The following is a 65,700-nucleotide window of genomic DNA, read 5'->3' on the forward strand; positions in this document are numbered from 1 at the left end:
CGTATGCTTTTCATGTTAGGATCTCTTTATCTGCCTTTGTAATATCCAGAGGTAGCTTTGAAGTCCCTCTCCTCACACACAGAGTCCTGAATGGTCTGAAGGTCACATATCTTAAAGATGCCATTCTATCACGTAAGTCTAATAGAGCACTTTGCTTTCAGACTGTGGGCTTACCTGTGGTTCCTCGAGTTTCTAAAAGTAGAATGGGAGGCAAAGACTTAAGCTTTCAGGCTGCCATGGAATCAGCTCCCAGTTTGGACCTGAGGCTCTGTATGTTGCCTGAGAATACTTGGGTATGTGGACTGGAGAAGCAACAGATCAATCCACTGACCTTTCAATTGTTAGATGACCCAATCTACCCACTGAGCCAACTGAGAAGAAGCCCAGAGCCTTCTTCTGATTATAAATTTTCTTCCACATCACATTGTCAGGTTTCTGTGTACATTTTGTAAGGATGCCAACAGTATGTAACATGATACTATGTCTGTAGCGACAGACGGTCGTACTATAACATCACACTGTGGGAGACTCTGTGCGCACCACTGATTGAATATTTTAAGCACATTTTTGAGGTGGGATGCTACTAATTCTGTCCTCATCTCCTAACACTTCAGTGAACTGCGGATCGCCTCACAGCATTAGGAGAACATGTTGAACTAGCTGGAAGTGTATTTCTCCTTGGAAACAACATCTGGGATTTAGTTAACTCCACCTTGGTTTATATTACACTGTGGCGACTCCTGTCAGGACTGAGCAGAGTGGGTGGGTGGATCGCGCGTGCGCAGTGCGCTCCATCCTCCGATCAGTGCGGCAGGAAAAGCGCAGGGGAGACGCCGCCGAGATACAGAGGGTGAGAAAACAGTTAGGAAAGGGGAAAAAAGAAGAAGAAGGAGAGCGGCATGAACACCAACAGCCAACTCGGTGTGACCGGGGAAGTGCCCCGTGGTGCCGGGCTCTAGCGCTCCTCCCGTGCCACACAGCTGCTCCGTTATGTCGGGAGACCGGAGGATAGTAATGTCAGGGAATGGAGGAAATCTTCAGAAATCCTGCCACTAAACTGCGCCGTGCTGCCAGGGTTTAAGGCTATCACGGAAACGTAACGCTGAGGATGGAGCTCATATGAACCGAGGGGCGCCGTTTCATTTCCAGCTCGTCGTGCTCTCAGAAACCAGGCCAAAGTTGTTGGGTTTTTCCCCCCCCTTTGATTCTTTTCGGTTTTTTTGGGAGAAGGAAATTTTGGTGCATTGAATTCCTCTGGACGGGATGTTATCCGCAGTCAGGAGGAACTCCTGCAGACTGAGCCTCCAGCAGCAGCAGTAAAGCAGCGGGTCCCTCACAGTGAAACAATGGGAGATGCGGCAGATGACAGAGGGATGAGACGGACCTTCATCGTCCCTGCCATCAAGAGCTTCGATCACTACGACTTCACCAGGGCCAAGATATCATGCAGTCTGACGTGGCTGGTGGCCAAGGCTTTCGGCTCGGGTAGGTGGTGCCTCGCTCCTCCTTTCCCTTTTTTTAAATTTATTTTTTGGATGAGAATAGTGGAAAACGCTGTTAAGATAATTATCTAACGTGTAATAATAAGGCCTGCTGTCGTGTCGGACCAGAGGGTGTGCAAGTGAGACTGTTTTGTAAACAGCATCCTGTAATCAGACTCTCACTGTGACAGACAAACACAATTAAACCTCGTTATTAGGGCAAGAAATCTTCCCATTATTTCCCATTCAAAGTCCTATTTAACCGCACACTAACCTGGAGTCTATATGAAGGCTTAAACTAGCTGGAGCCCATAATAATGTCTCTCCTGGTTACATTAGGCTGGGTTTCTAAAGTCAGTCCATATGTCATATCAGCCTCACTGTATCCCTCCACTATTGGTTCAGGATTATTGGTTTAACCTTTTGCTGACCTGCTGCTAATTATTCCCAATAGCAGAAGTCAGGTTGGACAGATCGGATCAGCTTCTGCTCATAACTTCAGTTTAGGACTGTAACTTGTTGGTATATTAAGAGAATAATAGTTTGGTCTTAAAAGAAAAAAAAAATCAAAATACTCCCCGGAAGAATGGATTATAAATAAAATGCACACGTGCATTTATTCACATGCATAAAATATGATCATTGAAGTAATCAGTGGGCTGAACCAAGCACAGACTCTTCTGCTTTGGCTAATTGTGTTTTTAATCATGGCAAACTTGCTTTTCTCTACATCAGGCCATCTGATAAATGTTGACTAATGATTATTAAACCCAAAGTTTGTGCCGAAACTTTAATTTTATCATTACATAAAGTGAAGAAAAATGGCAAAGAACCCATAAACACATGAGTTTCATCACATTTACTTAGTGGAAAAAACATTTAAATGATTACAATGAAGTTTTTTCATATCTCCTCCTGAAATGATTCTGTGTCTAACAGCTGCTTAGAGCTCACAGGTTCCAGGCAGCCCAGTGTTAGCTGTAGCTTCTTCTGTCATGGTGGTGTTTTCATGTGGATCTCTGTCTGTATATGTGACAGCATGTGTGTGTACCTCAGCGTTAGCCTGTCTCTTGTACTCTGTGAAACATCTCGGCCTCATAAAGACGGAGCAATTCCAGCATCGTCTGAGCCCAGAGGTTCATCCAGCTGTTAATGAAGTCTTTCAACATCTGCGTGGACACTACACAGACAGACAATGAGGCAGACCTCATTGATCTTACAGCGTTTACCAATGTGAGCACTACGTTACTTTTCTTCAGCCTCAGGAGCAATGACATGGTGGAGAGACATGCAGGATAGTAGTGTGTGAGAAGGCCAAGCTTGGTTGTGCAGGACCCTGCGGCTGTTGCAGCATGCTGCTGCTGCCACTTTGGTGGGGGTTTTTTCTCCCTCCGTGCCTCCGGTGACACAGTTTCAGCTCCCAGCACTGGCGAGAACTGTGGCCCAATTCATAACCGGTCCTCAGAGTCCTGTTTGGCCTAGATAGGAAGCATGAGCTATGGCTTGAGTCCGGTGGTGCTCAGTGGGAACAGCTCTGTGCCCATCAGTTTAAAGTTTGTGCCCCAACTTCAGAGAAATGCATCTGCATGCCATATATGTGTCTAAATATATACAACCCTGAAAATCTATCCTTTTTAAAGCTGCGGACTGATATCACATGAGCTGAAAAGATCAGCAACAGAGTTTGTGATTAGTGTGTGTGTGTGAAATAAACAATAAACTTTTGAGAGCTCCACGTTGGCATCAGATGAACTTAAAACAACAAAGGTCGCCTGAGTTTTTCAGCAGCACGGCCACAGTGCTAACTATTAATAGAATAGAGTATTCAAGGATGTTCTGGATAACGAGAAGCACCGAGTTTGGTTCTCTAGGTGCTCGTGGTTGTTACTGGCCTTTAGTTGACCTTATTTTAGGTGCTCCAGTGTAAATGCGCTCCCCAGCTACTACATCAGAAACTTAATGATATCTGACGTGTAACGAGCGGAGTTGTTGAGACCATAGATATTAGACTTACATCTACCACATCGACAGGAACATAACGTGAGTGTTCTTGGTGCTCCATGTCTGGTAGCTTATGCATTCACCAACAGTTTTCAAACAAGATGTCAGTGTTGTTTTCACACAAATGACCAAAGAAGTCTTTAAAGGTTTAAAGGGACTACTAATAATCAAGATGAGCACTAAACTAGACCCAGTAAAACTAATATGTATTCTATTTAAACATAGAGCTCTAAGGCAGCAGATATAAACGCTGCTGAGCGGTAATCCCAGAGGTCTCCAGGGGAGCAGTCTTCTCCATGTGGACTTCCTGTGGCAGCTACTTCCTGTCTGTTTCCTCTTTGATGGCCAACACAAAGGAGAGAGTTTTTACTTGATCAGGCAAATTTTCATGAACTCTACAAAAGCGGGGCTCTTCGTCCTAGCCTGCTCTAGCTCCTTGTTTAATTGTTTTATTGACCTTTAAGTGTAAAAGGTCATGTGATTTCTTTAGGACTTTAAAGTGACACAGAAAGCATTATTATCCAAGATCGTTGTCACAGCTCTTTGTGTGGAGTGCAGCTAAACAGTTCCAACAAAAGTGTAACTATCAGACACCAAAGTCGCAGCGATGTGAGCTCCTCTGTGCTAATCAACTTTATACTTCTTATAAAAACTCGACTGATTTTTGAACGCTGAGGCTGGATGCAGGAGGGCTTGTTATGGAGCCGTTTAACATCTGCCTGTTGCTTTAAATATCTCTTTTCATCACCCGCTGTCGAAGCACAGGGAGGCTTGTGCTAACCACAGCCACTGGAAAACTGCTGAGGTTTGATCACAAGCCTAATAAGAGTTTTTTTCCCTGCACTGAGCTTTACATATTTGATTTTTTTTAAAGTTGTTTGGTAAAGCTTTTTCTTCCACACGGTTTTTCTTGTTTCGAAGAGGAAAGCTGTACCTTTAAGATGGATTCCTTCAGTGTCCTTTGTTTTCCTCAGGGTGATTCAGACGCAGGCAGAGAGGAAATGACCCTACACACCAGGAATACACGCGTATTGAAGCACACAGTCTTTTAAAAGTGTGTCACACACATTCTTATACAGGTGTCTTGTCTGAAAGTCATGCCTGTGGGATGGAAGTTCATATGCGCAGTATGTATGTCATTCAGTGATAGATTAATGACTAGTTCAGCTGTGAGTCACAACCTGTGGTTAACAACAGCATAGTAGGATGAAAAGGATCCGGAGTGAGTGACTTCTAGAAGCTGTTTTGTGTGTGTGTCTGTTTCTGTTTGGCTATTTTCTTCAAATCAGATTTACAGGATGAGGTAACAGGATTAGAAGGTGCTTCATGCTTTGTAACACACACTTCCACCAACACTAACACAGGCTCTGAATTGGACATGCAGTAGACCTCCTGACATGTGTTGATTACATTCTGAAAGTTTGTGAGTGTCTGTGTGTTAGAGTGTAGCGAATTGTAGCAAAGACGGGAAAAGCAGAGCGTAAAATTCAGGTTTCATTTTTATTATCTGTTTGATTCTCTGTGTGATTGTTTCTTAGCATTGATGCCTTCGGGAGTGTTCAAATCCTTCGTGGCGTAGATTCAACAAGGTTAAAGGTGAAAGTTGGACAGAAACGTTCCTCAGATTTTGCTCCATGTTGACACAATAGCGTCACACAGTTGTTCGCTGCACATCCATGATGTGAATCTCCAGTTCCAGCACATTCTGAAGGCGCTCTGTTGGGCAGAGAACTGGTGACTGTGGAGGTCGTTTGAGTACAGTGAGGTCATTGTCGTGTTCAAGAAGCCAGTTTGAGATGATTTGAGTTTTGTTATCGTGCTGGAAACAGTCGTCAGACGATGGGTTCACTGTGGTCAAAAGAGGCGCATGCCTCGTTCAGGGTCTCTTAAATCAACTTTCTTCCCCATTCGGGTGCTCGGACCATGTCTGCATGGCTAAATGCATTGAGTTGCTGCCATTATTGCATATTTGTGTTAACGAGCAGTTGAACAGGTGTGCCTAATGAAGTAGCAGGTGAGTGTTTTTGTGGCCACAGTGTTGAGTTTGGCATGTTGTCCATCATCATCTTGTTTTTTGGGTTAGCAAGGCACATCCGTAGCCTGCATGGGTGCATCGCACAGAAGCAGAGCTACTAGGTATTCACTATTTTAAAAAAAACAAACCTGGAGCACAGACTTCCTGAATGGCCTGTTAGTAAAATGAACCACATGGGACGCTATAATTTGTGAAGCACTGACACAGAACAGAGAGAGCTGAGAGGTCCTGTTCAGTGAGCGTCATTAGCAGACAGCTAGTAGCTCCAGTCACCTGTTTCCAAGCCCACCTGTCTCTGTAGGTGGCTATGGTCTTAATTATATTAGCATAATATAATTTAAATGAGTAAGATCTGTGGAAATAAAAGGAAATAACCGTCCCGTGCAGCTTCATGAAGACCAAAACTGAATTTGATTTGTTTATTTCTGCTGTAAAAGTAGAATGTCTCAAGTGGCCATATGAGGAACTGCAGGTGCGAACTTTGACCTGTCTCATTTTCTGTTTCTGTATTACCCCTCAGATGCAGTGCCAGAGGAGCTGGCTGAGCCTTTCTACAGGGACCAATACAACCAGGAGCACCTGAAGCCTCCGGTCGCCTGCCTGCTTCAGTCTGCAGAGCTCTACTGCCGGGCGGGAAGCCTGATCCTCCGCAGCGATGCTGTCAAACCGTTACTGGGACACAATGCTGTCATTCAGGCGCTGGCCCAGAAAGGCCTGTACGTCACAGACAAGGACAGACTGGTCACAGAGAGGGATCTGACCAGCACACCCATAAACATGGTGAGTGGAGATGTTTTTGGCAGAATGCCTGAATGAGTTCAGTGAAAAAGTAGGTGACACAGAAGGATTTCTCTGCCTCAATGAGCATTTATTCGTTAGATGTTTTTCATGAGCGTGGACAGCGACGTCTTTTGGATTTCAAAGCATGTGTGGATTCACATTTAAAATCCAAAGATCCCGGTATGGTATTATCCGTGTAGGCGTTATGTGTGAAATGTGTGATGACCAGTGTTGGTCAAGTTGCTTGAAAAAAGTAATCAATAACTAATTACTGATTACTTCCCCAAAAGTAATTAATTACTTAGTTACTTTTTAAAAACACGATTTACAACCTGAATAGGTGATAAAGCGATATATCTTTCAGCCCAATTCTACTTTTTCTGCATAATCCATCATACAAAATGTAATCAAATGGAAAAGTCTCTTTTTAAAACTTGTTTTATTAGTTTTAATCTTTTAACTTCATGCATCAAGCAGAAATTAAATTATATGCACCATTCTCTGACTGGAAGAAATTTGTTTAATATTTAAACCTATTTTCTGCACATTCCAGCACATAAAATAAAATATTTTTTGTGTGTTTACACTCAGTCTTTCAAATAGATGCAAGTAAAACACAGCAGAAAATAAATAAAATAATAAAAGACTCAGTGGTCCTGTTGCTCTATTTTCACCTGTAAAGCAGGAGTAGGGTAGGCGGAGGTTTACCCTGGTGCAGAGTTTCTCTGTGAGTTTCCCATTACGTCGTTGCGCACTCGGTGCTTGCTCGGAAGTTTAGGGGTTTTTTTCGCTGTAAAAAGAAGTTTTCTTCCCACGCACAATGGACGCTAATGTTTTTGTCACTTTTTATGGAATCAAACTCAAAGTAAGGTCAGTACTTCCACGCTTTAAACGCTGCATGCTCATACTCTCTCCCGCACTCTATATATTATCCATTGCTGATCTGCACACAGCTGTTGTCACGAACGTCACACTCGCTTGCGTCATTGTCATGAGACATTCTCGCAAAAAATCACGGTTTTAGTAACGCAGTAACGCAGCGTTCCTACGGGAAAGTAACTGTAATCTAATTACCGTTTTTGCGATAGTAATCCCTTACTTTACTCGCTACTTGAAAAAAGTAATCAGATTACAGTAACGCGTTATAAGTAACAAATAAGGCGTTACTGCCCATCTCTGGTGACGACATCAATTAAATCTCTGCAAATGTACGCATGTGCTCACATGTATCATACTTTGTTTATAGTGACTGTTTACTCACATATTTTCATAAATCCTTTAGAAAATGTTCAAACAGCACAGAAACAGTGCCGGCGTTTCCCAGACCCCAATTTATTTTCAAATTGTTTGGTTTATCTGACAAAATTTCCAAAACTGTTCACAACAGAGAAACCTGCAAACCCTCACTGCTCACTTTGAGGAAGTGGAAGCAGAAATGTGTGACTTTAAACATCATTTTAATCAATTAACCAGACAGCAGCTTTATTTGATTACACAGTTAGAAATAATTATACTGGCACTAATATGACCGTGGCTGTTACTGTGTGCTTTGCTGTGTGCCAACCTCATGTGGAATACGTATGAGTCGTACTGTTAAACCATCCTCACAGATCTGTCTTCTTGCAAGTAAAACAACGGCTAATGATGGGTTTCCTATAGCAAACTGTTCCTCACTGTTTAGCCACTGAATACAGCGCAAACTTGACTCAGGTCACCTCACTAAGAGATATTACACGTATAGTCGTGTGCTGTCAAAACTACATTCTGGACTGGATGGAAAACATTACAGTGTAGCGGCGTTACGTCATCGAATAAAAGCTCATTGTGAGGTTTGCGTAAAACATGTCAGAAAATGGTAAATTTAAATAAAAAAAAAACGCCCTGAGGTGAGTGTAGTTGTCATTTGATGCTATATAACTGAAATTGAATTGAAATTGAAAAAACTACTTGGCTTACTAGCTAACCGATGTCGTCTAATTGGTTGTTGGTCCAATCAAAGCAATGGTGGAACAAAACAAAGATGATCAGTTTGCTGTCGTATAAAACAGTCAGACCAGATTTCTCTCTCTCTCAAATAAAAAAAGGCTTCATCTTTGCTTGAAATATAATTGAAACAGTTACAGTAACTATTGATAATTTCCGATTGATCTACAAATTGATTGTCTCATATAAAGCCGTAATAATGTTGTCACCTTTTACAAGCTGTGAGAGGAGCTCACAATAGTGTATTTTGCTTTAGTTCTGATAGGATGGTGAGTTGATGCCTGCAGATCTACACACACTGCTAACACATGCACGGCTGGAGCCCGGGCACTTCTGCTGACGCCAAAAGGTGTCTGCATTGCAGTGCACCGTTTCCTTCTCCTCCCTCCCTCTCTCTCTCCACCCCTCTCCATCCTTCTTCCACCTTCACTCTCTCGGCCTCTCTCAGCGTTTCTCGTCTTTCTCTCTCTTTGCGTCACGTTAACTCTACTTAATGCGTGAAATTAAGCCAGAAATGATTTTCTCCTGAATTTTGGTGCAGTTAGCACTTTTCATTAAGCCTGCCTGTGCTGCTGCATTTTTCTCAGGCTGTAGCTGAATTTTATTAGCCCTCATTTTCAGCTCCAAGAGGTAATTCAAAGTTACGCAGCCAATTGAATTTTCGTGTCTGTGTTTGGTTGTACCCTTTGCCTCCTTCAGCGCGTGAGTGAGGTTTTCTTGAAGGTTGCCGCAGCGCTAAATGACCCCATGTCCTTGCACACCTGTAGAAGTGCACATAAGGACCGGCGTGTGTCCACACGCCTCCGTCTTTGTGTGCTTCAGGTGATTTAGTGACAGTCGTTAAGTAAACAAATGGAGCCCATCGACTCTCTAACTCATCGACCTTCATTTGTCTGACGCGCCGGCAGGCTATTAGTTAATCTCTCTGGTCTTATTGTTACTCTGTGTCCTTGTGATTTCATTAGATTGCCTCTGCAAAGCAGAGGATCTGTATGTATTTATGGACTCAGCAGGATCATTTCGGTCACACTAGAGTTGAGGCTTTTCATTTTGGGTTATGGTATATCTGCAGAGAAAATGATGAGCTCATGGTTTTCTCAGTGCTGTGCTACAGAAGAATAACTCATGTCAGGAGAGGGAGGAGGAAGGGAGGGGAGCGTGGCAGTTTGTCAGAGACCGAATGGATATATAGAGAGAGCGAGAGGAAAAAGTGGGGGAGATGTAGTTTGGCGGCTGCCATTTGGTTGCTGTCCAGGAGGAAAAGCAGGAAAGTAGAGCAAGAAAAGAGGGGAAAGGGTGAGTGTGGGAAGAGCTTTGGAAAAGATGTGAAGGAGGTATTGCCTTTCTGGCGGTCATGAGGACACGTGTGTGCCAGAGTATGTGTGGAAAAGGCCCCGTGTTAATATGGCCATCTGGAAAGACGGGAGAGGAGGAGGGGGGGGGGGGGCATGACGGAGGAGGAGAGGAGCGGCATACGTGGGGAAGAGGGAGGGTTAGAGGAGAGGAGGGAGGAAGACGTGATGTGCACTACTGCAGCACTGTGGAGGGTGGGGCTCACACTGAGTCAAAGAACGTCTGGCGCACAAATTAGAGCTCCTTTAATTGCCCGTCTTCAAATTCACACCTCCGTGGAGCAGATGGAGTCAGATGTCCGGTGGCGTGTACAAGGCCTGCTTTATTTTCTCATTCCTCTTTGACTCGTCGCCCTCAGTGTTAAAACACTGAAACGAGAAAGTGACAAATGAGAGAGTGAGAGACGGAGCCTGAGCAGTAACTGATTTTTCTCTGCAGAGGGGCGTGTATCCCTCCATCAGCTCTCTGTTGAATAACGCAGAAAAATTTGGAGATTTTTGCAGATGTTTGCAAAAGAAAGACGGCTATCAGTCTCCACATCTGGGTAGAGGCAGGCGTGTAGGTGTAAAGTTGTGCAGTACAACCACTTGCGGGGCTCAGATGTCCCTGCACTTGTGATGTTTGTGGAGAATGACTTTTATTGTCTGTTTGCTTGGCTGTATTTTGTGCTTTACTATAAATGCCTTTGATCAGGGACACACGCACGCACACAGCTGTGGGAATGAATACCGATGAATTCCTGTTAGAAAATGTGCACGAGCGTACTGCAGCGCTTTACATGACGGGCGTCTGCCATCTCCACAGCCTTATAAGGCGTGTCTGTCACCGTGAGTGCTTTCTGTGCACAGACACGCACCACAAAGGTCTTTGTGGAGGCATAATAGATGGCACATGGCTCTTAAAATCTTGTTGTATTATCAACAGTAGCGTCTTTTTCCCCTGTGGATATCTGACCAGTCTGTAAATATGTAAGCAGCGACTGAAAACTGCCCGTCCTGCTCATCCTCATCTTTCAGGCTCACACTTTTATGTTCATCCCCATTACTCCAACATACATGCACATGGACATCGTGGACTATAATTTCTGCACAGGCTATTATTCTTGCAGCATTAGTGGGCACTCAGACAAAAAACCAGCCCTGCTTTAAAACAATGTTAAGTGGCTGTGTAGGTGCGAGCACATTGTGTCAGGTACTCTCTAGTGCACTTTGAGTACCGGAGCCATTCATTTGAATTGAATGTCAAACACTGCAGTGGGTTTTACTGGATACAACTCAGGATTTTACAAGTCTGGAAAGTTATCAGGGCAGCGCGCTACTATCTTTCATCGCTCAGGCTGCAGGGTAAACAGCAGAAATTGCCCTTCATCTAATCTGCCAGGAATGTGCCTGTGTGGACCTATGGTGGTACTGCTGTGTGTACTGTAAAGACTCTGAAAACCACTGGAGGGGTTAGCTGTTACAAAGCTAAAATATATAGAAGACAAAAAGTTGGGTCAAACGCACTGCACTGAGACTTAACTTTTTTTGTGTTTTTTGGACTTTTACGATTTTAGTTTTTTCTATTTTCTGGTGTTTTCTTAAGTTACAGTCCTCTCAGGGCCACCATACTTTTGCCATGGCGAGGCTTCCATCCGTCCATTTAACAGGTTACTGTCAGTAACTTTGTTTTACTTTGACCCACAAAGTCAGTGGAAAACAGAATTGTTTCCCATCCACGGTGGGAGGGACTTAATTAGCTTCTGTTTCTCTGCATAGACCACAGAGCTGCTTCAGTATGGGCAGTCTTACATTACCATAAAGAATAAAGAGAGCTACAGTAACTGTTGTCTGTCCTACCAGGTTACAGAGAGTTATGTGCCTTAACTAATGTTCTCCATAAAATATGACAAATAAAATGCTGGATGTCAGTGCTTTTTTTTTTTCCTGATATAAAAAAAATGTCAGCTTAAAAACATCCTTATTTAAAAAATGAACATAAGTGATTTGTCACAATCATTTAAATTCATGTGGCTTCTCTGCTCAGAGCCCTGCACACACTCATGCACACACCTACCCAAGCCTCTAACCAATATTAAAGATTTAGTAGTTTTATGTAAATGACTTAAGAAAAGCTTCAATCACAGAAAAAGCTCAGCGAGTTTCATTTAAATCACGGTATTTCACTCTTTAGCTTCGCTCTAAGCTGCTTGGCGTCTCTCTCCGTTCGTCTGTCCAGCCGTCAGCCAGACGTCCTGCAGCACATCTGGAGGAGAATGCACACAATGTCAGACATCTGGCAATATCCTGAAGCTGCAAGAATTGAAAACAGTGTCTGTCTGCAGACGTTTTCATAAACCGCTCAATAAGTTTGGTAAGAATCATAAATTGGAGCTGTCCAAACAATCCTGGGCACCTGTGTAATGCGCTGCAGGTGAAACCAGCCACCATCCTCAGACGCACCAGCTTACACAACATATTTGTTTATATAAACAACTTAATAACTGATGTTTGTCAAGTCATGGTAAGCGTGAGAACCTGCTGCTTCTTCTGTTTTTCTGTTTGTTTGCATAGCTTCTGGTTTTGATGTGTTGGTTGGGGTTGGGATTCATATTAAATAATAAATTAACTAACTCAAGAACAGAGCTTACACTGGATAAGTATGAGCACTTGGTCTACATAACAGTATTTAATGTGTGCAACGTAAGCACAGCTAACTTGAGTAGCATTTACTCACATCAGGTACAGCTGATCAAAGCATCTCAGCACGTATTTCCATGAGGTCAGAGCTCATTTTACTCCTGCACCTCTCTGCATGTTTAGACTGGCAGGACGACATGCCGTGATGACTCGGAGCACCAGTGGAAGTGTAAACTCATAGCGCTGAAGCAGGAGTTTGTTTCTTTGGAAAAGACTTGGTCACACTGGCTGTTGCATGTGGCTCTGTGGTTATGAATAGAGGCCTGTGCTAGACACAGCGCCTCACTGCTTGTTTTTGTCAGTTTGAGTCACTTCGATCATGGAGCTCCAGATTTTAGATGGTTGTTTAGTTAGGCTGGACGCACAGAGCAATGCTGAGGGAAGCAGCAGGCAAATATGCTTACACACATACACACACACACACACATATATATATATACAATGTTTTTGACTGTAGGGTGACAGGAAAGGGAAGGGGAGGTCTGTTGGTCTGACCGGCCTGGAATGGGACTAGGAAGGCTGGGAGAATGTCAAGCTTTGTGTAGGTGTTGATGTTGCTTTTTTACAACCACTCAGATAAAGCCAATGACTCAAAATTGGACGAAATGTGCCTAATAGAAAAAAATAAGTATTTTTTTCCAGCGTTTAACAGTGAAGCAGTTTTACATGGCTTAAGGCAAGACGGATGGTGATCAGAAGGCAGCTGAGCAGCTGGTCTGGTTGGACAGACTGTGTGAAAGTGAGGTGGATTTTTTAAAAAACAAATGTGCCATTTATATAAATTACTTTCATGGTTTGTTTTTTTCCCCACACTCTTTTTGGCAACTTTGCATGTAAAAATTCCCAGTTGTCAGTCTGTTGCTTTTGGGAAAACCTTTCAAAGAAAAAGATAAAATAAAAATTTCAAATCTGTAGCTGACTTTGCCTTTTTAACTTGATCTGGCTGCTGTGTGTCTGTGCAGAGTTCCCACCTGGCGCTCATAGACACCCTGATGATGGCGTACACCGTAGAGATGGTGAGCGTGGAGAGGGTGATGTCCTGCATCAACAGGTACTCCACAGCCGAACCATCGAACGGCGACGGACGCATCCAGGAGCTGCCTTACGACACAGAGGATGCAATCACCACCTGGATCAACAAGGTACTCGTATACACAAACACAGGGAGATGTTGTCTCCACGAGCTAAATTAAGCCTTAAGCCGTTTACCAAGGTGGCTTTTTATCGTTTCACTCTACTTACTTTGTTCTCTGGATTTAGTAGACACTCAAGCTCCTGGAAAGTGTGTCAGTTCTTAATTCCTCCACTGTTTGTAAGAAATCTAATATGTTTGCAAGAGGAGAAGATGGAAAAACTGGCACCGTGCACATGTGATAATGCCAGAGAGATTCCCAGTCTCTGCTAAAGCAGGATTAGGAAGAATAGTTGTACCTCAGTGGGGCTTTAAAGCCTGTAAAGCCCCACTGAGGTACGACTATTCTAACCTTGTAGACTGTATATAAAAGAGTGACAGAGCCAGCGTGATGGTGGTTAGTAAGTCCAGTTGTGAAGCCTCAATCTGAGCATTTTTCACTGATGTTTTGAAATCGGATGTGATAAGCAAATAAGCAAATGATGGATCATAGAGTAGCCATTTCTTTCTGCTTTGTTCTCCTCTTTCACTGCAATCGGGAGCATAATTTAGAAAACAAGCTTTGTTGTGTTCAGTGAGTCTTATAAGTAGCAGTTGTCACTATGAGCTCACCAGGAAAATATCTGCTGAAGTCACAGGGCGGATTTCTATAAAACCGAACTTCTTTCTTCAGTCAGAGGAGGCGCCACCTGCTGACCACCTAATGAATACAGGTTAAAAGAGCTTTCACATTGGCTTCAACTTTCAGATCTCCATCCATCTTCTACATACAGTCAGTATTTTTAACAACTTGATAGTAGTCTCACCTGTTTCAGCTAAACTACGACCGATACAGGTTTGTTTTTGTTTTTTTAAACCAATACTGATACTGATTTGGTGATATAAAAATCTAATATTCAAAAATATTGCATGATGTTACTCTTCACTTCAGACATAAACATGAACAGATTTCCTAAAACTTGTTTGCACTCTGCCTAACTTTGCTGAGAAGTAGTGCCCTCTGGTGTACAAACTACGCAACAACAACACTCGTAACATCTGAAGGGTGTTTCTCCAGTCTTTACTTAATTTTTTTAAATTTTCATTCATAGGCTGTTCTTGCTGTCAGAAAGAGAGGCTGGGCTTGGATTACAAAGGTCAAACTGAAAACACAGAACGTCAGCCAGACTTTGTTTATTGATTGCAAATCAGCGTTAAAGTTCCCACAATTGGAAGCTGCAGTGGCTCAGGAGGTAGAGCATGTAATCTGCTAATCAGAAGGTTGGTGGATGGATCCCCGGCTCTTCCAGTCTACATCCCAAAGTGCCGTTGGGAAAGACACTGAACCCCAAATTGCTCCTGATCCATCAGAGTGTGATTGCGTGTGTGATACTTAGAAAGTGCTTAAGGCATAGAATAAAGGGCTGTATGTGTGAGTGTGAATGAAGCGGGTGGTAAAAGCACTTTGAATGCTCAGAAAAGAAAAGCACTAATAAGTACCACTCCATTTACCATGTGCAATCTCTCTTACTGTTTCTCTCAGCATTACAGTTTCAGGATGGTTCTGGCCTGTGGAGAGACAATCAAAGCTAATGGTAACATTAGCATTACAGCTGCAGGACGCACTAAAACAAAGATTTTCTCATTGTTGTGGAACATCACATATCAAAAGTCAATTTAATCTAACTGGTCTTCAGCTCTTCGAATGACTGCCAGACTCTTGAGTTTGGTTTTACATCCATGCACAAACCAGCGTTTGTGCATGTGGCTGAGAGATTTTAGATCCTACAGTGTTAAACTTCAAATTACCAAAAAAAGAATAAATAAATTACACAGGCACGAGTGGGCTGTGCTGGGAGCATGGCTGTGTGTTAGCAGATTGCAAAAAATGACCTTATTAATACCCTTTTTATTTAATCTTTTTGGGGTGCCATGCAGAGGGTTCTCTGGCAAAGGGTAAAACGTAACTCTGGGGTCAATCCACCACCTGGATCCAGCTGAAAGCACTAACACGTACCCAACATGAACCCCGTTAACTCCAGCCAACTGTGTAAATTAGAAGGTTAAGCACATTCCTGGAGGGAAATTACACTCACAAAGCTTGTTCACTTAAAATTGTGTATTAAAGAGTGAGCCAACACTTTACGGTCCATCTCAACGAAAGGCCGACAAATAAGCACCAAAATAATAAGAAACATCCATAATTCAACAAAAAAACTACAGTTTCCAGGAATACAAACAACACAGTATTTCAGTTTGATGCAATTCAAATTAAACAACTAGGGAAGTTTTACTCTTTACCAGGGAACCTTCTGGCTAGCACCCCAAAAATATAAAACAAAAAGAAAGAAGGTAATTCTTAAGTATTTGGAGACTTTCACAGTATTTGCAGTGACTATTTATATTAAAAATCCATTCAAATTTACCTTCAAGATGACAGCAGTTTGATCTCTGTTATTGCAGCGCTTTTAAAGATTGCTTGGTCACATTAAGTGGTTTTTACTGTCCTTGATGAGTGTTTGAGGAGTAAGCTGAGTGTGAAACAGCCTCATCTCAAAGATGAATTCCTTTCTTTCTCCTTGAAATAATAAAACAAGCCTCAGTACAGAGTTCATCAAATGTAAGATCTTCTTATCATCAGCCATAATCCTTTCTGGAAGAACTCATGTGCTGTCTGCTTCAAGGCCAAAGACGGAAAGATGCACATTTTGCAGGATTTATTTACAGATACACACTTGGTAAAACACTGACGATTGTGTCTCTGCGTAGCCCCGAGGCGTGGCACGCAATGGCGGGGGGGAATGGCTGATGTGACCATGTGTGTCCTCTGAAAACAATAAAAACAAACCTTTAAACCTGTGCTTGCATCAGAATTTAGCCGAGTTCTGTATATTGGTTCGATGGTATATTTATACACTGAACAAAAATATAAACGCAACACTTTTGTTTTTGCTCCCATTCCCCATGGGATGGACGTAGAGACCTAAAATTCATTCCAGATACACAATATAACCATCCCTCCCAAACAGTGGTCACAAATCAGTCCAAATGTGTGGTAGTGGGCACATCTGCTATATTGAGATAATCCATCCCACCTCACAGGTGTGCCACATCAGGATGCTGATCTGACATCATGAGTAGTGCACAGGTGTACCTCAGACTGCCCACAACAAAAGGCCACCCTGGAATGTGCAGTTTTGTCTCACAGCAAAATGCCACAGATGCCACAAGCAATGAGGGAGCGTGCAATTGGCATGCTGACAGCAGGAATGTCAACCAGATCTGTCGCCCGTGCATTGAATGTTCATTTCTCAACCATAAGCCGTCTCCACAGGCGTTTCAGAGAACATGGCAGCACATCCAACCGGCCTCACAACCGCAGACCTCGTGTAACCACACCAGCCCAGGACCTCCACATCCAGCAGGTTCACCTCCAAGATCGTCTGAGACCAGCCACCCAGACAGCTGCTGGAACAATTGGTTTGCACAACCAAACAATTTCTGCACAGACTGTCAGAAACCGTCTCAGGGACGCTCAACTGCATGCCCGTCGTCCTCATCGGGGTCTTGACCTGACTCCAGCTCGTCGCCATAACAGACTTGTGTGGGCAAATGCTCACATTCGATGGCGTCTGGCATGTTGGAGAGGTGTGCGCTTCACGGATGAATCATGGTTCACATTGTTCAGGGCAGATGGCAGCTGAGAATGTCCCAGTTCTTGCATGGCCAGCATACTCACCGGACATGTCACCCATTGAGCATGTTCGGGATGTGCTTGACCGGCGTATACGACAGCGTGTACCAGTTCCCACGAATATCCAACAACCTCGCACAGCCATTGAAGTGGAGTGGACCAACATTCCACAGGCCACAATTGACAATCTGATAGACTCCATGCGACGATGTGTTGCACTGCATGAGGCAAATGGTGGTCACACCAGATACTGACCGGTTCTGGGTCCCCAGACCCCCAATAGTGCAAAAAACTGCACATTCCAGGGTGGCCTTTTGTTGTGGGCAGTCTGAGGTACACCTGTGCACTACTCATGATGTCAGATCAGCATCCTGATGTGGCACACCTGTGAGGTGGGATGGATTATCTCAATATGGCAGATGTGCCCACTACCACACATTTGGACTGATTTGTGACCACTGTTTGGGAGGGATGGTTATATTGTGTATCTGGAATGAATTTTAGGTCTCTACGTCCATCCCATGGGGAATGGGAGCAAAAACAAAAGTGTTGCGTTTATATTTTTGTTCAGTGTATTTAGCTTCAGTCGTTGATGGGTGGAGGTGGTGGTGACAAACAATCTTCTGTTTGATGTGTGCCTTCTTACTATCACCGCCGGTTTTTCAAGTCTTCAGCACAGACTCACTATTCACTTTCAGTGTGCACCAGATGCTCGTCTGACTTTTGACCTCGTTGCCTTTCTCGTTCCTTCTCTTTCTCTGAAGGTAAATGAACACCTGAGGGACATCCTTGTAGAGGAGCAGAAGTTGAGAGAGGCTTCACTGCAGGAGTCAAACGCCACAGCGCTTAAAGTAAGAACGCACGCATAGACTGAAATAAAAAATTCCACGAATGATCCAAATAACAGGGTGTTCAACGACCTGCTGATGCCTGTGCTATAAAACTCCTGTTATTAGAACTGCAAACATGGGGAGACTGTTAGCTCTTTTTATCAGCACCTCTAAATGAAACTCTGGTGTCTTGTGAAACAACAGATTGTAGTTTTTTTTTATTTTATCCTTGTTCCAGCGTTTTACTTTACACACAGAGTTGCATAAATCTTCCAATCTACGGTAACTTCCAGCAGCAAAGTAAATGAGAAATTTGTATGCAGGTGTTGCAAAAAAGAAAAGAAAATCTATTAAATCTAGAGATGGACCGAACCGATATTACGTATCGGTATCGGTCCGATACTGACGTAAATTACTGGATCGGATATCGGAGAGAAATAAAAAATGTCATCCGATCCATTAAATATCAAAAAAGCACCTCACAAAACTTGCACGTTGGAGCAGTGTACAAATACACACGGCTGTGTGTATTTGTAGCTTCGCTACCAAACCGGCATTTCATCTCCGATGAAGTTATCCCAGAGAGAAGTAAAGCAAGTGTGTAAGTTCATCTCTGAATGTTTGTAAAGCATTCCCGCGTTAAGCTTAACAACCGATATATGGAGCGACTGCCTCTTCTCTCCCCCTCCCTCTCCTGTTGCTACTTCAATCATGAAACTGCTTAATGATCAGCTGATCGGCTTTTCTGTCGCGAGTCCGTCTCTCTTCTTTGTTTTTGGCCCACTTTGCACCAGAAAGAGGAAACCAGCGGCTGAACAACAGCAGCACATTTAAGCTTGATAATCTGTTGTTAGAATTTATTTAATATTACTTTCTAGACCAGGATCTTTTTCTACGCAGCTGACGGCTGTAACTGTGCAGGGGCGGATCTAGCAAAGTTTAGCCAGGGGGACTGATAGGGCATGAACAGGGAAAAGGGGGCACAAAGACATACTTTTCTTTCTTATTCTCATTTAAAATGTCTAGCTTTTAATAAATAATTATCTTAATCTCACACCCAAAGTTTTAATCTTATGTAAAATATATAGAAGTCCATTACTGTATATAGTAACTGTTAAGTCTAATGTAACCTAGTAAGCTATACTACTTTTTCCTTTGGGAAGGTACCATCTGTGCAGTCTGCAGTTCTGTAGAAGAAAGATGTTGAATCTATTTAAATATTGTAGAAAAATAATTTATTTCTGTGCATTTTTTTTCCACACTGCATCAAATTAAAGTTGATTATGTCGATTAAGCATCATGAGGTGGAGGGTGGGGGGTGGTTCCCTATTTTTTTTTTTTTTTTTTTTTTTTTTTTTTTTTTGGGAGTTTGCAACCCTATTAGTTAGGTTGCTTAATATTTCTGCTAAGTACTCTTTCAAATACCAGAATAGGAAGGATGGAGCAGGTTTAAGTTTATTAGATTGATCAGTTTTGCTGAACTATGAAATATTTTGGGTGCAGTTCATTTTTTACATACAGGTATAACAGAATAGCTTTAGTGTTGTTGTTTATTTAAACTCAAGTATGAACTTATACAAAATGCAGCAAGATATTAAAAAAACAGTTTTATTGATTTAAAAACACTATATCGGATTCATATCGGTATTGACCGATATCCAAATTTATGGTATCTGTATCGGACTTAAAAAAGTGGTATTGTGCCATCTCTAATTAAATCTATTTTTGAATTCTTTCAATTACTTCTCATTTTATCACCAATCGCGTTCATATTATTGGATTTTAAACGTGTGGAGATACACACACACACACACACACACACACACACACACACACACACACACACACACACACACACACACACACACACACACACACACACACACACACATGCAGTCACATGCAGCTCAGTACACGGGGCTCTGTGAATCAGAGGAACAGATGAGCTCAGTCTCAGACCAGCTGCAGAGAAATGTTGGCAAGAGTTGCCACACTGCTGTTAAAGGAGACAAAGAAATGTGCGGGGAAGCCAACGAGAGAAAGGGTGACAGACACAGGGGTGGAAAAAAACAAGAGAGAGAAAAAGAGGGAGGAGGGATAATCAGAGATGGAGGAAAGGGAGAAATGACACCACAGTGAGAGACACTCAGGAACTTTGTCAGCTGTAGCAGAAGAGAGGCAGTGTCATCCTGCAGGCCTCGTAGTTATGCAACGCTTCGAGCCAGTCTACTGGCACAAACACACTGCAGTCAGATACCATCCTCTGCTGCTCACTTAACCGTGAAGCTACAGTGCGGTGCTTTGTCGGGCCTCGAGTTCTAAAACGGGCACAAGATGGCGAACGTTTAAAAATGGAAAAAAAGATTTTTATCTCACCAAGATGGAGTACAAACGGGGGAGGGGGGATCACTTGTGTCAGGTGGAAATGATTAGCTATACTCTAACTCAGAGAGGTAAACACTGATTGAATGGAGTGAAAGGACTAATTTCAGAGATGCAATTCAAGGAACATGCCTTTGTTTAGGATCTAGAATCTTCTCCAGGCCTGTGTGCCTCTGTGAGGAATGTTGGTCAGAGCCCAAAACTTAGAAATGGAAGTTGATGCTGACAGCAGAGAAAGTGTAGTGTCCTCTAAAGCTAGTGGGGTACATCATCTGGGAAACATGAATGTCTTTTTCCAGCAACCCACAGAACTGACAGATAGTTAGCCCAGGTAACAGACACAAAATGTTGATTTGACCTCTTTCATGCAGTGAATTAAAGGGGCATTCATACAGGAAGTGAGTAAGCTGCAGTGACAGGATGTTTAATACCTTAGGTTACCTAGGCAACCGGAGTATGGAATGTCCACCAGCAGCGAGTGAATCACTTCCTGAGTGGACACCTTAACTCTAAAACATGCTCACAGGTTAGTTCAGCAGCCCAACAGTAACAGTATCTTCTTATTAGATATTTGTTAGCGATTCACACAAATATGAACCTTTATAATGGCCGCACACGGAAAGTGAGGGCATCGTCAGAGTCGGCTGGATTCCTCCTCTGGGGAGCATGAATGTGCGGTGCACCCACAAAGTTACACTGCAGTTCACAGCTGAAAACACACAGTGTCGTGGATGAACCTGTTCGCAGGCAACAGGTCGTAAGTTTCCTGCACAGTGTCACTGTGAGTGTGTTTCCTCATATGGAGCAGAATTAACTGGCTCTTCAAAGAACTGCAGGACGTCACGAGTGGTTAAGTCAGTTAGACGAGAGCTTTTATCTGCTGTGGGAGTTTCTTGGCACGTTTTCTATTGCTTACTGTCTGTTTTGTGTTAATATAGTGACAGAGAGAGAGATCAGTGCCTATCTGCGATTGCGCTGTGGTAACACACGCGGGGTGTGTGACCTATCAAGGCTTTGCTAAAACAAGTTAGAACAAAGGAAGACTACAGCCTTTTTAAGGTTTTGAGAAATAGCTGGACGCTCAGTCAGTCAGCTGCTTTCCTCCATGCTCCATCACACAGCTCTGTCTTTGCAGTGTCAGAGAGATAGAAGTCTATTCACTTATTAGGATTTTTTTACATGTACACACACACTGTGCAAACACACACTCTCACACCAGAGGATGAGCACAAGACACTTCTCAGTGGGGCTTGTTTATTCTAGGATTGTGTGAAAAGTCGTTAACTATGGTCTTATGACCAAGCACTCAGCGTTTCTTTGTGTGGACTGAGACTTTAGGTCTTAATCGTATTATTGAGCAGAAAGTTAGAAAACACACAATGTTGGATCGTTACACAAGATTTAGGATCTTAGTTGCAAAAATTAGGTCATGTTTGTGGCTCTGTAAAGTATTTTTAGCTTTAGGTTTCGAGTGCTTATTAGTTTGCAGCTTGTGTCAATAACTTTTCAAAAGGCTGCATTAAGTTTAATGGAACAAACTGAGAAGACAGGCCAAGAAATGAGGGATTAGACTTTGGATGCAGATCTGACTTTGAAACAGGCTTGTGCACATTTAAACTACAATTAAGTGTAAAATAAAACTGCAAGTCCTGCCTGAGCACAAATGGACTGGGAAGATCAAATCTGCAGTTAGTCTGGGGACCATGAATGAATATGACAAACTCGCTGACTGTTTTTATTTTGCCCAATTAGTTATTCCCATTAGCTCTCTGTACATTGTGTTAATAACTCATTTGCAATTGAAAAGGAGCTGAAATTAGGCAATAAACATTATATCTAAATACTAAAAATATAAATCACCTTGAACCTAAACTACAGCCTTCTATCTCAAAACACGTTGCTGTGTAGTATTTGTGACTTTGTGTGGTCTCTTTATGTATGGTACACATTATGATTACATTTACTTATTATAAATAAACATCCTCACTGACATTAATCCAGTTACATTACTTAAAGACACAGTAGGCTTTTTGACTAAGAGGAATAATTGTTTATTTTGATGATTGTGATTTATTGGTAAGGTACACTGCTAAAAAAAAAAACACCTACAGTTGATTGAATGAATGAGAATTATGCAAAATTGGAACATAAGGCGCTTGAAGCCAGTCGTTTAAGAAATACTTGGCAGCGGGTTGGTTGAGCAATCTGACTCTTGTCACACCTATGAAACATAGACAGACCCAGACAGCTGTGACCTTATTGGCCAGTAGCTTCTCAGGGGTTGCTGATTGGTTCAAACCAACTTTGTTTGGTTACAGATGCTTAAATTAAACTAGCTTAAAGTTGTAATAATGCAGGTAAATAATACTTAAATTTTTTATTTGTATTAAATCACAAGAAATGGAGTGCAGCAAAAATAAGTGGTGTAAATAAAGTTCAGGGTCATATGTACCCATATGGAAAAGATGTATATAAATCTTATAAAGTTTGTATCTGTCTTGTGTGAAACTTCTATGAAAAGCACACAAGAGTGAAAACAGATATAAGATCCCTTGAAAAATTATATAATGAAACTTGTATGTTTTGGATACTTACTAAAACAATATATGAAAGTAATGAGAAAGTGGCCACTTTCATGAGTAAATCATAAGTTTTTACTATTTCTTTTCCATGTGGGTAAACATGGGCACCTATGGGTGTATGACACAACTAAACTTCTGCTTTAGCAGATGCATCCTGTGATTCTCACTGTGTGTTTTGATGCTGATTTCAAATGTGTGAAGAAAGTAACACATTTTAAGTATTATATAGCTTTTGTAGAGGTATTAAGATGGTGTTTGTTCATGAGTCCTAGCAGCTGTAGCATATTTTTCCCTGCTGTTGTTTGGGGAAACACCTAACACCTAACATTCTCTCCTGTTGTTGTCCGATCATCATCCACCATCAAGTCTCCTAGCAAATGGTACTGGAGATTAGTACCTGTAAGTCGACTCATACTTAGAAACACCTCTTCAACAAACCCGCCAACTTCCTCCTCTCCCAAAAATCCCCCCGTCCCTTCACATTCACCTCCCGACTTGCCTTGTCAGTCACTGCATGCGGCCCTGACCCTCGTCATGGTTTGGTCAGACACCCCCGACCCTTCAAACCCAACCATCGTTTTCACATCTTAGACAAAAATCATAGTGACCATTATGACCTGTCATTAGGGAGCTACACCTATACTACTGGGCTATGCATAGCTCTTATGAGCACATAAACATGAGATCTTCTACTGAGTAATTTTATTGAACATAATCGCTCTGTTGTATGTGATAATTATTTTGTCTTCATGGGCAAACTAAGAATACCGATGCCCTGAATGTGTATAATAATATGTAGTAAAGTTGTTGCTGTGGTTTTGATAGTCCCAGAGGGACATGAAGAAAACTTGCAGGGAGGAAGGATGCACTCACACACATTATCATTTAACTCTAAATCACACACATTGTCTGCTGCAGCACCAGAGCTTCAGACTGCCTCAGTGCCACTGAGTTCTCAGTAGATGTTGAAATGGTGCAAACCGTTCATTTGCTAGCATGCATGCAGGGAATTAACCACGCCTCACAACCAGTCGCAGAGAGCAGGGTTGTGAGGGTTATGAATATGCGTCCTTCTTACCATTTATAACATGATAAATCTTATTGAGGTGTGGCTTAACTGAATGTTTGTTTGCATGAAGATGTTAATCTGTATTATTTCAGGTGTGTGTGTGTGTTTGAAGATCCTCAAATTAACACTTCTACCTTACCCGTGTGTGTGACTGACTGGAGCATGGAGATGTGGTTGTATCGATAATCAGAGAGCCGGCTGTACACACCCACCGCGATGACACATGTAGCTGATGTCTCTGTGCCGTTGCCATGGTTTCAGGCTCGCTACAGGAAGGAGCATGCCCAGAGGAGCGCGCCGTCGCTCCCCCTGGTGGAAAACCTGCTGAAGGACAACACAGATGGCTGCGCCCTGACTGCGCTGCTGCACTTCTACTGCCCGCAGGCCATCAGACTGGAAGGTCTGCAACCATCCCCCTCTTCTGTTAACTATCCACACTTTCGTCTGTTAGCTTTATTACACACAAGACTGCAAGACTAAACTCAGTTCAAACACACATATTAAAGGACAGAATAGCGCACATCAAACTAACCACAGTGACTTTCAGTCAGAGCACAAAAAAGTCACTGTTCTCACTGCCAGTCTCTTACAATAGCTTAACAAAGAGTGTATTAATAATACTTGCATTGTGCATAAGCGAGTGTTATAAATGCAAAACCTAATCCTTATATTTCACAATATGCATTTGTTGATAGTGGTATAAATAGAGGGATAGAGGAAGAAAAAGGGTACTAGGATTCATGGAGAACAAAGCCGTGTTTCCTCTGAGCTTGCCCAGACTGTCGTTTTTGAAAATGCCCCGGATTGGAATGTGATTGGTCACGAGGGCTGTGTGAGGGAGAGGTGGAGCCGGCTGCTATTTCAAAGACAAACAACTCTGGTGTTCGACTGTAGTTCGCAGGAAGATCTCAGGCATGTGAACCAGATGTGAAAACAAGCTGTGCTTCGTTAAGGTTTCTTGTTGGCAGCTTGATTTACTCTACTGTCTTCACTTTTTTTTTTTAAAGTAAAGCGCAGAATGACATCACAGCAGAGAAACCAGCTGCCGTAGTCTTCCGTTGCCATGTCAGACCTCCTACACATACACGGGCCGTCCTTATAGTAACGTCAGGGGATAAAAATCCTGATGATTCATCTAGAAGCACTTGAAGAGGGTTTGAACGTTTTCGTCACAAATTATTTCAAGGAGCTTAAGTGATTCAAATGAGAGGCTTCTTATGACAAATGCAGGACAATTAAGAGTCATTTCCTCCTCCTCTAGTCTTTTTTTAAACATAAACTCTTATCGTGTCCTCGGCTTCCTGTGTGGCGCGTTACCCTTTCCTTGTGTCTCTGTGTTTGACCCCTCCCCTTTGCTGAACAGATATCTGCCTCAAGGAGACCATGTCCCTGGCTGACAGTCTGTACAACCTACAGCTGGTGCAGGAGTTTTGCAGGAACAACCTCAACCACTGCTGCCACTTCACCCTGGAGGACCTGCTCTACGCCCATGCTTCTATAAAGGTTGGTCAAACTGTATGTAGACAGTTCTGCTTTCACGGTGAAAGGAGATGGAGAAATGGTGAGACGTTTTTGGAGGGGGAAGAGCAAGAGTGGGAAATTACGCATGGGCAAAAATGAGTCACTCAAGGAAAAGTTTGAATGTGAGTAGGCTTGGCTCTTACAGGGATTGCTATTGTGTGTATGTTTCTGTGTGCGTGTCTATGTATGTATATGTTAGAGAGAGATAGATTACAACAGACTGTGTGTGCTGGTGCTTTCAGAGTGCAGTGTCTGTACTTTTGAGAGACTCCCTTCACTCCATCCCACTCCCTTCTCCAACAGAGGACAGATTCACATCTCTGCCCGCCTCTCTTGTTCTTCTCTCTTCATGTCTCTCTTGTTCTTGTGAAAAAACAAACAAACAAAAAAGACTTTTATAGACACAGAGCTCCTCCTTTCATGCTTATTTGGTTATGGTTAGGAGACCTACTTTAAGAGCACCCCTGTGCCATCCAAACACCAGTGCAGCAGTGGCAGTGTGGGTAAATAGTATGCAGAGAGTGTGGGAAGGAACATTAAGATTCAAGCCATGATCCGAGCACGCTGGGACTTTCCATTCCTCAAAAAAAATAAAACATCAGAAAGTTTTCGTATTTGCACACTGTTTTCCTTCATTTCTCATCCACTACATAAATTTTAGTGTGTGTGCATGTTGACTTTTTAGTGGTACAGTACTACAACAGTGGGGTGGATCACGAAGGCCAGCTAAAGGCTCTGGCACACTGCCCGTCCACCACAGACTCACTGCGCACAGAATCTTAACAAGTGTTTGTCTGCATGTGTCTGTTCATTTTCAGTACATTACTTTAAGTAAACACAGAGGAGTAGAGATCACAGCTTTCAGCTCTCGTTCTTTCCTTGTTAGAGGAGAAACGAAAGCAGCCCTCAGTACAGCAGGTAGTTCTGCAGATTTTTACCCAGGATGCCCTTCTTGACACAACCTCGGAGGGATTTGGGTCTCCTCTCGGGATCAATCTCAGGATCTTTTGCTTGTTAGATGAACGTGTAAACCATTACACTAAAGACTCACCTTGTTAGAGAAGAAATAAACTGACAAATTAGTTTTCTACAGATCATCATCTTTGCAGACCTCCTGAGCCTATCTGGTTATTACACTAACACATGCACAACTCGTGCTGCTTTCTGCATCCCTCCGTGCACATGTTAATTTAAACTCCAGATGGTGTTTTTTGGCAGTTTTCAAAAGGTGTATGGATTTGATATTAAGTAAATCAGACAGTCAAACATTTGAAAGTACATGCACACAAACCCCAGAGTGAGACAGGCTGCTGACTTGCTGTGACCTCATTAATCCATCCAGATGTTATCTGTTATGATTGGTAGCACCTTTACAGAGACACGGAGGGAGAAGTCAAGTGTTGTGCTCATTGTCATTTACTAATATCTCCAAATTAACCATTAAGCTGGTGTGGTCTTGCAGAGTAACTACCTGGTGTTTATGGCTGAGCTTTTCTGGTGGTTTGAAGTGGTTAAACCGTCATTTGTACAGCCCAGAATCTTCGACCCGAACGGTATAGTACAGCTTTACAACAATATTAGCACGCTGTTGGTAAATGATTGAAAAGCTGAATATTGACTGTATGTTTTTGTATGCAGCCTGTGAGCCTGTATCCTGTAGAAACATGGCTCCTGTGTCCAGTCCAGTCAAACAGAGCTATGCAGACAGACCTTTGAGCCCAGAGAAAATTCCTTCTGAAGGTAACGATCGATCATCTGCTGTGATATAGATGTTTTAGAGCATTTCTGATGATTCGTTATTCAGCAGTGTGGAAATAAGTGTGAAAAAGAGGCAAGAACATAAAACAAAAAAACAAAGAGCTTTATTTGACTCATACAATAAAATAATGTACTCTGAAAGTCACTGAGGGGCGTTAATACTAACCAGTGCATGGTTTTGTTTTGAATCAAGATGCCCTCTAGTGGCTGATTTGCAGCAGTAGAAACAATCTAAACATAGCACTGTAAAAGTAAACACTTACTGCGCACACAGTGTGTGTAAATATTTTCATACAGCCAATAAGTCTCTTAAACAAATATACTCTGCGTCTCTGACAGGTGTAATGAAGAGATCTACCTCCATGTCTTATGTTGATGGCTGTGTCGGGACTTGGCCCAAAGAAAAACAGTAAGTGCTTGAAATCCAACAGCCCTGCTAAACTGTGCCTTCTTTGGCTTAAGTGGACCTTTTTTTCCTTATTAAACTAACAATTCTTCTCCTTTCCTCTTCTTTAGGTCCTCCTCTCGAGGAATCTCCTTTGAAATTCCTCTGGATGGAGACCCAACCTTCCCGCTCGATGAGGCTCCCTCCCTGCGCGGCATGACGCGCTCAGCCAGCAGCGACGGCCTTGGGTTCAAAGTTCACTACGCGTCCCGAGGAGGCATGAAACGCCAGCTCTCCATGATGCCTGTCAGTGTAAACGGCCAGAGCAGACACATACCAGAGGAGGATGACGACTTCACCTCACACAAGCCTCTGGGACGGAACAACACATTCACAGTCAAGAGCCAAAGCAGGTACAGTATAGCGGGCTTGTTTTGATCCATAAGTAATGGCTCCTGCCAGCTTTAAATGATGTTAGGGATGCAAAAACTAATGTTTTTTAATTCGTTTTACACATGTAGGTGGTGATTGAATGTAATAAATGCTCTTTCTAGAAAACAATTTATTTGTAGCATGTTGACATGGTGACACCAGATGGATTGATGGATGGTAGCTGGATAGGTGATGGTTGAAAGTTGAGATATAAAGGGTATCCAACACTTTCTTTCTGATTCTCACTGAGCAGGAAGTTAAAAGATTCCTCTAACCTGCACTGTGACTGTAATCGGTTAATTTACGTGTCTCTGTTCTCAGGTATTCTAACGGGGTCCTGCCAGACAGAAACAGCCCCAGCCACGCTGGCCACATCAGCCCATCAACTCCCCCGAGCATTGAGGAGGCCTTGAAGATTATCCATGACACTGAAAGACCACACGCTAGCTTGGGGATGGGGGATGGAGATAATGCCTTCTTTCTCCATGGTGCAGAACCTTCAGACCTTCCAGGAGCCCAAGGTAGAGGAGATGACCTGAGTCCAGCGAAGGCGCGACTCAATGAGCGCGATCCTAACTCTGTATCCACTGATGAAGTCGACACAGGGATCCATGTGAGGACCGAAGACATCCACAGCTTGGATGAGGACTCGTCCTCGCTTAGAGACTATTCAGATATGGACCCAGACTGTGAGGCCATGACCCGGTCGTGTCCTCTGCCGGACAAGCTAGAAGGGGGAAGAAGCAAGGAAGGAGGACGCAAAGGGGTCGGTGGCCCTAACCCTGAGAGTGAACGGGGAGATGGAGTTGACAGAAACAGCCCCTGTCCCAGTTCAGCGCCCACGCTGCCCAGATCACACACAGTCAGCCCTGTCTCATCTTCCGGTGGTTCCGGAGGTGGCTTGGTGCGGATGACGAGCTTCGCGGAGCAGAAGATCAGAAAGCTGGAGGGAAGGAGCAGTGGAGGGACCACGCCAGAGAGTTCAGACCTCAATGTCCCCTATACGCACTCACCAAAAAACATTTCATCTCAGGTTTGTCATTCATTCTGAGCCACTCGCACAAATCTTTCTGGATTACACCTCAGGCTGAAATAGCAATGAATCAGTGTTGCTGATGTTTACATTTGGTTCCAGATCTCTACACCTCCTCTACCAATCACATCACCCTCTCCAGTATCTCCTTCACCCAGAGATCCCTCGCACCTCATCGCCTCAGAGATGATTCAGCTGAGGATGAAGCTGGAAGAGAAACGCAGAGCGATCGAAGCACAAAAGAAAAAGGTAAACGGACTTAAAGAGATTCATAGCAACTTAGCATCACATATAAGTGTGTAAACATCACATGTCTCGCTCTTTAGGTGGAAGCTGCTTTCACGCGACATCGACAGAGAATGGGCAGAACGGCCTTCCTGAACGTAGTGAGGCGGAAGGGAGTGACAGCACCCCCCAGCTCCAGCTCAGGAGCAGAAACACCTCCGCCAGAGCCGCTCACTTCATCCAAGGACATCAGGCAGGGCAACATGGAGCGGGCCGAGAGGTGCAAGCCAGACGGGGCAGCTCCGAAATCTCCATGTGAAGATGGTGGCGGTACGAAATCACAGCACAAGATGTTTGTTTTTTTTGGGGGTTTTTTAGTGAGTCTTTCAAATATTTTGATTAAATGTCTGTATTGTTCTGCAAGTTGCTAATGTTTCACTCTTCAGCCTGGATCTTAGGAAGCTGTCTGAATAGATTTATTTAGGTACATAATTCACGTCATTGCTCATGTTTGCGGTGACGCAGGTGTGACGCCAGGAGAAACCGATATTGCAGAATACACACGCTCGATTGAGAGGCTGAACACGTCGCTGAGCTTCCTGCAGACAGAGATGCAGCGTTTGGCCCAGCAGCAGGAGAAGATCATGGCCATGAGACAGCAGCAGCAACAAGCCTGGGTCATCCCACCTCCTGCACCGTCTCCACACAGGTACCACCTAATCCAAACCACTTATTTGAATTGGTCACTTACCATCACCTTGCTACCATGTCACATGTATGTTGTGGGTATTTGCTCCACTCAGGCAGCTCCGTGAGTTGCGTAGCAGCAGTGTAACAGGCCGGGGATCAGGGAGAGGCTCGGTGGGTTCCTTATCGCCGATCCTGTCCTCCTCTGGTTCTCCACACGCACCCAATCGCTCCCCTGCCGGCATCAAACGACGACCGGCCTCCTTCCACGCCAGAACCCCTCGGACGCCGCGTCCAAATGATTTGAAGGTCACGCCCTTTAGCCGAATGCTCAACACACCCACTTCCGTGGACAGCCTGCCCAGACTGAGGCGTTTCACCCCCAGCCAAACACAGATCAGTTCTTTTGCTTACTTGGGCCACGATGAGGGTTCTGGGGAAAGCAAGCACGCACACACCAAGGACAACAAAGAAAACACTAACAACGAAAAGCAAGCCGTGGTAAAGGCGAGTGCTGACACGCCTCCTACTAAAGAAGCAGCCAAAGAAAAGGACGATGAGCGACGGGAGAAGAAGACTGAGTTGAAGGGAGAATCCAAACAATCGAAAACATCACAGGTGCTCTCTCAGCCGGTGTCGGAGATCCAAGGGACGACAGACAGCCGGGTCAGAGGAGACCCAGAGGATCGGAAAGACGTGGTGGAGGTGCCTCAGTCGAACCTGAAGCCTCCAGAGAGCCAAGGTCAGGAGATGGCAGGAGAGGGAGAAACAGGAGAAGACCAAAAGATGTGCTGTGGCTTCTTTTTCACGGTGAGTTTCAGCATCAAATTTTTTAGCTCAAAACAAACCTCCAGATTTTTGTTTTTTAGCTTTTACAAATGATGGTGATTTAAACATGGCCTAACATTTCTAACATCAGCATAACCGCTAGTCGAGATGTGTAAGTAGTACCTGCCATGAAACGGGGCTGTTCAGTATTCACCCCACATTTTTTACTCTCTTCCCTCAACTGTAATGGTAATTGGTGCACGGCTCACCAACTTCTCATTAATAACACAGACTGCATGCCCTGATGGTGAAGGAAGAGTTTCACACTGTGTGAGTCTGGAACAGCATGTGCGGTGATGAGCCTGTTGAGCCATGAGCTGATCAGAGACAATACACCACGGGCGAATGAGGGCCGAGAATAACGGGCCAGAACACAAACTCGCGTTAGTCCAGTACACTCTGATAATGTACCAACATCAGAGCTGCCATCCTTACAAAGAGTCAGTTTTCTTACCTTTGATCCTGAGTTTCACACTTGATTTGCACAAATTACACTTTCTTCACCCAGCTTTCATTTCTTGTGCTTATAATTGGAGGTCTGTTATACATCTGTGTGTTTCTGTCCATGAAACACCAGGATGATGTGAAAGGGGAAGAGGACATGGCGGCCAAGAAAGCAGCTCTGCTGGAGAAGAGGCTGCAGAGAGAGAAGGAAGCTCAGGAGAGGAAACAACAGCAGGAGCTGGACCAGGAGCAGAAGAGGGAAGCTGCACGGTCCGTCTGTCTTTCTGACTTTCTGCCTGTGTTCAGCGTCCAACTACAGTTTGCATTTACCTACTTGTCTCTTGGTTTCCTTCTTTAGGTTGAAAGCGGAGGAAGAACAGCAGAAGAAGGACGACGAGAGGGCGAGGAGGGAATACATCAAGAATGAGTATCTGAGGAGGAAGCAGCTCAAACTGATGGAGGACATGGACGAGGTCATCAAGCCTCGATCTGGAAGTCTCAAGAAAAAGCCGCGGCCCAAGTCCATCCACAGAGACGTCATGGAGTCGTCGACTCCTCCCGCGAGAGCAACAGGTGAGCAACGCGACAAACCCAGCGAGCAAACGCACCCGAACTTTGTGACGCGTGGTAAAACCGCACCTGTCTGCTGTCGTTGCGCAGGTGTGCGTCCTCGAGGCTTCTCGGTGTCCAGCGTTTCTCTGGCATCTCTCAATCTGGCCAACAATGACAGAGATGCAGATAACAGGAAGAATAACAGGTAAGGCGCAGCCTGTCTGCCTGACGATCACATTTTGGACCCAAAAAGATCCAGGAGAAGGAACGCAAACATCTATCAACACCTGTCCATGTCAATGAAACCAGCCCAGGAATAAAGAATAAAACTCTTAATTTCAAAAGCAGTTTATTACTTGGATTGTGGGTTCGTGTCCTCCCAATTGTGACCTTCCAGCTGTGATTTTAATTCGAGGAAATGTTTCTTTTTTTCGTTTCTCCCTGTGAGGATCTGCAGTCTGCATCTTGATTCTCTCTTGTCCCTCTCTTCTTTTCTCCCTCTGTTTTGCATGCTTCCCTCAGAGGCCACAAACTAGCTTCTGCCAATATCCCGTTTTATTTAAGCTCTCCCAAAGAAAGAAAGGGAAGGTTAGTAACCCTGCGACGAGGAGCGCCTCAGCAGAGCGAGTGCATTAAACTGAAGTAGATGTGATTCTGTGTTGATTTACTGTATAAACCTCATTTCATTGGCAAACGCATAAAAGCAGATGGATGTGTCGACACTGAATAGCTGCTTCTGCAATAAGTTTCCCGAGACTTGCGTGGCTGAGCTGTTTCCACCTTTCTTGTTTTTTTTTTCTTTTCCCATCTTCCCGTCCTGTGCAGTGCTGCTCTCAGGCTGTTGTTTGCTCTCTCCTCTCTGCTGGCTGCTCTCTGCTTCACCAGTGTATTTGCTCGTTCCTTCATAAGTACTTGAGCTCATCCCTCGCAGCACCTATAAAGACAGCACCGAGACTTTGCTTTTGCTTGGATGAACGTGCCGTTTCTGCCCCTCGCTGCTCCGTTTCATCTGACTATGACAGTACGATGATGTAATGCGGGACAACAGGCAGGGCTTGGAGATCTGTGTCACGGCGTCTGACCTTATTTTGCCACATCTGTGTGTGTGCATGTCTGTGTGTGTGTGTGCATTTTGTTGGCGTACGTGTCGGTAACGTGTCCACGCTCGTCTGTCGTCTTCGTGGTGGTTATGTTTGCGTGTGTCATTTGTTGGTTTGTGTTGCGATCACCTCCAGGCCAGACTCCGCGGAAGGCTTTTCTTCTTGTCCTTCGGCCGGCAGCCGTAACGGAGAGAAGGACTGGGAAAACGACTCCACCACCTCCTCCACCCCCTCCAACACTGAGTACACAGGTAGACACAGGAGTTTAGATAGTTTGTTTACATTTGCATAGCTGCTGAACAATGAAGGATTTTTTTTTGTCTGCAGTCTCACGCTTGTGCGTTGTTCCCACAGGACCTAAACTTTATAAGGAGCCCAGTGCCAAGTCCAACAAGCACATCATCCAGAACGCCCTGGCTCACTGCTGCCTGGCTGGCAAAGTCAATGAAGGGCAGAAAAACAAGATACTTGATGTATGTTTTGTATCTGTGTGTATAAATATATTTTTCCTGACTAAAAAGAGCGTAACAAACCGTAATGAGATGTTTTTTTGTTTTTCTTTTAATTTGCCACCATAGGAAATGGAGAAATCTGAAGCCAACAACTTCCTGGTGTTGTTTCGCGATGCCGGCTGCCAGTTCCGGTCCGTTTACACCTACTGCCCTGAAACCGAGGAGATCACCAAACTGGCCGGCATCGGCCCGAAAAATATTACAACAAAGATGATCGAAGCTCTGTACAAGTACAACTCCGATAGGAAGCAGTTCAGCAAGATCCCTGCCAAAACTATGTCCGCCAGCGTGGATGCCATTACCATCGCCAGCCATCTGTGGCAGACCAAGAAACAGGGCACGCCCAAAAAACACCCCAAGTAGTGCCCAGATTGGGTTGGGCAGCATCTGGATGTGCTCCGTCGGAGCAAAAACACAGGACTTTGCGGATTTTGCTCTTTTATTGACATTCCCACTTTTAGAAATCACAACTGGAATGTAAGAACACGGGTGGGCCTCAGATTTACTTTCACAAAATCAGAGCTGGCTGTAACCATTTGGACAGCTTCAAACGAGCCCCAAGTGTGTACTCGTCAGCACGTGCATCAATGTTCTCATGTGCCAAAACAAAGAGAGAGATGGAATAAAATATTAAGAGGCGAACCAATGCCTTATCTAGTTGAACCACTGAAGCACTGAATGTCACGCCTCTGAAAGAGGCCGTTTGGTTTCTCTGAGTTGATCATGTGTGGCCTTATGCTTGTTTTGTGTCAGACGAACACACCGTGAGTGTTAACGTTATTTTGTCACCGCCTGTTGCGGCACAGATGAGGGATCAGCTTACCCCCCCTCCGCCTCCCCATCTTTGATCAGAGGCATGTAATTTTTTTTGTTTCTTTGTTTTTTGTACACGTGACTGAAAAACTTCTAGACGGTTAAATTTAGTGTCTGTGTGTGTTCGAATGAGCGTGTGTGTGTGTGTATAGTGAAGTGCCATGAAGAGTGAGGGTTCAAAATACCTCAGCTGGTGATTGCACTTACTTTCCGAATAAAATGATGAGATTATCGAGCATGTGCAGTACCATCAAACTGTTCTGGAAAGCACCTGCAATAGGCTCTTAATTTATTTCAGTGCGATTTCGATGCTTTGAAGATGATTTTTAAAAAAAGGCGTCTTAGATTTTATTCAGAGAAACATAATATGCTGTACCTGTATAAGTTAAATTAGTTTGTATATAATGGCAGTTCCATTAAAGATGAACAAGTCAGCTTGTGGTAGCTTTTTGAGTAGCTTTTATAATTTATCACGTGCGTGTCGGTATGTTGTCGTTCGGGGGCCTTTTGTTGTGCTACAGATGCAAAAAGTGTGACCGCTCAGCAGCGTCGCTGACGAGACTATCGTGAGTATTAGATTAGACGGACATCCCACACTGTGTCATCAGTCTGTGCAATTTAAGAGTGATTTCGAATGCTCGCCGTTGACCATGTTGCATTTGGATCTAACAAACACTACAAATGTCACTTTAATGTGGATAAACTGTTAAAGAGCGTGATCGCCCTCGAGGTCGTCCACAGTTGTAAATAGCACTTGAGGACCCCGTCCACTGTTGTCGAGTCTAATCGAAGATGTTCCCTCTTCAGGACATGCTTATTACATTTCTTTTACGTTACTGTTACATTTTCTTTTTTAAAATCATACGTTCCTTCATTATGTGTTTACACTGTACAGATATATTTTGGCATATAGAAGTATTTTTTGTAACAACATTTAACTGATGGAAGTGTGTACTAATGGAAGCAGTGCAGATGTTGAAGGAAGTGTGCTGAATGCAAAGTGTAGCTGAGAGTGCGTAAAGTCTCACACAGGCTTTAGTGTGGTATTGTATAAAACCCAGCAAGTATACAGAGAAAACCATAGTATTTTTTTTTCCAACTCTGAACTCATTTTCTTTTCAATTAACAAACTATGCTCAACTGTTCATGGATCTCTTTTTTTTTTTTTTGTGGTTGTTATTGTTTTTTCTATTCCTTTGAGCTTTATTAAATGCCAGCTATCAATAATACGTATGGTGTCTCATTACATGTCTGTGTCATAAAATGTGCTTTTTTAAATAAACTATCTGTGCTTGTCTTTGTGACGACTTAAGTAAAGTAAGAGCTGTAAAAATGCTCTTGTCCACAGTGTGATAATGATGAAAGTGCTGTGGGTTCATATGTGTGTGAAGGCAGACTAGGAAGTATGTTTGGCAGTATAGCGCAGTTTGGGGTCATTTGAAAAAGAATGCACTGCTTTGAAAACAAAACAAAATCCATTGGCAGCCAATTGTTTTGCTCTAGTTTGTGCAAAGAATTCGGTAGTACTGGTGGACCCGCTAACTCTGGTACGCTTGGGCAAATCCCAATTCAGCTTCATTGTTCTGGGCTTTGAGCACAGGTCTCACTAAAGGATGTTGAGCCCTCAAAGCTAATGTTTCTGACATTTTGCTCAGAAACATGCACGACTAGTCTGCACGAAGTACTCATTCTAGTACTGCTGCGCTGTTGATGCCCTTATATGGCCCTGTCCACTCTCCCTGTGTGTAATGGTCCACCTCATGGTTTCTCCTGCATCTTTGAGGAGCTGAATAAGCTGCATTTATTATCTTAGCCAGCAGTAGCATGGAAACTATCAAAAAGCAAAAGTAGAGAAAAATCCTTCAGGATAGATAAAGAGAAAAGGAAATATCTGTGGCCAGCACCTGCAAATCCATTCTCTTTTTGGGGGATGTCTTGTTATAACTTTCATTTGCACCAAAGCAGGTGAAATTCACAATTCACAGCAGATTCATAATGGTTTATGCTTCCTAACTGGATAGATCGATATCTCTGAAGTATACCTGTCTTGATGCAGGGCCTTCCTGCAATATTTGGATGGACTTTGTATTTACAGCATGCAATAAAAGAAAGAAGAAGACCGACCAATCTTGCAGGACAAACAGGCCAACATACATTAAAGGTACAATACAGAGAATTAATAGTAATTATATACAGTAAAACGTGGAATCAGTCTTCTTCTTCTTCAACCTTTATGTTTGTGAACTTACCTGGAATCTGAATCAGTGAGGCTTTTTAACAGATAGACCTCAGAAAGTGAAAGTCAACAATATCAGATGTACTTTACCTTCCACCGGTTCCCCTAAGGTTCGTGTCTCCACTTTTATTTATTCTTTATACAAATGAGAGTCAGAACCTCGATCAGGACTGACATATAATCAAATTTGCAGACGACTCAGTGGTCATCTCTCTGCTTCATGATGCAGATCGTGACCCAGTTGTAGATGAATCTCAAGCATGGTGTGGACAGTCCCTTCTAAACATTTAATGTGTTTAAAATGAAGGAAATAGTTACTGATTTTAGATAAGTTGGAGAAGAGGTTGGAGCATATAGTTAAATTGTGTAGCAAAGTGGCAGGTACTGAAGCTAAATGATCCTGACCTCATGTACAGAGGGAGGGTGACCCTTAAGGCAGAAAGGATTTGGGGTGATGGCACACATCCTTTGTTTCAGAGTATCAGCTGTTATCTTCAGGGAGGAGGCATTTTTTCCCTCGGTGCAGAAAAAAATCGATTTAAATTCTCATTTGTTCCTACGACTATTACGTTTTTTAATTATGTGATTTGTGGTTTTTTGGCTTTATACTTTATGTGTGTTATTTATGCTGCTGACTACAAATCAAATGTCCCCCTCGGGGATAATAAAGCTTGTCTTGATCTTGAAAGCCATCTCAACCTGCACTGCATGTCATGCATGTTGCACAAACAGACCACCAGAGGACCTCAAACACATCATCTTAATGCAGATGCTGTTAATTTCCGCCTTAACTGAAGTAATTAATTTAATTAATAGATTGATTTCTTTTTTTAAAATTATTATCTTTTTTTATAGATAGATACGTCCCGTATACTAAAGGGGTCACACATGGTTTATTTATTCTTTTTCCTTTAAATATGTGTCTTTACGTTCAAGAAGGCAACAATAAAAAAGCCTCACTGTATGCACACCTTCCCTTCACAAAATGCCATTATCTCTATAATACACTGTTTAATGCTGCTGATTGTGTGAAGTTTGGCTGTTTGCTGGGTGGGTGGATGGATGGATGGATGGGTGGGTGGAGGCGGTGCCCCTGCAGGCAGCAGACAGGCAGGCAGGCTGGGCAACAAACAGACCGCAGAGAAACATCCAGCAAGGAGGGGACACCGTCAGAGACCAGGAGGAGGAGGGAGGGACCGACAGACACCGAAACAAACGGCGCTGACAATACCGCACCGGTACCGTCGTGACAGCGGCTGTGGGCAGCACGGAGCGGCGTTGAGGGCCAGCGTTTTCATCCCCTGTATGTTCAGAAACAGGTGAGGGTAATGGCAGCACGGCGGAGGGTTACTGTGGTCGGTGGGGACGCTGTCAGTGAGCACCCCGCCCGCCCAGCTAACTAGCGGATGATGCCTCTCTCCCCTCGGCCTGGCTGAAGCTAGTCAGCCAGTGAAATTAGTCAGCTTTGTATGAGCTCTGTCACTAACTAGCTGTTTGATGGTTTTGCCATAATCCGGAGGCTGGATCCAGGACCTATATAAAGCTAACAAGTAGCCTAAGCTTCTTATGCTGTTTGACTTGTGGCTTAGTGCCAGTGTTATTAGCTAGCCATCTCTCAGGCTAGCTTAGCGGTACTGCAGTGCGTGCGTGTGTTTGTGTGCCTGGCTGTGATTATCTGGAGTTTTATAAATGAAATCTCTCCGATCTCGACGACAGACAGCCATCAGTACACCAGAGGCTACATAGTATCACGACAGTCATATAACGTGCTGTTTTCTCCAGTGTAAACGCAACCTCTGAGGCGGCACCTTAATGTTTTGACTTCAAACCTCTGTTTTGCCTGGCTTGTATGTTTTAGCGTGTTTAACACATTTACACAGACTGGCACACAATGACCTCTGTTTTTTTTTTTGTTTTGTTTTTTTTGGAAGACTTAATGCAAACCTGTAATCTCAGTCTTAAAATCTACTTTTTACAAGCTTCTGCATTTGTTTTGCCTGCTAAAAAAAGGCCCTAAATTAGTTTCATGTTTCATCCTGAAGTCACGGTGCCTGGCGATGCATTAAAACTAATCCTACTATTTTATCCTCAGGAGGTGGACAGTGTTACCCAGAATCCAGTTAATATAATATCCAAAGCAGTGAGATTTGTTCTTTTCAAAGAGAATGAATCTTCTTCTTTTGCCTGCTCCCTTTAGCAGCTCCTCTTCCTCCATCTCATCCTGTCGCCACCATCCTCCTCTATCACGCCTACTCTGCATGTCCTCAGTTACTATATCCATGACTACACTACATCCTGTAGTTTTCCTCCTTTGTCCGATATAGCCACGATCCCTCCTCTGCATATGTCCAAACCATCTCAGCCTTGCCTCTAACTTTGTCCATGGTTTTCACTCCCAACATTTTTTTAATCATTTGTGTTTTGCTTTTTTTCATCCTGTAACTGGCAGCCCGTCGTCACAATGACAGCAGAGGAAACCATAAATGTGAAGGAGGTGGAGATCATCAAGGTGATCCTGGACTTTCTCAACTCCAGGAAGCTGCACATCAGCATGCTCGCTCTGGAGAAAGAGAGCGGCGTCATCAACGGGCTCTACTCAGACGACATGCTCTTTCTCAGGTAAGTGAACTCAGTGGTCACTCTGTACAGACTAGATACAGGTGTGTAAGAATTACTGTGAAGTAGGAGCAATGGGAAACTGTTCCAGTCAGTCCAGTAAGTTTAGTGTTTCTGATAGCATCTTCTATGGTGAGGATAGTGTAACACTGCACCTCCACACTGGATGTTTGAGTGCTGCTTTGGAAGTAAGCCAGTCTGCTGAATCTGAGTATTAAAATACATTTTAGTGGTTCACCAAATAGTGTCAAGTTTCTGTTATACGCTGTCATTTTGTTGTAGTAAACACAAGATATTCAAAAAACCCTTATGTTACCGTGAGTCTTCTCATTCATAGGTCACATAAATATTTTGTTTCAGGCAACTGGTCCTCGACGGGCAGTGGGATGAGGTCCTGCAGTTCATTCAGCCTCTGGAGTGCATGGACAAGTTTGACAGAAAAAGGTGAGGCTTCCTATTCTTTTATTGCAGCTTTTCACATATTCAGTTCATTTGACCTATTTGACACTTTGTCGCTGATAACTAAAACAAACAGGCGATGTAATGTTTTCCTAAGTGTATGTAAAAATAGTAAAAGGACTGAATTTTGCCACCAGGTTTCGTTACATCATCCTCAAGCAGAAGTTTCTGGAGGCTCTGTGTGTGAATAACGCCATGTCTGCAGAAGACGAGCCACAGCACGTAAGTCAGAAAACTAAAGACTGTCATCAAAACCTGCCAAACAAAACCTGAATTTCCAACCTTTATAGCAGTCACGTGTTGTTAGGCTGTGAACAAGGTGGGCCACTGTCAAGATAAAAACAGGTAAAAACTGTTTGTAATGTGTATTGTTTGAAAAGGAAACCGTGGAAGTCTGCTTAAAAGCTCTCTGCTTATAAGTGGGTGGGTTATGTGTGTGGGTCTGTGTTTAATGGTGGCAGCACTGACATTTAAGGAGTGACTGATGGCCACACTGCGGTCAGAGGTTATCTGGATTAAGCTCTTTATTTGCTCCTTTGATGAAGTTGTTTGCTGTTGTGGATAAAACACTTAACAAAGATCACCTGTCCACCTGTGACAGCTGATTATGACTGTTTTCTCCCTCCTTGTTCTGGATCGCGTACACCAGTAGGACAGCGTTAGGAACAAGGATCAGGAACACATACTTTATAGGCTAATGCTACGGTGGTACAGTGGTTAGCACTGTTGCCCCCCAGCAAGAACGTTCGGGGTTTGACTTCGCCGGCCGGGGGCTTTCTATGTGGCGTTTGCATGTTCTCCCTGTGGTTGTGTGGGTACCTCGGCTTCCTCCGACATCATGTTTGGTTAATAGGTCGTAGTTACAAATGAGAGCATGAATGGTGGTCTGTCTCGATGTGTTAACCCTGCGATGGACTGGCAGCCTGTCCAGTGAGTACCCCACGTTTTGCCCAGTGACAGCTGGATTGGGTAAAAGGAAAATAGATGGCTGGATTTCTTGGTAATAGATGGGTTATTACATGTACCAGACCAAAAGAGTCCAGACATATTTAACTTTCAGAGCCTTTTTAAATGTTTTGCAGAAATAATATGTACATAATAAAATATTCACATTGTCATAAACTCCCCTGCTGAGGCTATAAAAGATTCATATGAGAGATGATTCTAATTTCTCTGTTAGTCCTAATTGCTAATAGTTTGAAGTCAGACACACACTATTTTGTATAATCAGACAACCAGACTTGCATGAAAACTCCATCTATCCTCTCAAATTAGACTAGCTGTGAGTCTGCTGTAACATGATGTAGTTGTGGATGCTGCCTGTGATGCTTTGCCGGAGCCATCGTGTCCTGTTAAACTGGATTAGCTCACACTTCTTTGGACATCTGTGCATATCGTGTACTAGTGAGCATGCTCACAGTTAATATTGTAGCTGGGGGTGTGTATTACTTGTGTAACGGGCCTGATTGTGTGCTGGTGGTGATTTTTCAGCGCGTGGCAGTGCGAGAGGGCAAAAACCAAAACAATAGTGTGCTCTTTGAGAGAAGATTGATTCTGTTTTTTAGAGGAATCGTCTCCTTGATCATCTGTTACATAAAAATATATATTTCATGTGTTTTCAGCTGGAGTTCACCATGCAGGAAGCTGTCAAATGCCTCCACGCCCTGGAGGAGTTCTGTCCGTCTAAAGACGACTACAGCAAGCTGTGTCTGCTCCTCACACTCCCTCGCCTCACAAATCATGCTGAGTTCAAGGCACGCAGTCTGCTGTTACAGAATAAGACTTGCATAATATCGAAGCAGCAGGAGGAAACTGTCTATGTATTTTCTTTTGTGTCTCATTTCTCTGTTGGCGTCCCCTCAGGACTGGAACCCGAGCACGGCCAGAGTTCAGTGTTTCGAGGAGGCCTGCACCATGGTGGCCGAGTTCATCCCCGCAGACAGGAAGCTGAGTGAGGCTGGATTCAAGGCCAGCAGGGATCGACTATTTCAGCTGCTTCTCAAGGGAGTCCTCTATGAGTGCTGTGTCGAGTTCTGCCAGGTGTGAAACGCTAAAATTTAACGTAAAGACTGCGGCCTGAGTGAGTTTGTGCCTCTAACCGGTCTTTCTCGGACGCTTATGTGCAGAGCAAAGCGACGGGCGAGGAGATCACAGAGAGCGAGGTCCTCCTGGGCGTCGACATGCTGTGCGGTAACGGCTGCGACGACCTGGACCTGTCGCTGCTCTCCTGGATGCAGAACCTCGCCCAGACCGTCTTCTCCTGCGCCTTCGAACAGAAGCAGCTCAACATCCACATAGACCGCTTGGTCAAGCCTGCTAAGACTGGCTACTCTGATCTCCTCACCCCGCTCATCAGCAAACTGTCGCCATACCCCTCCTCCCCCCTTCGCCGCCCGCAGTCCGCTGACACCTACATGTCGCGCTCCTTGAACCCAGCGCTGGACGGGCTGTCCTACGGGCTCTCCGGCCAGGATAAGCGAGCGAGCGCCGGGGAAATAGCGCCGGGTAAAGGGGTCTCTCCGATGTCCCACTCGTTTGCCAACTTTCACTACCCGGGAGCAGGAGGGCAGAGCTTGAGCAGGAGTCTCATGATGGAGAGCTCCGACTGCCACAGCATCTTTGAGGAATCCCCTGAAACGTAAGAGCTTAGATTTGGAGCTTAAGAGCTTAAACAGATTTCCTGTCTCTAAATCTTTTCCTAGAGATACAAAAAGGGAGCAAGATCCATTATTGATGTTGATTTATTTGATTGATTTTCTGGGGTTTGTGTTTTCTCGGTGAAGGTCGAGGACAGACACACCTGTGGATAAGATGATGGGCTCAGCTGGAGCCCAGAACACGCGTCCTGCCTCAGCTCCGGGCGAAGACGCTCCGTCAGCTGGTTCTGCTGACAGGAATGAGGTAAACATCAGCGACTTTTGCTTTTTGAACTGGTTAGGCCTGTTGCATGCGAACACATTTCCAAACAAGTGCTGTGTTTTATTAAGCTTCCCTAATTGTTTTCTTTCGTTAATGGGTGTTGCCTACAGTACCAGTTCCGATTAGTCTGTATTTGGTATTTTAGTCTTTCTTCACTTCTGATTGGCAGCCCAGGTTTTGTTATCTAGTGTGGATGAGAGTGCATTAAGGAAATCGTACATACACATTTGTATTATGCTTTCTAAAGTCATCACTAGCTATTTAAACATTAATAATATGCTCTGTAACGATTGCTTTGTGTAACCAATGAGGCTGGTGGATCCAGGTCATGATCCGGGGTCAGTGGGGACATGTGGCTCGAGAGCCTAGGAGCACAGCCACAAAAATGATTCATCAGTGCCCTCGTGTTGCCCGTAAACACATCGTGAACACAGTATCTGTGTCTGTCTGTCACATGGTTTCTATTCTGGGGCCTCTTGTGCAGCTCAGTGTGAAGCTGGTGCTTTCCTCTGCCTTCCCCGTCACCTTGGAGACACACAAAGAGGCCAGAAACAGAAGCAGACTTTGGGACCTCTGTGATCTCACAGTCACGTCCCTGCCCTCTCTTCCTCTCTGTTCTCTGTCCCTTTTCCAAGCTGGCGCAATGCCAGCGTCTCTGTCCTCCCCCCAACACCCAGTAGGTCTGTTCCCATCAGGTTGCGAGGACAGGAAGCAGAGGACAGAGGGGGGAAATGATCTGTCCTCAGCTCCCTGTCTGACCCCTCCTTCCTCCGCTGATACCTGAACTGGCGCGGAGCAGGGGTCACATGATCACACTTCTGCCTTTGAGCAGTGTTGAAGCTGCCTGGTGTGGCTTGGTTTGTGCAGCTTTTTCTTTTAAAGCGTTACATTAGAACAGTTTGCATTGTTTCTGCGTGAGTTTGGATGTCCACTGTAGAGATGCATTATGTTGAATATAATGGAAAGTACATGTCAAAAAAAGTAATTTGTTTTTGGCTGATATTTCGACCCGGTTACTAGTTTTTAGATCAAACTGCTCTCAACAAGTTTTGTGATTTCATTTTTTTCTTGAAAGTTTTTTTTTCTTTTACTCCTCAGCTGTTAAAGGCTGCTGGTGTATTATTGTCACCTTACTGGGCGGGGGGCGTAATCACCCAAGTTTGTGAATACGGTAACTCAAGGATGAGGCGACCTAGGATCTTCAGATTCATACCCTGGAATCTCAGTGACCTTTTCAGTCAGAGGTCATGATTTCTTCGCTGCATAGTCTTCACAAATTCAGTGTACTTGAGAAGGCAGACATCTGTGACATCAGCTGATCTACAAAACTGTGCAATTCACAGTGAAACAATCTGAATGGAAATCTGATTTCACATTGAACTGAACCTTTAAAATGAATGAAGCAGTAGAAGAAAGTCACGGTTGATGAGTAGCTTCATCAAAGCCACCATCATCCTGTAAACTTCATTATGGTGATCCTCTGCGACGGCAGGCCGGGTCAGGTCTGGTGGAAACACATTTTGATTTCATGGTTAGTTGCAACACCATGTTTTACAGGTTATCCCTTCAATTGTGTGCAACATGATGCAGCTCAATAAAAAGAAAGGTATAAATAATGTGCTTCTAATATTAAATATTTATGCTTCATTCCCAGCTTCGTGACTCAACAGAGAAGTATGAGGAGTTTTATCGCCAGCGCCTCCGCGTGCAGCAGCACCTGGAGCAGAAGCAGCAGCAGAGGCAGATGTACCAGCAGATGTTGCTGGAGGGAGGGGTCCAGCAGGAGCCCCCGCCCAGCGACATGCAGCACAGCCTCACAGAGAAGTTCCTCAACAGGTACGAACGCAGCGAACGAAATGACTTAAATGCTCTTTGCAAGATGAGGAATGTGCGTTCTCTGTTTGCACATTCAGCCAGAGGTGTGGTTCACACAAAGAAACCAAAGCAGACGCATAGACATGGACGGGTGGCGTCTACTTCAGCACTATAATCATGCTGTTTACAAGATCTTTTATTTGTTGAAGCTCATCCTTTCATTCACATAAACTTTCTTATTCTAAAGTCCCGTCCTGCTTTTTTGTATCAAGTCAGCTGAGTCAGCTAAACTGCTGACTCAGCCTCCGCAGGTAACGGCCTGATTTTCAGGGCTTCCTGTTGGGTTTTTGGATATTCAGGCCAAGACTTCCTGTTTAGTCTGCCGGCCATTGTTTTCAAATGTGGATAAAGTGATAAAAGTTAATAAAGCAGATTCTCCATTAAGCATTAGTCAAGTTTGAATTTGAGCAAATGCAGTCTGCCTTTAGCTCGACTTTATGCCTGCACATGACCAAAACCTTCAAATGTTATCGGTCATTAGAGCCTAACAGATGATAAATGGAAACCAGAAAGCTTCCAATACTAAAAATTTTGCTTGCTTGCAGATTCTTCTTATTCATATACAGATATCTGTCTGTAGACTGCATAACCAAAGCATTTTAAAAACTGAATTCTTGTTATTTCTTGTTATATGCAGTTGATTTATTCATTTAATCTCATCCAGCAGCTATATATATAGCCCTGCAGATGTTTCACTGTAAACACGTGAAGGGTTGGGTTGTACCAACAGTGCAATGCAGTAGCTTAAACTGGGGAGAATGGACCAGATCCCCAAAATGAGACTTCATCTCACAGTTCGGGGAAATATGGTACAGACAGCTGTTCAGTCGTATGGCGCACTTGTCATGGTAGTTGTGGGACAGCTTGCTGAAGTGAAGCCTGCATGACATTGACCGTCGTATAACAGCAGAGGAGCAGCTGTCAGAAAAGGTTAACATATTAAGGCTCTTAAAAACGACGAGTCCCATGTGGATTCGCTTGCATGGCACACCCCCTCCTGTCTATACTGCACCATCTGCTCTAATCAGCTACAACATAACACATGGGACCACCACCTCATGTGTGTTTGTGTTGTACACAATATTAGACACAGTTTCCTCTCAAAACTGCAGTAGCATTATGTTATATGTATATTTTTACTGTATGTTCTCTAACCACAAAACCACTTCAGTTAGCTTCAGCTCAGTGATTAAAAATGAGGTGACAAAATAGTTTTTTGTTTTTTTTTTCTTCTAGCGGGACAAAAGCTCTTTGATTTGCCCTCAGAGACATCCTCCCCATCCTCCCTCTCCCAGTCTACGTAGCACTCTCCATTATTCACAAGGCTAGCTGTGAATAATTACATTAATATTTGAGTTTTCCTTTGTAGTTCTAACCAGGCTGTCGGCCTGCAGATACAAGTCTTTAGTAGAAAGAAGAAAACAAGTTGCCTCTTTGGAGACAGAACTCGTGTGTTTGGTTGTTGCAGGTCCATCCAGAAGCTGGAAGAGCTCAACGTGGGGATGGAGAATTTGGGAGAAGAGGTAAAATCTCTGACGCAGCAGTGTAATGGCAACGGGAACACGCCCGCCTCCGAGGACAATAACAACCCTCCGTCTGTAACCCCCGAGCAGAGCCGGACCCAAGGGGGAGGGGTGCTCAGCAGCACCCCGCAACGCACCGTAGGGGGTCGGCCTGTGCCGCCTCCAAATGAGTCCCCTGTCGCCACAATGAGGTTTGTGAGTTTGCTTTTGTTTGTTTTTGTTTTTTAAACCTGCTTGTTGAATTACTGGCCCCTGTTTTTTGTTTGTTTGTTTGTTTTTTACAGTGGGCAAAAACCAAAAGGAGGCCAACAAGGTGACTCTCCAGGCTCTTTATCCCGAATTAAAGAGGTAGGGACGGACACACACACACACACACACACACACACACACACACACACACACACACGGTGACAGCAGAATGACAGCCGTCATTAGAAATAACAGTTATGACAGACCTGGTGTTAATAATCAGTTTCAGGTTGTTACTCAGGTGTTACCCTTAGTTTAGCTCTGACCTTGTGTGGTGTGATTTTAAAGTTCAGCACATTCTCTGTTGTTTACATTGTACTTTAAAATGATCCAGTGTAATGCTAATTTGGCTAAGCGGATTATAACAGTTTTATCTGAATGGCAGTGATGTCACAGCAGTATGCATGTCATAGGGTAGAGAAGATCAGATGAGATTACGGTGCTGTAATCTCATTGCTAATGTGTGTTTTTCGTATATGGCGTGTTTTCAGGGTGACAAACCAAAAAGCCTGTTTGTACCGGTGCATTCTTTGGAAGACACTCAGGCTATTCGAGCCGTTGCCTTTCACCCGTCTGGAGCGCTGTACGCTGTGGGCTCCAACTCCAAAACGTTACGCGTGTGCGCTTATCCAGAGACGCTCGACACGAGGTAACAAAAATCAAAAAAGTGAATGTTAAATGTTAACACATGTTCTCTTTTCCATTTTTTTTTGTTTAGTATGATCCATCACATCTCTGTTAAAACCCATCTTTTTGTTTCTGATCCTTTAAAATATGAGTGAAAAGTAGACTTTTTAGTACCTTTTAATGACCACATAACAGCCAGCAACTAGATGTGCAATACACATTTTTCCCTAGCGACTGGTGGTTGCCATGTGGTCACTGATCTGTCAGTTAGCTTATAAACCTCTCTTCCATATTAGTTAAAGTTAGTGTGTAAATAGTTGGAAAGTTCAAACCAGTAACTGTTTATTTTCATCTCTGCATACAGTAGCTGACCACCTTTTCCTCTCCTCAGTGGTTCAAGTCCAACAAAGCAGCCAGTGGTTCGCTTTAAGAGGAACAAACACCACAAAGGGTCCATCTACTGTGTGGCCTGGAGCCACTGTGGGCAGCTGCTGGCTACAGGCTCCAATGACAAATATGTCAAAGTGCTGCCTTTCAGCGCAGAAACGTGCAACGCCACAGGTAAGTGTCCTCAGCGTGAATGTGTGGTGGTCGTCCCGTTTGTGGCATTGCCAGTGTTCTCATTTTTGTTTATTTTTGTGCATCCTAGGCCCAGACCTGGAGTTTAGTATGCATGACGGTACCATAAGAGACCTGGCCTTCATGGAGGGGCCTGAAAGTGGAGGAGCCATCTTGATCAGTGCCGGGGCCGGAGACTGTAACATCTACACCACAGACTGCCAGAGAGGACAGGGTCTGCACGCCCTCAGTGGACATACAGGTAACTGCTCCATCCCTCCATCTGTCCAGCACAAATCAAAGTGGAAGTCAGAGAGAGTAAGGATGATGCTGAAAGTGGACAATGTGTAATCTCTCTTCAGGACACATCCTGTCTCTGTACACGTGGGGAGGCTGGATGATCGCTTCCGGCTCTCAAGATAAGACGGTGCGTTTCTGGGACCTCAGAGTGCCCAGCTGTGTGCGGGTAGTGGGAACTGCTTTCCATGGCTCAGGTTTGGCTCGCATCATGTGTTTCACCTCTTAATATAGCAAGTGTTTGGGAATTGTGAGCCAAGATACCAGAAATAGTAAATGTTATCATTGGTTCTGTTGTTCTCGATTTGAAAATAATGACAGTTCATACAACTACACCCCTTCTTTACTACACAGGGAGTCCTGTTGCCTCAGTCGCAGTTGATCCTAGTGGCCGTCTCCTAGCAACAGGACAGGAAGATAGCGCATGCATGCTGTATGACATCAGAGGAGGACGCATCGTCCAGGTGTACCGGCCGCACACCAGTGACGTTCGGTCCGTTAGGTTTTCCCCTGGAGCGCACTACCTGCTCACTGGTTCCTATGACACAAAGGTTGTGGTCACCAACCTCCAAGGTATGTCTACCTTCAGAGCGCATACAGTGGTTGCATCTGGATATGATGTGGTATAGCTACAATAGTTAAAACATCTGTAACAGCACTTAATTCAATAGAATCACTTCAAACAAAGTTTAAAAATGTTTCATTAAAAAGCCACTCTTGTTTGATCACTAACATCTGGGGAAAAAAACAATCTTTTGAGTCTTAATAATCAGAAGTAATTGTAATAATAATAATTATAATGATGATGATAAGTATGCCTGTTTTATAGAAGGTTTCCCCACCTCCTTAAATAAAATATAAATTAAAAGGATGATTGTGAGATTGGCTCCAGGTCTGCCACTAGAGGGGACTGAGTTACATCATAGGTGCATCACATTTGGACGTGTCCAAGTTTTAACCATTGAGCTGTAGATTCGAGGTGAAGTTGGAAGAATTTGGAGGTAATACTCCTTTATCATTATTCCATTCATTTTGTGCAATGTCCCAACATTAAACAACCCAGAGCAGGATGCTACCACCAGCATGTTTGACAGCTGGTACAGTGTTCTTAGGGTTGAACGCCTCCAAATATACTGCACCTCTTGTCACTGTGGCCAAATAACAATCTTTGTCTCGTGTGACGGTAAAGAGTTTGGTTTGTCCATGTGGGCAGCTAGTTAAGATGTCGCAGATCCTTTAACACCACATATTAAAAGATTTAAGAGTGTATGTATATATTTGAGGCCACATGTTAGCGCGTGTCTGATGGTTTTCTGCCTCCTCCTCCGTCTCTCTAGGTGACCTGACCAAACAGCTGCCTCTGACCGTGGTGGGAGAACACGGTGACAAAGTGATCCAGTGCCGATGGCACACACAAGACCTGTCCTTCCTCTCATCCTCTGCTGATCGCACTGTCACACTTTGGACACACAATCCATAACACACACACACTTGTATGCGCACACACACACACACACACACATACACACAGAGCCAGTTGTTTCTATCTGACACATTCCCCTAAAATATTACTGCTCCTCTGCATTGTAAACACTGACCCACCCTTACACACACACACACACACACACACACACTCATAGGTACACAAACTGGTGAACAAGCCTTTCCCTCCTGTCTGTAGTAAAGCAAATGGGACTCACACCTGGGACACATCAAAAGCACACTTGTTGCATGTTCTCCTTTCTTGATCACCACACTGAGGAGTAAAACTGCAGGATTCTTCGTCCTGTAATTCGCCCTGCGTTTTTGCTCTCTGCTCACACCAATCAGTTGCTGCATGTCCTTTTTCCTAAAGGGATGAGTAGGAGAGACAGGACAGGAGTGCTTTGTTCATGATGGTGCCTTCCTTGAGTTCTCAGTTTCCATAACAAAAAACAAAAAATCAAAAAATGGTCCTTTTTTTAATATCAAATTTTGTTAAGTCATTTTGAGAATCATACATTCCTCTTTTTGCATATCATTATTTTTTACAGCTGGTGAGACGCTGCTATTGTTTAAGAAAGACAAAAATTTGATGTAAAATGTAGTTTTTCCAGTGTTTCAGTGGTGAGCTTTTCCTCTCGGGAGGCCGAATCTATGGAAGTCAGGCTATCTCATGCTTCCCCGTGGGGTGTCTAACATTACTGTATGCACTGTATTACTGCAGCTCCAACTGTGTAAACGAGCTAGTGTGTTTAAATTTAAAATCAGTGTTTTTTTGTTTTCTTTCTTTTTTTTTTGCGCTGAAGCTGTTCTGGTGTCTTTGCAGTGGCTTGCTCGTTACTATGTTAGTATCAAAGGGAAGTACAGCATGTGATTATTGGTTGGGCGCCCTTGCATACAGTTTGGATTTGGCTGTGTTCAAAAGCTTTGGCTTGTCTACTGCTGTGTGTGTGTAATGTCAGTAGATGGCAGTCTTTTCCCCAAACAAGGGTCTGACCGTATGCACAATGGATTCTGGATGGACGCACGGGTGTATTGATATTTATTTAGAACCAGTGTTTGGGGCATATGCATATTATTTTATTTTTTATTTTAACCTGCGCACTTTGTCCTTTTAACATCGTCTTCTAATATTGACTTACTTGCAGAGATGATATTTAAGTTTATATGTTAATGTATAGTATATATTATTTTAACAATGAAGGCCAAACTAATACGTACATAGATGTATTTATTTCAGTTGTGTTTATGTATGTACAGTTAGTTTGTTTTTGAAATGCTAGTGGCTCTTGTATTAAGCCTTGTTTTTAAAAGTGACAGATGAGTTCAAGCTAACTGAAGTCTGACTGCTGGTACTTTCAATAAAGTGTCTTTTACACAAACTCTGCATTTTGTGTTTTGCTTTTCTTCTTTGGATTAAATACTTGATGCTGAACATTTTCAAATAAGTCACGATGGCTACATGAACAGACATGTTTTATTCCTCTGAACTCATAGTATTTAGTACAAAAGGGTAAGAGACACGGACTGTACATGGGTTAAATCCATACTTTATCAGTTTGCTCATAGTAGCTTTTGTAAGTGCCTCCTGTGCGACTTCAGGAACTTAACTCAAACAAAAACCTCATACAAACAGACACACACTCTTCTCAATGAGATTCATAAAGCACCATGGTCACTTTTTCATGAAAAGTTTCCACAGAAATCAGAACAGATCACACCTTCAAACATTTACATTTTACTTGCAACATGGCACAACTCAGAAACTCCATGAAATCACATCAAACAGACACGCACAAGACACGCACACTGCCATGTATGCCACATCTGTAAAGGGCTGTAATACATGAAAAGAGTGATTTAAAACACCACTATGAGTATACCTCTACTACTTCATAGCAGTGGGACGGCAGTTCATGGGACAAGAACAATAAATACAAACATACCTGCAGTGGTGTATTTAAAAATACACAGGGTGAAGTGAGAGTATGCAGCAGTACAGAATTATTAAAAACAATTATTAAAAAAACACTTTTGTCCCTGATGCTACTCTGAGTTCATCTTTGTACAAGCTGTGTGAAAAGTCCTTGTTAATCTGAGTTCCCCCGCCCCCCCATACTGTCAACTGCATACAGTGCTGATAATGCTATGTGTTGTCCTAAAGGACAAGGAAGTGATCACTGGTCCATCACGATACTGTCCACACCTTCATTAAACAAAAGACCTCACAGTCCCTTTAGTGCTTTGTTTAGTTGGAGCTTGGCCTAGATGCAGCGTTTGCAGCAGAAGGCAGGGTGACGCGTTGTTCGTCCATTCGTTTGGCCTGCGACCGCATGATGAGGCTGAAGAAGTCCTCATCTGGTACGGTGGGCCCTCGGACTGGAGGAGGGGGAGGAGCACACCGCTGGTCATCCAAACGGGAGCCCTGGAAGGAATACGGTGAAAGCAAAGAGTATGACTTTGATGTCTGAGTAACAGGATGTTTATAATCTTGTTTCTAACTTTTTTCTTTGTAATATACTTTGCTCCTTTGTGCAGCTGATCTCTTGCAAGGTAATAAGAATCCTGCCTCCTGACCTCTGGCTACAACAAACAGACATCACTCTTCTACTTATGTTACACCGGCTTCCTGTTACCTTCAGCATCCACTTCAAAAACATCATTCTTGTATAGGATGGATTCCACTGTTGGGACTCTTTAACTACACAATTATTTTAAATAGGAGCTAAAATATTTCTGTTTATACCGGTGTTTGAATATCAAGTGTGCCCACCCAGCACTATATAAATGTGTATTAGCAAACTATTCAGTAAACTATGCTTTTTCTGTTACCTGGCACTTGACAAGCATATCAAAGAAGTCATCATCAGGCTCAGCGCTGTCAGCGTTGGCCATCAGGTGGCTGAGCACGGCCTGGTTGCTGTTTTGGTTGAGCCTGAGTCCTGGCAGGCTCCCCCCTGCTGCTGATGACTCCTCTAAGCGCCTGCCCTGAGCGCCTGACACATTGGCAGACTCTGACATGGCTACAAATGAAAATAAATAAGTACGCAAATTATAAATTATTTTAACAGTGGTTATATTTTTTGTGTGGGTGGATTGCATGGACCTACATTTCCTGATGGTCCTGGGAGGTGACTCTGGGCCGCTGTTTAGCGATAACCTGCTGCCTCGGTCCTGTATCGAACATCGCTGGTCATCCATGCGGTTGCTCTGGAATCGGCTCAGCAGGTCAAAGAAACCGTCGTCTCCGAGCATGTCGGGGCTGAGTCGCTGGAAAACAAAAACAAACAACTTGAAAAAAATAAATAAAAATAAAACAGCAAAAGTTGTTTGATCTTGAATACATGAGTGCTCTCTGAGTGATCTTCAAATGAATGCCCCAGGTCTGCGTACTTTTTGTGGTCCCTGTGCAGGTGGCTGACTGGTATCCAGGGTATTGCTGGTGTCCTGGAGGACCTTACTGGAGCCACCAGACTTGCACTTCTTCCCTCGCAGACGACCAACAAAGAAGAGCTTGGAGGAGCTCTTAGCCAGCGAGGGTTTGGACTGTTTGGTCAAGATGTCGCTGTTCCACTTTTGACCCTTCAGCACAGAAATGGATCACAATCATCACAAGTTCAATAGCAAAGGGTGATGTAACAAGAAGCCCTTCTTGTAGATGAGGTGTGAGCAGAGCACTACAGTGGAGCAGTTCTTACATTTACTTTGTCTGGAGTAAGCTTCACCAGCTCCAGGTTCTCCATGCTATGTCGTTTGCTCATCCTGGGCCTGGCTCCTGTAAAACAATAACAATGTTACGTAATCTACACATTCAAAGCATCTGAAATATTATAGCAAGGGGCATAGGGAAGGTCACACAGTTTTTACCGTGCAGGCTGTAGTCGATATCCTTATTTTCGGAAACAGTGGAGGTATTTGTGCTGTAGCTCAAACCCAAAAGTGTCTGGAGATCAGATACATTCATACGAGCTGTCAGCTCCCCGCTTCTGTCTCCAGTCTGAAAACAACAACAACAACAAAAAAACAGAAGGAACAAACCAACTTTTAATTTTACTGCTGAAGGATTTCTGTATCTGTTCTTAACAAGTTTGCTTTGAGTACTTCTGAAATGCTTTGCTGTGAAGATAGTATGAGCAGTGCATACCTCTCTGCAGATCTCCAGGTGTTTCTCAGCAAAGTGCATGGCTTGGTCATGGTTTCCCAGTGCAGTGTAGGCATTTCCAAGACTCCAGCACGCACGGCCCTCACCAATCCTACAGAATGAAACCATACATAAGCAAATACTATTTAACTGTGGCATACTGTAGTTACGTCAAAAGAAGCATCATAAAACCTTGTGTTTGCATCTGTACCTGTCATTGAGGTCTTGAGCTATGATGAGATGTTTGAGGTGATAGTCTATGGCTCTCTCATAGTCCTGCAGAAGTGTGTAGGTGTTGCCGAGACTGTAGCAGGCCTGAGCTTCCACGGCTCGGTCCTTTAACTGCCTCGCCAACTGCAGTGTCTTCCTAACAAGCAATCAGACAAGATGCTTCAAACAATGCACACTGGCTTTATGTTTTCTTCATACAATACAGGCCTGCTTTCCCAGAAGGAGCTCATAGGAACATAATATAATGCATAAATACAATGATAGAATTTTAGATATTGCCACTATTGTGTAAGGAAAAGAGTCTAAAAATGTTACAGTTATTTGATAATTCAATTTCCTCTTTTTTGGGGGGGGGGACATGAGACAATCATGGTGACAATGTAGGATCAAGTGATTAAGGATCCAGTCACACATGCCTAGAGACCAAATGCGGCCAACAACAACAAACATTAATACACATATGTAGGTGTGGCTTACTTGTAATGTTCAGCTGCCACTTCAAATTCCCCCAAAAAGATATACGCATTCCCCAAGTTGCAGCAAGCCCGCCTCTCTGCTGATCGATCCCCAAACTCCTTAGCAATGAGCAAACGCTGAAACAGAAACACTGAATTTTAACATTGTATTTAAAAAGGCGTAATAAGTAACTTACTAAAAGAAAACATCATCATGGATGCTTGTGAACTCCTTACCAAAAGACACCCTCACCTGTTCATGAGAAGCTACAGCTTTGTGAAAGTTTCCCAGCAGGTAGTGTGTGTTGCCAAGGTTGCCATAAGTTCGACCCTGAGCAGCTCGATCTCCAAGCTCCTTCACTATCGCCAAGTTTGCCCTGACAATGCATATGCAATCAAACGGTCAGCCAGCAGCTCACTTTGTAATACACTGGATACTTGACACAACAGTCAAAGTAACAGAACTTGTTATTTCTAATGTTAAATGACTCTGATTAAATCACACGCTCTCCTTCTTACTCATAGTACTCTGCTGCTTTCCTCAGTGCCATCATGACATCTTCTGGGAAATCTCCGGGCTCAGCTCCGCTCCAGCAGATACTTTTGCCTTTGGCATGGTACACATTCCCAAAATTATAGAGTGCCCTCGCTTGCCCCACCTAACCGGAAACACGAGTGGTGAAGATCACTTTCTTCTGAAACTCTCAAATACATGAATACAAATATCTGACTTTTATTCTTTATTGCTTATTTTCTCGAATACGTTGCCTCACCTTGTCATTCATGTCTCTGGCTATGTCCAAGTGCCTCTGACAGCAAACCACAGCCTCATCGAACCGACCCAGCACCTTCAATGTGTTGCCGAGGTTACCGCTGGCTTTGGCCTCTCCGACCAGGTCGCCAATTGTCCTGAACAAGACACGTCACGCTGTTAATAAATAAACATTGTGCTGCACTCAGCAGGGCCTTTTACAGAGCTGTTTCTCATGTGTCCAACCTCGTCAAGGTGAGATCGTGCCGGTGGAACTCCAAGGCCTTGGCATAGTCTTGCAGGTGGAAGTAGGCATTTCCAAGCTGGCTGTAGATGGCACTGAGCACCTGGAGGTCCTCTGTGCCCACTTGGATGGCAGCTTCAAAAAAGGAGACGCCTGCTTTGTAGTCACCCACCTTACAGAGGCGCTCACCCTCCAGCGCCAGCTCCAGGCAGGACACCTCCATCCTAAAGAAGAGAGGAGCACAGTCTGGACTTCTCTTCTTCAAAAACATAAACTCTAAAATCTCCTCGTCCTCTAATCGACAGCCAAATGGCTCCGTCCACGACTGAAAAACAAAACGTCCTTCGAAGCAAAGGCTTTCAGCAAGTAGGAATGTTTAGCCACTTCCTTCCATCTACAGAAAACAATAGAGCGTGTTTATTATAGTAGATCTCACATCCTTTTGACCTACCCCAGAAAGCAAAACAGGTTCCTTTTCCAATCAGCTGAACCAAAACTGAACCTTTGATATTCAGTATTTGTAATGTTTGCTGCTGTTGCTTTAGAACTTTAAACACCTTATAACCGATCATTTAAAAGATCTTTGCTGGCAAAGATTAAAAAAAACATCTTAAATTTCCTAAAATATTGCTTGTGAAAGCAAAATGTTTGATTCCCAGCAACCAACACTGGACATCTGTATACTTCTTCAAAAGAAATAAAATCAAAACACCCAATAAATTTGTTTTTGAAGTACAGCAAATACATGAATGTCTGTAACAAACACTCATGAGGTTTAAATGTTTTAAGCCAGATGAAAAGAGTGTCAGTCAGTGGCTGTGAAGGCAAATTTAGTGGCATATTTGTGCTTAGCAAAAACTGTCAGATAAACCAACTTTGTTTTTCAGGAAACTGTACTGTTAGTGACATAATGGCTTAACAAAAAAATCTATTCAGTTTGTATAACAAGATTTCCTCCTGTAACCACCCTATGGTTATCTGAAAGCTCGCAAAAACAGACCCAGAAATGACGCAAAAACACCAAACAGCTTGTCTCACCATCCAGCTAGGCTATAATTTGAGAACAAAGGCAAACATGGTGTAAGAACAATAAAGTTCAATAGAGCTCAGCGCAGCGGCCTTAGGCCTTATATTAAAGAGCTTACTTTGTGTTTACTGCCACGTTAACACTATCATTTAACACTCTAGCTGAGGCAAATGCTAGCCTACCTGCTGGCTTTTTGTGTCTTACAACAACAGCAGCAGCACATGGAACATCTGAGAGGCATCTACTGAGGTATCCACTGGAAAAACCTCCAGGCTGCAGCTCCTTCTCTTTCTCCGAAGCATGGAGAGATTACCTTAGACCAACTTCGAGTTGAAAAGATTTTTTTTCTCTTTTAAATACAAAAATGCCCTAAAAACTAAACTGCATTCGTCCTAGGTAATATCAAAACCATAATTCATCTGACGTCACAGAGATAATTTAGCATCACGCACTGGAAAACCTTCAAGGAGACGCGTGTGATGTTGTCACAGCATTAACTTCCAATGCCTGCCAGCAAGGAAACTTCTCTATCAGCGTTTTCTCGGCTAATCTGCTTGTCTTTCGTCCAAGCCCCGCTCTCCTGGTGACCTGGTCACCTGAGATTACGGCTGTAGAGTATGCACCTGAGAGATTACAAAGCCGGTGAGTGCTGTACAGATTGATTAGATCTGTCAGACAAACAGAGTCTGTAGCGACGTGTAATGGAATTAGGGATGCACTGATGAACGGGTGAAATTCTGCGCTGATACCAGTGTTTAAAATAACTATTTCACCACTACCAAGTAAAAATGTTTATTTTGTTTTTGATATCTATTCCCCTTTATGTTCCAAGCACACAAATAATTCATTATGACAAATAAAATCTGTATCTGCACAATGTCTTATTTGCTGATTAGCCAATGGCAGTCAAACAAAGCTGTTTGTTCGATATATATTTGTGCACCTCTAGGTGGAATAAATTTACTGATGTCAACAATCTAGCCAGTATTGTAAAAATAATCCACCCTCTTACCAAACACACGCCTAAGCTATCTAAATAAAATGGACACGCATGTGGACATAAACACAGGGAGCAATGATGAATATTTCAGGGCTTGTTTAAATATTGAAGCTGGCGGGCGCAGGTCTTTATGTGGTTGGCAGGTCACATCTGCTACCCGAGTGCTTTACCTGGCAATGTAAGGACAGCTGCAAGATGCTCCCCCCTTTTTTTTTTAAAGAAAACTTACCTGCCTTAGTCAACAAAGTCCCAGACCACAGTGTGAAATGATTCCTCCAGTCTATCATTTAACTTTAGCTTCAATACTAAACATAGCGTCACTTCTTCAACTGGGTACGTGAAACATCTTACATTACAAATATTTCAATGACTATAAATAGCATTGCTCCTCTTAGGCATCAACAAAACACTTCACCAACACTCCATCTGAAACTAGAGACTGGGAAAGCAATCACACTTTCTACACTCTAACTACACTTTAGTGAAAAGACAAAAGTCCTACCTGTAGCGGACGTGAAAGGACTGTTCCTCAGCACGCGTGCTAACCACTGAGCCACCTGTATCCATTGAAGTGCATAATATGAGGGAAAATCCCAGTTTCGTTCCCGAAAAAATGGTTGCGTTTAGCACCAAGACTCTGAGAGGAAAAAAAAAAACTAAAAAACTCTTCGGTGAACCGAATGGTCACCCAATGTGTTCGAGTCTGCAGCAGTCCCTCTGCTGAATGTTGACAGGGGAAGGTAAACCCACGACTGTTAAAGCTGCAGAATCCTGAGCGTCAGTCCACACAGCTGCTTTCGTGTAATGTGTGTTTTGCGTCACTGGCCCTCAATCGCTTGTTAGCGGCCCTCTGTGAAGAGAACACAAGATGCTGCATGTGAAGCCTCTTTCTGGCTGCACGGTGCCATGGCAACACCAACCAAACAGCAGCGTGAACAAGCGGGGTAAGCAAGAAGCGGGAGAGTGGGGCGGAAATGAATGCACGGGGCCAGCCAAACTGTCAATCTTCTAGGATGGACGGGGACTTCACCCAGGCTTGGAGAGGTTGTGTGCTCCACAGGTATAGCAAAGCAAGAGGAAAAAATATCTACAGTGTGTGTGAATGGAAATCATGGCCTAGGAAGTAGCTGAAAAGAAAGAAATAGCAACCAGAAACCTGCTGCATGATTGGTTTAAAAAACAAACAAACTCAAAAAAACCTCTCCCAAAAAACAAGGTAAACTGAAAATCTGGGAAAAAGCAGAGAGACTTGCTGCATGTACGCTACCTCCACCAAAGGAAAGGACGGCAATAAGCGTGCTACATGGAAAGTAGAGACTGCTTCAAGTAAAAATCTAAACCAGCCATTACCTAATTTCAGCATGAGGTCATTCTTGCCACACCCATTAGCTCCCCAAGTTTAAACCGTCAGCCCCGCCCCTGAACGCACACACACACACACAGACACACACACACAATATGGGAAATGGGGCAGGCCAGTTATTTGCAAACTGGGTTACATCTTTATATTAAATAGCAACTAAATTACAAGACAGACATGCAGTAGGTGGCCTATCTCTATTATATTGGCAGCTGAAGCCATAATGAGTGATTATTTGTTTCCAACAGAGCATTTGTTCAGCTACATCAAAGATAAGCTGGCTCAAATTAAAAACCCCAAAATGAAGAAGTGATCAGGATGGTAGTAACAACTGAGAATGGTCATGATTATAATTAGATTACGTGATTGATGAGTGCTATTTTACAGTCAATGAAACATTATATTATATTAGGTAATATTGCTTACTAAGTTTACAAATCCATACATAACAAGGAAGCCAATATTCACAAAAACCTAATATCAGGAACTTTGATTAATAAACTGTTCCTCTTGTTACGTATTAGAGTTAATCATTAGACCCACAGCAGCGCAAACAGGTGCTTTGATAACAAGAAACATTTCCCATCACTTGAATTCAATTTTCAATTGAGATTAAAGACAAAAATCTCTAAGGCGCAATGCAGTAAAACTGAAAAAAATCTATGCTGCACATACAGTGCTTAACAAACGTATCCAACCACCACCCAATGGAAGGTTAATGCCACACTGCCCTTAATTAAATTGTTAGTTACCAAAACATTTTTATATTTCTGTTATATTAAATCCACTACTATGTGCAAAGCCTTTTTTTTAGCTTTTCTAGCTAAAATGTAATTTTTGTTACTATTCAAGAATATTCAAATTTACCATTTTGCAAAAAAACTGAATAAAATAGTGAAGGACAATAATTATACATAATTCTTTATTAAGATGACAGGTTACAGTTATTTACTTAAAATCCTGAATAGGAAATTAGTTATTGTGGTGAATGTTACGTTGGATTACTTTCTGACTTCTCAGACAAGTCCAGTGTACCGACTCTAATCTTGTTTGTTATTTGTCTACTAAATAACAACATAATAACATTATAATATTTAGTTTTAAAAGTTTTTGAGAGATTTCAATATTTTGCAGTTTTTAATGACAGCTAAATAACAGCAAATCTCTCTCAAACTCTGCCCTGTAACTTGCATGTGTATATATATATATATATATATATATATATATATATATATATATATATATGTATATACATACATATATATATATACATACATACATACATATACATACATATACATATACATGTATATGCGTCTGTATCCAGTAAGGGTCCTAAGGCTAGACCCCCTATGCTAAGCAAGCCTACCGCAGACATGAGCGAGACAGATAAATATGAAGGCATGCCGGCTCGGACGTCGCCCGGATCAACAAGGTCCGCGTCAGGTGTTGAGGAACCAGGGCACCCTGACGAAAAGTGGGCTACTGGAACAAGAAGGCATCGGTGGGCAAGGGACGAAAACAGGGCGTTGTTGGAATGCGGAAGGGGCTACATGAATAGGATGAGGGACCTATGGATTCTTCGATACCCAACATCCACAATGACGGCGAAACAACTAGTAGCTCAGTGTTCCAACATTCGAAAGAAGGGACTGCTCTCACAGCTAGAGATTGACGAGGTACAACACAAATGCTACGGCAAGGAGGAGTCAGGACGCCAGGTCAGGGGGGAGATATCATCACCCCCACCCGAGATTGGGTACATAGCCCCAAGTGCGATAGGAGAAGGATCGTTGAGTGCGAGAGGAACTGACCTGAAAAATAGGATCATGGCCAAGCTTGAAACCTGGATCCCCCGTAGCCGGTTACCAAGATTACGTGAAGTACCCTCAGAAGGTCTGCTAGATGATGTTAATGCAGCACTACGGGCAATACCTACAACCACGATTACCGACACTAACAAGCTGATCTACAATACGGCAGCAGTGATCAGTGAGATGCTTGGCTACAAGTTGAACAGCCACAAGGGGCAGTACCCTCCATGGAGAAGGAGGCTAGAGGGCAAGATCAAAGTAGCACGGAGGGAGGTTAGCCAACTAACAGAGTTGCAGAAAGGTGCGACAAATAAGGTGCCTAAGAAATACAGCAAGCTGTCCATACCTGAGGCCTTGGAAACTGCCAAGCAAAGACTCACAGCCTTGGCCAGCCGCTTGAGGAGGTACACCAGAGAGATAGAAGGCAGGAGAATAAACCAGCTGTTCTCCACAGAACCAGCAAAGGTGTACTCTCAGTGGCAAGGGAACAATAAGAGAACAGCACCACCAAGGCTGGAGACGGAGCAATACTGGAAGAGCATATGGGAGAAGGATGCAACCCATAACGGCAATGCTCAGTGGCTAGTGGATCTGAGGGCAGACCACAGCGACCTCCCTGAACAGGGTCCAGTAACCATCACAGTGGCAGATATCCAAGAAAGGGTCTCCAGTATGAAGAGTTGGACAGCACCAGGGCCCGACATGGTTCACACCTACTGGCTGAAGAAGCTGACTGCACTCCACGAGCGTCTGGCAGCACAAATGAACCAGCTGCTAGTTAACGAGAGACACCCGGAATGGCTAACTGAAGGCCGGACGGTCCTGATCCCCAAGGACCCCAAGAAGGGACCGGTCCCCTCCAACTACCGATCAATAACCTGCCTCAGTACTACATGGAAGCTCCTGTCAGGCATCATATCGGCTAAGATGAACAGGCACATGGGTCAATACATGAGCGGGACACAGAAAGGAATTGGCAAGAATACCAGAGGTGCAAAACACCAGCTACTGGTAGACAGAACAATCAGCCGAGACTGCAAGACCAGACTGACCAACCTGTGCACTGCCTGGATTGATTACAAGAAGGCCTATGACTCAATGCCCCACAGCTGGATACTGGAATGCCTAGAATTGTACAAGATCAATGGGACCCTAAGAGCCTTCATCAGGAACTCAATGGGGATGTGGCGCACAACACTAGAGGCCAACTCCAAGCCCATAGCACAAGTTACCATCAAGTGCGGGATCTACCAAGGAGATGCTCTGTCCCCACTGCTGTTCTGCATAGGCCTGAACCCCCTCAGTGAGATCATTAACAAGACTGGCTACGGATACCGACTACGGAACGGAGCAGTTGTCAGCCACCTCCTGTACATGGATGACATCAAGCTGTATGCCAAGAGTGAACGAGACATCGATTCACTGATCCACACTACCAGGCTATACAGCAATGACATTGGAATGTCGTTCGGACTGGAGAAGTGTAGTCGGATGGTAACAAAGAGAGGGAAGGTAGTCAGAACTGAGGGGATTGAACTACCAGAAGGCAACATTGCAGACATAGAGGACAGTTACAAGTACCTGGGGATCCCGCAGGCAAATGGGAACCATGAAGAGGCCGCTAGAAAGGCTGCAACCACCAAGTACCTGCAGAGGGTCAGGCAAGTCCTGAGGAGTCAGCTGAATGGTAAGAACAAGATCCGGGCCATCAACACATACGCCCTGCCCGTGATCAGGTACCCTGCTGGGGTAATAGGCTGGCCAAAGGAGGAGATAGAAGCCACTGACATAAAGACAAGAAAGCTCCTGACCATGCATGGAGGGTTTCACCCCAAGTCCAGCACCCTGAGGCTGTACGCTAAGCGGAAGGAAGGGGGCCGGGGACTGGTGAGTGTCAGCACCACAGTCCAGGATGAGACAAGGAACATCCAAGAATACATTGGGAAGATGGCCCCAACTGACCGAGTGCTCAGTGAATACCTCAGGCAGCAGAAACCCAAGAAAGAGGAGGGAGACGAGGAACCATCATGGAAGGACAGGCCCCTGCACGGTATGTACCACCGGCAGATAGAGGAGGTGGCTGATATCCAGAAATCCTACCAGTGGCTGGACAAAGCTGGACTGAAAGACAGCACAGAGGCACTAATCATGGCAGCACAAGAACAAGCTCTGAGTACAAGATCCATAGAGGCTGGGGTCTATCACACCAGGCAAGACCCCAGGTGCAGGCTGTGTAAAGATGCCCCAGAGACAATCCAGCACATAACAGCAGGGTGCAAGATGCTAGCAGGCAAGGCATACATGGAACGCCATAACCAAGTGGCCGGCATAGTGTACAGGAACATCTGTGCCGAGTATAACCTAGAAGTCCCGAGGTCAAAATGGGAGATGCCCCCAAGGGTGGTGGAGAATGACCGAGCTAAGATCCTGTGGGACTTCCAGATACAGACGGACAAAATGGTGGTGGCTAACCAACCGGACATAGTGGTGGTAGACAAACAGAAGAAGACGGCCGTAGTGATCGATGTAGCGGTTCCGAATGACAGCAATATCAGGAAGAAGGAACACGAGAAGCTGGAGAAATACCAAGGGCTCAGAGAAGAGCTCGAGAGGATGTGGAGGGTGAAGGTAACGGTGGTCCCCGTGGTAATCGGAGCACTAGGTGCGGTGACTCCCAAGCTAGGCGAGTGGCTCCAGCAGATCCCGGGAATAACATCGGAGATCTCTGTCCAGAAGAGCGCAGTCCTGGGAACAGCTAAGATACTGCGCAGGACCCTCAAGCTCCCAGGCCTCTGGTAGAGGACCCGAGCTTGAAGGATAAACCGCCCGCAGGGGCGTGCTGGGTGTTTTTTTTTATATATATATATATATATATACATATATATATACATATATATATACATATATGTATATAGTTGGTGGAGTCAACTTTTTGACAATCCTGTTATTCCTGCTGCTCTGTAAATGCTGTAAATGGTTGTGACTAATGCCCAGAGCTTTGGGAGCTTTGCCGTACATGTTCCTGCATATTAATATAATGATTGACTGTTTTGTGCCAACATCCTTGCAGCTTTTTCCAACACTGTATGCCATCTGGGTGTGTTTCTGAGAACTCTGTCTGGCTCATAAAACTACAGTGTGCATGAACAAAAGTGAAACAGAGAAAAGTTACTGATGCATAAAGGTCCAAAGAAAGAAAAATAAAGATGCCGTTTTTAATGACAGCTTCACGGGAGCTAATCGCCGACTCCTTTTTGAGTCACAAACAAGAACATGATTTCATCCTTAACACACAACACATGTGAGCTATTTTCTGTGTTTTGATGCTCTAAACTGAATACTGCCTCTGACAACAAAACCTAAATATGGAAGCAGCACTTGGCATCACACCATGAGGCAGCAAAAAACCCCACACCAAAACAAAAGTTAAGTACTGGGATACTGACCGGTAATTCTTCCACACAGGAACAGGAAATCTGGGAAGCCTGGAAGAAACAATTTTACAACCATAAATAACCTCAAAGTTCATAAGCATGTGTTGCAATTCTGGCTATTCAATTTTTTTTATATTAAAACATGGCTAAATACAGACTACATTAAATATTGAATTCCATGCTCTTGATGACATGCACACAGCTACACCTACCTAAAGGATAGACTAAATAAACAAAAAGCCGGTTGCACTTGTTACAGTTAAGTGCACCTAATATGCTGGCAACTGGGTATATATTTTATACACCGTATAGTAATAACAATACAATCAGATGTAGAGGTATACAAGACTGTGCGTTTGAGTGCATGCTCTCATGACCATTACTACACTAACATGAGTGCAACTACGGTAAGAAATGAATTATGTACGATAAAAGTGGTCATAATCATGCTATATAAACCATCTGCACAAGTATAACACTTGTTAGCAATACACTATAGCCTATACCAAATTATATACTATATAACAAACAGTAAATCTATGCCCTACACTACACTGATGGTGACAATTCATCTATAGCATTTTAATATCAGCTCCAGTGATAACTACTTTAAAGTGAAGAAATTACTTCGCATTATGGACACCACTGTCAGGGCTGTGGTGTCCCAAATGAGTTCATCTTACGGCTGTCTCTTTAGCTTTATTCATAACCAGTTAATTCATTCACACATCTGAACCAACATCCAGCCAAAGACTAGCACCGTTAGCCTGTTAGCTGCTAAACTTACGTTAGGCGATCCAGCTCGAACAAAGGTGACTTGTCTTCTTTTCTTTAGTGTCTAACGAGTTTAAAAACATGGGTGCGTTTACGGGGAGAAAAAAAAGTGGACGCCTGTAATATAACAATAAGCTGTACTATATTCAGCCTACGGCTACATTATCCTCCAACTTCGGTAAAAGCTTCGATTTAACTTCGATAAATATGAAGAAACCCCTTTGCGGGTGCACTAGCTTTGTGTGTTTTCGTCAAGTAGCCAATCAGAGAGCGGCATTCAAATTTAGTCACGCCCCTGCAGAAAAATCATTGGACGAACACATTTGAATGAAGAAGGGTGACGTTTTTGTGATAATGTAGCTGAGACAAGCACGAGCTTTATTATGTTTGAAAGTTTGACACGCCTTGGCTTTCAGCGTGCACACTTGTGGGGCTTCGGCACTGTGTATTATTATTTAGGAGGGTGAAAGTCTGCACATTCCCATACTTATTTTTAAAAAGAGAATAAGTATGTAATGGCCAATAGCCCAAAACTGTCACTTGCTAGCAGCCTTTTGGAGGAGGTTTCAGCACCGTTACCTAGCAACGAGACCCCGCTAGTTGTCATGCATGCTGCTGTCACCGCGAGTCCAGACGTTCAGCGCTGCCTTTTATCCATTATTAATGATGCCACAAAAAACCTGTTCAGGAAGGCATATGTCAAGAAAGATGGGGGAGATATTAAACCATCGCTGCTAGTTTCGAGACCGGGATCAACTTAAAGGTAATGGCACACTGCTGAAGAAGAACCAGCCGGCTAAACACAACCAAGGTAAGTAACCACCGCCAGCAAAGCATTTCAGTAGTACTATGTCACTGAAATGCAGCTCAGACTTACATGCAGAAACAGTACAGACGCTTAAACGTGTTTGGTAACACTCACGTGTAACTTGTAGTAGGAGATATATGTACTTTATATACTTTTGCTCCACTACTCTTATGAAATGTAGTTATTACGATTATGGTATCAAGTACCTGAATACATATATCACATGACAGTTTTTGTTAACATACATGCAAAAACTTATGAGCGATTGAAATATCACATCAGGGTATTATATAGGTATATTTAACTCTATATTAATGATGTGCAGTATTAACAGATTCCTGTGTGTTGCAAAATGTATTTTACAACTTGTTTTGTATAGATAATAGTTTTATATTATAACAAAGACACTTTTGTTTTAGCATAGTGGTTTTTTTCTTGGTTCAGAGTGTCAGGGGCTACACAGCAGAGTCGTTATGATATTGTATTTTCTAATTAGGGTTTTATTTAATTTGATTTTTTGTTTTTAATTCGGTTTAGTTCACAGAGTGTAT

General features: G+C 43.6%; 3 protein-coding genes across 4 annotated transcripts; 2 read left to right on the top strand and 1 right to left on the bottom strand.

Moving 5' to 3' along the window:
- Positions 1 to 816: 816 nt before the first annotated feature.
- camsap2b (calmodulin regulated spectrin-associated protein family, member 2b) lies at positions 817 to 35,401 on the top strand. Its single transcript, XM_085377283.1, has 21 exons — positions 817 to 1,485; positions 6,038 to 6,297; positions 13,274 to 13,453; positions 17,881 to 17,967; positions 24,241 to 24,379; positions 25,343 to 25,482; positions 26,963 to 27,053; positions 27,139 to 27,240; positions 27,598 to 27,667; positions 27,775 to 28,056; positions 28,397 to 29,108; positions 29,211 to 29,357; positions 29,435 to 29,663; positions 29,859 to 30,042; positions 30,137 to 30,830; positions 31,426 to 31,562; positions 31,651 to 31,865; positions 31,953 to 32,049; positions 33,080 to 33,195; positions 33,299 to 33,417; positions 33,523 to 35,401. The coding sequence occupies exons 1-21, from the start codon at positions 1,347 to 1,349 to the stop codon at positions 33,817 to 33,819; spliced, it is 4,437 nt and encodes a 1,478-aa protein (XP_085233409.1). The 5' UTR covers positions 817 to 1,346; the 3' UTR covers positions 33,820 to 35,401.
- Positions 35,402 to 37,662: 2,261 nt separating this feature from the next.
- On the top strand, positions 37,663 to 49,700 carry wdr47a (WD repeat domain 47a). Its single transcript, XM_085377211.1, has 17 exons — positions 37,663 to 37,824; positions 38,955 to 39,124; positions 39,482 to 39,565; positions 39,718 to 39,802; positions 41,203 to 41,334; positions 41,444 to 41,620; positions 41,707 to 42,218; positions 42,364 to 42,481; positions 44,154 to 44,335; positions 45,843 to 46,088; positions 46,182 to 46,245; positions 46,638 to 46,795; positions 47,165 to 47,334; positions 47,423 to 47,593; positions 47,694 to 47,825; positions 47,983 to 48,201; positions 48,966 to 49,700. Exons 2-17 carry the CDS (start codon positions 38,967 to 38,969, stop codon positions 49,106 to 49,108), a joined length of 2,751 nt encoding a protein of 916 aa, XP_085233337.1. The 5' UTR covers positions 37,663 to 37,824; positions 38,955 to 38,966; the 3' UTR covers positions 49,109 to 49,700.
- Positions 49,701 to 50,620: 920 nt separating this feature from the next.
- On the bottom strand, positions 50,621 to 57,702 carry gpsm2 (G protein signaling modulator 2). Of its 2 annotated transcripts, XM_085377121.1 has the most exons (14): positions 57,462 to 57,702; positions 54,935 to 55,156; positions 54,711 to 54,846; positions 54,457 to 54,596; positions 54,191 to 54,314; positions 53,960 to 54,075; positions 53,463 to 53,618; positions 53,255 to 53,363; positions 52,978 to 53,107; positions 52,809 to 52,885; positions 52,504 to 52,692; positions 52,221 to 52,380; positions 51,943 to 52,133; positions 50,621 to 51,535 (listed from the first exon to the last, which is right to left on the bottom strand). In XM_085377121.1, exons 1-14 carry the CDS (start codon positions 57,524 to 57,526, stop codon positions 51,359 to 51,361), a joined length of 1,992 nt encoding a protein of 663 aa, XP_085233247.1. In that variant the 5' UTR covers positions 57,527 to 57,702; the 3' UTR covers positions 50,621 to 51,358. The 2 variants fall into 2 exon arrangements, with proteins under 2 accessions (XP_085233247.1, XP_085233246.1); XM_085377120.1 differs by having other exon boundaries at positions 51,943 to 52,380.
- Positions 57,703 to 65,700: the final 7,998 nt, after the last annotated feature.

The sequence above is a fragment of the Diplotaxodon limnothrissa genome, linkage group LG18, assembly GCF_057381915.1.
Source record: "Diplotaxodon limnothrissa isolate DT_005_m linkage group LG18, D_limnothrissa_male_GT1.1, whole genome shotgun sequence".
In the NCBI taxonomy this organism is placed as follows: domain Eukaryota; kingdom Metazoa; phylum Chordata; class Actinopteri; order Cichliformes; family Cichlidae; genus Diplotaxodon; species Diplotaxodon limnothrissa.

Excerpts from the sequence above, each read along its gene's own strand:
- camsap2b (XM_085377283.1), top strand. The coding sequence starts at position 1,347 with ATGGGAGATGCGGCAGATGACAGAGGGATGAGACGGACCTTCATCGTC. Across the intron at positions 33,196-33,298 it reads CTCCAACACTGAGTACACAG|GACCTAAACTTTATAAGGAG; the intron begins GTAGACACAGGA and ends TTGTTCCCACAG. Across the intron at positions 33,418-33,522 it reads AGAAAAACAAGATACTTGAT|GAAATGGAGAAATCTGAAGC; the intron begins GTATGTTTTGTA and ends TTGCCACCATAG.
- wdr47a (XM_085377211.1), top strand. The coding sequence starts at position 38,967 with ATGACAGCAGAGGAAACCATAAATGTGAAGGAGGTGGAGATCATCAAG. Across the intron at positions 44,336-45,842 it reads ACAGAGAAGTTCCTCAACAG|GTCCATCCAGAAGCTGGAAG; the intron begins GTACGAACGCAG and ends TGGTTGTTGCAG. Across the intron at positions 47,826-47,982 it reads AACTGCTTTCCATGGCTCAG|GGAGTCCTGTTGCCTCAGTC; the intron begins GTTTGGCTCGCA and ends TTTACTACACAG.
- gpsm2 (XM_085377120.1), bottom strand. The coding sequence starts at position 57,526 with ATGGATACAGGTGGCTCAGTGGTTAGCACGCGTGCTGAGGAACAGTCC. Across the intron at positions 53,619-53,959 it reads GTGGCAGCTGAACATTACAA|GAAGACACTGCAGTTGGCGA; the intron begins GTAAGCCACACC and ends ATTGCTTGTTAG. Across the intron at positions 51,536-51,942 it reads ATATGCTTGTCAAGTGCCAG|GGCTCCCGTTTGGATGACCA; the intron begins GTAACAGAAAAA and ends TATTCCTTCCAG.